The following is a 72,089-nucleotide window of genomic DNA, read 5'->3' as shown; positions in this document are numbered from 1 at the left end:
AATGTAATGGAGGAGCTCAACAATTGTGGTTGTGGTCTGAACTGAAACATTGGAGCAAATATTGAAGTTTGTTGTGTGTGTAGCAAATGCATTCGCAGAAGTTTATTAAGTTGTTCTGATATTCTTTCTGTGGTGGCTGTTCATCTTTTACTGCATTTCCACTTGGTGATAGATATTTTTCTGCTGCAATGTATAGAAGGGGATCTCCATCATCTATGTGGTCCATTGCTTATTTCTATCAGGCAATGTGTGATCATAGTTTTTAAGAAAGGGTCTCTGAGAAGGCATTGCACTTTTTTATATTTTCACAATTTTAAGATGTTTTTCAGCCTTGTTTGAATGTTAGTAATTAATTAATGTTAAAATGCTCAATAGTATTTGGTTATGTATGTATATATTGTTTGAAGTTCCATGCTTCTTCATGTTCCCGTATTTGCTATATATCACATCATATTGAAAAACTCCCTTCTAAGAGAATTGTCTAGAGGTGTTAGGTAATGTAAAAGCAATGAGATTTATTTTAAAAAAGATTGTGTTGTATGCGTAAGGTAACTGTGGGATCTTGGGTGATGACAGATATATGAAGATTGTGTGATATTTTTGAGGTTTATTTTCATCATTGTTATATGATGTTCAAGGTTATGTTGCCAGTTTTACATACCACAAACATTCCCCCACTGAGCTCATTGATACTAAAATAAACTTAGTTGAAACAGTACGTCAGTGCAATATTGTCTTCTATTCATGTTATAAACAAATTGTCATCTGAGGATGGAAGAAAATGATATGATTTGGATAATAAATGCTATTTGCAAATGAAAATGATTTACTGATTTCCTGTTTTGAAATGTGTTAGTTTATTCTTAGGAGTAAAGACTTGTTCATGACGCTTTCTCAGAACTACAAGTGACTGTCAGAGAATTGTCTCTGTGGGTAAAGTTGGTTGTTGCTAACCCTGATGATTTGAGCTCAATCTCTGGGTAACCTATGTCATACCTACATATTTCTGTAATATTGCTATACTTGGGTTGCTGTATATGCAAACACAAACTAGCACATACATAATTTTTCAACCTAAATGAGGGTCATCGTGGTCACTGACCAAAAGACTCTTTGGGTTCCATGTTGAAAACTCAAATATAGGATGTAGATTATAAATAGCATAAGTTGTACTCTTACTGGCACATACACACCATGGCATAGTTTTATACACACAAACACACTTTAAAAGGATGAAATTAACAAAGCAAAGGAAAGAACTCACTTATGAACAATATCAGAAATTATTTGTAAGTATAAATAACTGTAGAATTTTCAGGATTATTTTCTTTATTAAAAGAATAATTGATCCTTTATACATCTTATATTATCATTTCATTCATTGATTTAAGGGTAGGTCATTTTAAAAACACATTTCAGCTGAGGCTCAGAGGTGATTCCTGTCATCCTAGACCTAGAAGTTAGTGGCAGGTCCCTGTCTCTGAGGTGGAGGTCAGCATGGCCCACAGAGTGAATTCTTTTGTTTGTTCGCTTGTTTTTATAATTTGTTTTTGAGGGAGAATTTGCTTATGTATCCTTGGCTGTCCTGGACTCACTTTGTAGACCAGGCTGGTCTTAAATTTACAGAGATCTGCCTGCCTCTTGCTCCCTGAGTGATGGCATTACATGTGTGTGCCACCATGCCCTGCCCCACATATTGAGTTCTAAAACATCCATGGCTATATGGACATATCCTGACTGTAAATGAGTCCAAAAGGTAGACTAAATCTCAAATGATGGGTCTTTTTCCAATATAATTGATGGGTTTCCACAATTTTTTGTTACATTTACTCATATCAAAAGAACTGTGAAAATAAGAACCAATGTGGAAAATCCATACAGCAGTAAAAAACGATTGATTCCTTCTCCAGACATTTATCAGGGACATCATCACCTTCAAATGCTAGGAAACAAGTGGGGTAATGCAGCATCTTCATCCTGTGTATTTTAATGGTACCACTGGGAACTAGAGGGTTAGTGGTACTGCTCCTTTGTAAACTCAGTTTAATTCCTAGCACTCACATCAAATGGCTCAGAACTACCTGTGTTTTAAGTAGAGGATATCAGATGTAGTCTTCTGGCTTCCTAGAGGACAAGAGAATGAAAATGGAGAAAAAGACACATGAACATGTGATTCCCTGATATAAAACATATTTTCTTCACATATATCTTCATTTTTTTGTTAAAAAATTAAAAGTGATTTAATTTAGGTGCATAAGTTATGCCAGTGTGTATATATCGTACATGCTTTGTATCAGTGGAAACCAGAGAGAATGTCTGTTCCCCTATGATTATAGTTACAGACAGTTGTGAAGTATCTTTTGAATAGGCCATGTGGTTGTGCAGCCAGCGCTCTTAGGTGCTGAGCCATCTATTCTGCCTTAGGAACATATCTTTAGTGCTATGGTGTGTTTCTTGTATGCAGCAGAAATATGGATCCTTTTCCCCTGTCCATTCTGTTAACCTGTGCCTTTTCATTAGGGACTGATACCTTTGATGGTGAGAGGTATTAATGAGGTGAAAGCTTCATTTAAAAAAGACAACTATAACACCTGGTGAAAACCTCATTTCCACCTCCCACAGTAAGACCAAGTGTCTGGCCTAGAGTTCAGGCCTTGAGCTTGAACTTGCCTACTCCCTTGCTCTCTTTCTAGAGAGATATGGTACCTATGGTCTCAGGGTCCATCTGTTCTTTGTCCAGAAGCATAGAGCCAGTTCCCAAACCACCACTGTTTTGTTTATCAGAAACAAAACGCAGTGTTTTATTAGAACACAAAGATTTTAAAAAAGAAATTAAGTAATTAACACTCATAAAAGTAAGTTTGTGTGGTATTTTCTGCTGCATAAAATTCTCAAATCTTTTAGTCAACTAAATTATGATGAGTTTTGTTTTTAGCCTTGGTTACCCTGGAACTCGCTCTGTAGACCAGACTAGCCCCAAACTCACAGAGAATCCTCTGCCTCTGTCTCTAGAGTGCTGGGGTTAAAGGCAAGAGCCGCCCACCATCCAGATAATTCTGATTATTTTTTACATAACAATATGACTTAATTTTATTCAAACATTAGTTTTATTTTATTTTGAATTATGAGTTTGTATAAATGGAGGAAGTCAACCAACATCCTATATACTTAAAAGTTTATATGTGCATACATGTATGATACACATAAACACAAGCGTACATGTATATGTAGACATATAGCGTGTATGTTCACACAGATTATATTTCTGTATGATTGTTCATTTTTTTTAATTCATTAAAAAATAGTATTTTTAAAACGTGTTAAAAGATTATGATGCACATGCCTGTAATATCAACATTTGAAAGAGGAGAATAAGGAGCTCGGAAATATTCAGCTTCATACCAAATTACATGCTCCTCTGCCTCTAGTAAAATAGAAAGCATTTATAGGTTGATTTTTAAAGTTTTATTTTTAGGTTTATTTTATTTTCAATTAAGTATATTTGTAGGGGACTGTGTGGAAGATTGTGCACAGTAAGTGCTGGTATCCCTGGAGGCCAGAAGATAATTTCAGACTGCCTGTGGGTTAAGTTAAAGGAGCTTTGTGACCTGACTGGTATACACAGTAGGAAGTGAACTTTGCTACCCCAGAGCAATGGCTCATTTATTTGTTAAGAGCCCTTGTTGCTCTTGAGGACATGAGTTTGAATGTGAAAAGCTTAAGAGCTCTGCCAACAAAAGATCTCCAGTTTTAGTTGTGATTTACATGCTAATTCCAGGCTGAATGTCTCTTCTCTGGTTGGAAGTACCCTGCTGTTTCAGGTTGCAGCCCTCCCAATCTGGATAGCCATTCTGAGCTGGACAATAAGGTGCAGAACTCCCACTCCCCACCAGATCTTAACTATATCTGTAGAGTGTGTTTAGACAAAGATGCCAACTACCACTTTTGATACATGGCATTGGACACAGATACTATCTAACACTCCATTCCCTCCACCTAAAAGATAATTAGGTACTGTGTTCTTGTTCCTATGATAGGAGTGTGCTGTTTAATGCAAATCAAGCATCTTAGAAGTGCCTAATTTTAAATAATTATGCAACCTATCCTTGGAGAACCCCAATTCCAAGGAGTATATAGCTTTTATTTTCTGAAATTAAAATTGAACTTGCTTTCTGCAGGAGTTCCCAGAATGGCCAATCTCTGTCATACTTGGTCACCTTCCAAGTTTTACACCCAATCTTCTCTCCCTCCTGCCTTCCTGGGTTTGTGGAAAACAGCCTCCAAGGCAGGAGGAGAACCACCTTATCTCTGTAAGGCTTGTAAACCTTGGGATCAAAATTTCAAACATCATAGCATTTCATATTTCAGATGTTTCTGGATGTGAGATGCCCAATCAACCAGTGACTTGGGGGTGGGACTCTGTGAAATGTGTTACACCTAATGTTTATTTCACAGTAATGTTGCAGGCATGCTTCAGGGTATGGTATCTTTTGAGCCAAGCATAGTGGTGAATAGAGAAGAAAGAAGAGCAGAAATTTGAGTACAGCCTGGGTAACTGCCCTCCCTCACAGAAAATAAAGTTTTATTTTCAGGTTTATTTTATTTTTAATTAAGTATATTTGTAGGAGACTGTGTGGAAGATTGTGCACAGTAAGTGCTGGTATCCCTGGAGGCCAGAAGATAATTTCAGACTGCCTGTGGGTTAAGTTTATTTTTTTATTATAATTGATTATTGGTTATCCCAATTTCAGCTTGCCAATAAAGAAAACCTGGCTGAGAAGTTACATTTCCTGTTCATCTTGTTAATTGATCACAAGTTGGTTACTTAGAAGTGTGTATCAGGTCTTGGGAAAAACTTGTTTTTCATATTTGTTTTTTACCCGTAATATGTAAAACGTTTTATTATGTGAAGGTATTGGGGGATATATGGGGTTTTTTTTGCATATATTCATTGCACTCATTCACTGAAAGAAAAATAGAGTGTAACCACATTGTGTGTTTAGTACTGCTTGAAAGATCTTAATGGGATAGATAAGATGCAGGGAAAAGAGTAAAAGTGTGGTTTGAACTGGCACTCTGGGTCTTGTTCCATCCACCAATGTGTATGTATGTAAGGTGCTTTAGACCTCACTCTTTGGAGTTTGTTTCATCCACAAAGATGTATGTATTTAATTTTTGGATGGAAGTTTCTTTTTTGTGTTTGTTCCATCCATCAAGATATATGTGTATGTAGGTAAGGTGGTTTGGTGCTTGCTCTTTGGAGTTTGCTCCATCCACTAATATGTAACCGTGTAAGGTGGTTTGGCACTTACTCTTTGGAGTTTCTTCCATCCACCAAGTTGTATATATGTAGGATGGATTGAAACTCACTCTCTGGAGTTTGCTCCATCTGCCCAATATGTGAATGTGATTGTATATATGTATGTATGTAGGCATGTATGTATGTATTTATGTATGTATGTAATTGTGTACAGTAAAATAAGCCTGTAAGAGAAGGTAAATAAAGAGAAGCTTAAATAAAGAAGAAGTTTCTTCTTTCAAATAAGAAGCTCTTTGAAACCTACCTGCTGGATTCTGTCTTACTTCTTTAAGAATAAGTGTGTGTGTGTGTGTGTGTGTGTGTGTGTGTGTGTCTGTGTGTCTGTGTGTCTGTGTGTGTGAACCTGAGGGCTACACCTGATCAGGGGCTTTTGGGCTTCTCCATGCATGGTCTTTGGTTGTGATATGAATCCCTGCAAGGGCCCCAGGGCCCAGTATTTTGGGGTCTGTTGGTTTCTTTTTGGATCTTCTTTCCCCTCCAGGTCTTTCTTTCTCCCCCTTTTTCATAAAATTCCATGTATTCTGTCCCAAATTTGGCTATGAGTCTCAGCCTCTGCTTTGACACCTTGATCAGTGGGTTCTTTCAGAGTTCATCTGTGGTAGGCTCATGTCCTAGTCCCTGTCTTCTCTTGCTTTGAATGTCTATTGCATTTGCCCTTTGGAATGAGTCTTGAGCATCTTCCCTAGGGTCTTCCCTATTTTCCAGCTTCTGCAGGAGTATAGATCTCAGTATGTTTATCTATGTCTAATAACCACTTATGAGTGAGTATATACCAAGTGTGTCTTTGTGCTTCTGGGTTACCTCACTCAAGATGATCTTTTCTAGTTCCCACAATTTGCCTGCCAGAAAACTCCTTCAGCTGATAAATATCTTCAGCAAAGTGGTTGGATACAAAAGTTACTCAAAAACATCAGCAGCCCTCTAACACAAAACACAAAATGGCTGAGAAAGAAACAACACCCTTTACAATAGCCAAAAATAATATAAAGTACCTTTGTGTGACTCTAACCAAGAAAATGAAAGACCTGTATGAAAAAAAATATCCTATTGGGTCTTAAAGCTCCTCAATCTCCATTCTTTCATCCCTTTACGTTGCCTGCCTGGTAAGAATAAGGATATTGTAAAGACACATTTATATCTCTCCCTTAGGAGAACATCTAGTGAAAGTGTGAACTCCATGAAATTCTAATTTCCCCTTGAGTCTCTTCCTGTGAAAAGGCTGATTCCTCTAGATGAGATCTTCTTTGCTAAATAAACAGACCAAAAGATTAAAAATCAGCAGCTATTAATAATATTTAAGGCCTGAACTAGCTAAACTAGCCCTGAGGGGAAGAACATGCCTTACTGCATGCTTTACCCACTCCCTAGAGATAGAGTTGCTAGGAAACTGGCCCATCCCCCTAGGGAGGAACACCAGATCATTAATGGTTTGGGGACCTTCCTGTAGCCAATAAATTCAAAATTCAAAATTTTGACCAATAGATGCTTGCCAGGCAGTATTGAAAGGGACCAAAATCTTTAAATCACCCAACTAACCTGATTACAGGGCTCTCTGCTCTCACTGCTTTGGTATTGCAGGTGTGAGCCCAAGCTGCAGCTTGTAATGATTTATAATAAAATGATCATGTGGTTTTTTAACTGACTCAGCTCCTGGTGGTGGTCTTTTGGGGTATCGTGATTTGGGCACAACAGAGGGATTTAAGATTGGGAAAATTTTATTATATGGTTTGGTTAGATCTGTGTATCTTGCCTTCCATCTAAAATTGTTAGGACCTCAAGGATGAATTAGTTACCCTATAACTTCATCACTGGTTAAAATTATGGGATAAATATGTTAATATGTTTTCAGTTTTCATTAATAATTTCCTTTATGTCCTTGTTTTCTCTCTTTTTTATTTTAAAGAATAGTTCCACTATGTATCTCTGGCTGTCCTGTAACTCAGTATATATCCTAGATATACCCACCATGCCTCCAGAGTGCCTGCATTATAAGGAGACATGTCAAGGCTTGGTAATTCAGTTCTTTTAATTGGCTTATTGAGGATGAATGCTTGAGCCTGACTGGTTATGGTAGTTAGGATATGGGCTGTGTTCCTAACTCCAGTAACAGAGAAGAAGGCTCCCATCAAATGAAACATGATAGAGGGCCCATAGAGAGACAAGCCACTGTTCTGAGTTTTGCTATTTTCTTCTTCCATTCTCTTTGTACCCAGTACAATTTTTCTTATATTGTTCTTTTGTGGTTTTGTTTGCTTGTGATGGTCTCAGTGGGCTGGTGACCAAACAGTTGTGCTCCATGGTGACTTTACCTGCCCCACACACCCAGCACTACAAGCTGGGGCACCTCTGGTCTCCATGGGAGCACACATTTCCACATGGTTGGCTCAACTGGACCTCGTTGCCTCCTTGCTTCCTCTCTGAGGAAGTTGGTGACCTGAGGTTAGCTCTGGCTTGGAACAATGACATATGCTCTGAACCAAAACGCATTGTGGTTATTACTATTATTATTATTTGGTTAGGGTCCCCTGTAGGCCAGCCTGGTCTGAAAGTAAACAGCTATAAGATGACCTTGAATTCCTGATCCTTCTGCTCCACTTCTTAACAACTGAGCTACATCCCTAATCCCTCATACCGTGGACCGGCCCCATTGGGTGCCCCCCATCCTAGGGAGAATCAGAGAATTCAGATATCAGGAAGGCAGAGATAGGTGAAATGACAGTCAGACCCACACCAGGTGGTATTAGTTTGGATCTTCTGTGTTTGACTGAAGTCAAGCCAACACTTTCATAGTAATCTTACAAAGAAGCACCTTAAAGTTGACATATCCCCGGGAACATTTACAAAGTTTATATTTTAACTGAAGGCGATCTGGTAAAAGGCAGTGTCTACAAAAAATCTTGGCCTAACAGCCTCTTAAGCAGAGAAAACATAGAACTAGTGACTTGTTTGCCAATTTAGCAAGTAGAGGGCCAGGGGCTTGTTAAACTTGTGGTCTGTTTACATATTTTATTGTTAGTTAATTAGGGGTTGTTAATAATCCTGCGAACTAGGTAGGCTAAAGATTTACAACCCCCCTGGAGGTAAGCACTGAGGGGAATTTCTCCTGTTTGGCTTGCTAAGGGTTTACAATCTTTCCTTAAAGATAAGATGCTTCAGTTAGCTGTCCATAAAACTTATAGTATAATACAAAACTTTTTGACCTCCTATGTTTGCCTATCTTCTTTCTGCCTCATCATAAATACCTGTGTTAGGTAATGTTTTGTAATAGCTTTACTGCAGTGGAAATATCCAGAGCATTTATCCTAACAGATCCTGATTAAACATTTTCATTAGAAAGTCCTAAAACTATTGTCCTTTTAATACCCACAGTGTTTGATTTTTTCACAAGCAATTCCTGATGCTGAATCTGATTTATTACCTCTCCTAAAATTTTATTTTTCCATCTACTCTTATTTGCTAAAGCTTTTAGTGATCTATTAGAAATGTTTCCTTGAATAGTTAATTGTATTGTTTCAAGAATCATAGAGAAACAGCAAAAAAGCACATCAATTTAATCCTGAGACCAAATAAGCATGGGACTTAAAATATATATTTTGGCTTAGATGGCCATGTTAGGGTTCTTGCTAGGGACTTCCAGGAAGCTGATTCCCATAGGAAACATGTCTTCTTGTCTGTTTGAATAATTTTATGTTTGCATAACACATTTTTATGCTACACAGACTTTCTGGAGTTAATGTAGTACCCTCAACCTTCTTTTGACTTCAACTAGGAATTGGACAGAACCCAAAAAAAGAAGGCTTGGCTCCACTGAGCTCCTGGATCTGTGCCAGTGTACTGGCACTGGGCCAAGAATACCCGCCTGAGCACCTTGGCACATGCCTTATTAGCTGGGGTGCTCTTCCCTACATTGGCACTTAAGAGATTGTTGCCTGAGAACCAAGCCAATTATTTTTTTTAGGCGAGGTCCCAGACTGGCAACTAGAAGAATTTTGTTAGAAAATCTTAGAAAGCACATGTATGATTGTGGTTTGTATGGGTGGGGAACCTTTGTCAATATGGTCCCCAAAGTGCTAAGGAACATAAGGGAGGATAGATGAGGAATTAAACATGTCGGGGTATCTCCCCATCCCTCCTGAAAATGAGTTCCTTTACTTAATCACCAGTGCAAGGAAAAAACATAGTTAGAATGCATTTGGGGTTCGAGGTCTAGACATGAGGCAGCAGGAGTCCTTTGGGCAATTCTTTTGCAGAATTGCATCTATTCAAGAGAAATGTTTGTAAATTCACACTGAGTAAGGAATGAATGGAAGGGGAAGGGAGGAACATGTTCAAAATTTTCCTGGAAAGAAAACAGAAAGGAAAAAAAATCCTGCTTAACTAAATTCCACCTTTTGTGTGTATGCCCAAGAATTCTTAATTTGTTTTTATGTGTACATACTTTCATCATATTTACATTCATATACATATATATTTACTGTAAAAGCTTGCTGAATAATGGTGTTTTAATGTCTTCCTCACATTTCAACTGAATTATTTTGGACCCTCAATCCAAACCTAATTCTTATCAATATTTGGAGGTTTTACTTGTTTTGAATGTGTGGTTTTATTTTCTTAGTTAATAGTGTGTACACAGTCCCTTACAAGAGGGTCATCATACTTGGGTCTCTAGAAAACTAATGAAAAGCAGTAAATAGTACTAATAATGTTAATGACCAAAATGAAAGTAACTGAGGGCATTGTGCAGTGATCTCAGATGCTCTTTTCAGCCAAGACATTCTATGATGATTTTTTTTTTCATGAGGCACAAAATGTCTGTTAAGCTTAGGGCATGTTTACAACATCTTGTTGTAAACAAGGTTCAAGATGCATCCTGAAGTCATAACATTAAATGATGTAGAAAAAGGACATAATCAGCTTTGCAGATATGGTCTCCTAGGGATAGGTATGGCAGGTTGCAAAGCCCAGGACATTTTCTGTGGACCTGACCTCAAATAAAACCTAATGAAAACATAGATTCTTCTCAGAAAATGAACATGTACATAAAACCAACTATGTATAAAGCAGGTAAACAGTGAATGTCAGGAGAGGAAACAAGTTAAAATCTAACACCAAATAAATAGCACTGTTGCTGTATCTGTAATTTCTATCTTGTTTGGAAGGTAGAGAAAGGTAGACTGTTAACCTCTGTATTTAAGGCATCTGCATAAAGATGCATTTGCTTCTCCTGTTCCTTTCCTTTCTCCTCTTCTTCCTCCTCCTTTTTTACCTCATATATGTGAAGCAAATGTTCCACCTCCAAGCTGTATTCCTAGCTTCTGTACAAAACAGGCAGCTACAGAGAGTGTTTTCACATGATAAAGCCAGATGCTAAACCCCACTAAAGCTTCAAGTAAGTAACTTGTTATGGGATAAATTAAAGAGAACACAGAGAAGGCAACAGGCATAAAGGAGGCTGTCCTAGTAACAGCAGTAACAGAACAAGATAAAAAGACTTCAGGAGAAGTTTATTACAGCACAATGGCTGGCAATAACAAATAAAATGCTACATGCTCCCATTCTTTAGGTGGGAATTTTGTATTACTATCAGATTATGAAGACTTTGTTAAAGGCATTTCCTATTTAAAAGGTTTTTTTGCCCTTCCTCAGAGAGTTACTATTTGTGAATTAGGTACCCAATATTGTGCTAATTCCTGAACACACAAAAATGATTCATGCAAACACTATTCTTTCTCTATAAGCTTACAGTCTTGTGGGGTAATCCACAATAAAATCCATAAACCATGCATAGAAATGTATTATAATAATAATAATATAATGATGATGAGGATGGTGATGATGATTAAAGAGGAAGCCAGAGGGGCTGAAGACATGGCTCAGTGATGAAAATTACCTCCTGTGGGGATGGAGAGATGACTCAGCTGCTCTTCCATAGGTCATGAGTTCAAATCGCAGCAATCACATGGTGGCTCACAAACATATATAACGAAATGTGGTGTCCTCTTCTGGCATTCATGTGAACATGCAGACGGAACATTGTATATGTAATAAAAATAAATCTTAAAACAAATCATTCTCTGCTTCCTTTTTGCAGTTTCTAGGATGTCCATGGTAATTGACAATCTTCTGTGGCTCCTGTTTCAGGGAATTTGGTGCGATATGACCTCCTGGGATATAAGGCTCACATGTGGTACACTTATATACATACAAGTAAAATAATCTTATCACTCATCTACATAAAAGATAAAAATACTGCCCCTCAAAAAAAAAAAAAAAAAGAAGTCAGCAGACATAATGGCAAACACAAGCCATCCTGGGCTACAGAGCGATTCCAGTCCAGCGAAAGCTAAAAACCCTGTCTTGAAAAACAAACCAAAACAACAAACCAAACCAAAACAAAACAAGATCATAAAGCAAGTGTGGTCAGGAATGAAGGTCAACCTGGACTATATGAAACTCTCTCAAAAATAAAACAGCAGCAACAACAAAACCACACAAGAATCTGAGTGCCTCGGATGACTTGGGACATTGAAATTTTTTATCTTAATTCTTGGCTACAAAGGAAGCTATTGAGGAGTGAGCTGTTTGAATGAAAGTGACCCCTCTAGACTCATATGTTTGAAAATCTGGTCCCCATTAATGGAACTGTTTTAGAAAAATCAGGAAGTGTGATTTCGTTGAAGAGGTGTGTCACTGTGGGTGGGCTTTGAGGTTTTAAAATCCCACATTATTCTCAGTTAGCTCTTTGCCTCATACTTGTAGATCAGGATGTAAGCTCTCAGCCACTGAGCCACTGTTCTGTCTGGTTCTCTACCTGCCATTCCTGTCTGCCACTATGGTCCTTTCCATGATGGTCATGGACTTATCATCTGAAACGCTAGGTACCCAACTAACTGTTTCTTCTATAAGCTGCCATGGTCATGATATCTTAGCACAGTGATAGAAAAGAAACAAAGACAAGGGGTTTGAAAACAGGAGAGAAATGCTTTGATGTACACTTATCTCAGAGATCCTTTTCTCCTGTAAAATTAATAGTAAGATTTCAGAAATTTCAGGCCTCACATCGCCCTGACCCAGAAGGCGGAACCTACTCGGGTGGGGCAGGGGAGGGGCTTGTGCAAGGCGTAGCGCAGGCGCAGTGTGCGCCTCCATTGTCAACCGTGACATAAGCGCCGTTGCTATGGCTACAGACGCTAAAGAGAAAACACTGAGCTCACCTGGCGAGGGTTGGCAGACTGGAACCCTCTTCCCTCGCGCGGTGGCGGCGGTCAGGGCTCAACTAGTGGACTACTTCGTCCTGGTAGGCTGAGACTTGGAGAAGCCAGATAAGAGTGTGGGGCGGGCGCCGCCTGGGCTCCGCCTTCCTCCGCCCCCGGGCTCCGCCTCCACCCCCGGGCTCCGCCTCCGCTCCTCGGGTTCTGCTTCCCTCCTCCCCTGGGCTCCGCCTCCACCTCCCAGGGCTCCGCCTCCCGCCGCCCCCAGGCTCCTCCTCCATCCCGGGCTCCACCCCCGCCCCCGAGCTCCTCTCTCGTTCCCGCCCCAGGCTCCGCCTCCACTCTCTGGGCTTCGCCTCCTTCTCCCGGGCTCCGCCCCCGCCAGCGGGCTCCTCCCCCTTCTCCACCTCTGGGCTCCGCCTTCGTCCCCAGCAGCCATCCAGTGGGCTAGGCGGGGCTGGGCCTGGCATCGCAGCTGGGAAGTGGAAAGGAGAGAGAGTTGGGTCCTCCAGTGGAGAAGAGGCGGGTCCATGGGTGTTGGCCATCGTGGAGAGGCTGAGCCTGGCTTGGTGTAGGCGTGTGTGAGGGACCCGCAGGATGGTGGTCACTGGGAGAGGCCACGGTGTTGCAGCAGGGGGCTGGCGGGCTGGGTGGGTCGGGAGAGCCCGCCCAGGTTTTGCCAAGAGCTTCTCTGGTGGCCGCTGGTACCCGGGACCGCGCCCCCTGGCAGCCGGGGTTGGGAGGGCTTGAGCACATTGTGTGGAGTTCCTAGGATTACACTTGTGCCCAGCATCCTGAGGAAGAGTGATGCTGGGGCCAGTCCTCCCGGAAAGGAAGTGCAGAGAGTCCAGTGCTGCCTCCTGCTTGCCCTAGAGCGGGTGAGGTGGGGGAGCTTGGACATCCCAGTCTAACGAATGTACTTGGAAAGACCAAGTATTATTTTAGTCGAGGTCTCAGACTGGCAACTAGAAGACTTTTGTTAGAAAATCTTAGAAAGCACATGTATGATTGTGGTTTGCATGGGTGGGGAGCCTCTGTCAATGTGCTTCCCAAAGTGCTAAAGCGGAGGGGAAGGGAGGATAGAGGAGGAACATGTTCAAAAATTTCCTGGCAAAAAAACAGGAAGGAAAAAAAAATCCTGCTTAATTAAGTTCCACCTTTTGTGTGTATGACCAAGAATTCTTAAGTTGTGTTTATATGTACATCATTTCATCATATTTATGTGCATATATATATGTGTATATACTCTAAAAGCTTGCTGAATAATGGTGTTTCAATTTCTTCCCCACATTTCAACTGAATTATTTTGGGGCCCTAAATCTAATTTGTACATTGTACAATGATCTCAGATGATCTTTTCGGTCAGGACATTTTATGATGAACTTTTTTTTTTTCATGAGGAATAAAATGCCTGTTAAGCTTAGGGCTTGTTTACAGCATGCTCTTAAAAACAAGATGCATCCTGAAGTCACAACATCTACTGATGTACAGAGTGGACACAATCAGCTTTGTGGAGATGGTCTCCTAGGGATAAGTATGGCAGGATGCAAAGCCCAGGGTATTTTCTGAGGACCTGATCTCTCATAAAACCTAATGAAAATATAGATTCTTCTCAGAAAATGAACGTGTACTTAAAACCAACTATGTATGAGTACGTATACAGCGAATGTCAGAAGGACCAGGATAAAAACTAACACCAAATAAGTAACACTGTTGCTGTACCTGTAATTTCTATCTTATCTGGAAGGCAGAGATAGGAAGACTGTTAACCCCTGTATTTAAGGCAGTGCATCTACATAAAGAAAAGCAAAGTTTTGCTTCTCCTGTTCCCTTTCTTCCTCCTCCTCTTTCTCCTCTTTCTTTACCTCATATATGTAAAGGAAATGTTCTACCTCTGAGCTGTATTTCTAGCTTCTGTACAAAACAGATAGATACAGGTTGTATTTCCATATGATAAAGCCAGATGCTAAAGCTCACTAAAGCTTTCAGAAAGTAACTTGTTATGGGATAAATGAAAGAGAACACAGAGAAGGCAACAGACATAGAGGCTGTCCTACTAACAGCAGAAACAGAACAAAGATAAAAAATACTTCAGGAGTTTATTACAGATAGCACAATGGCTGGCATTAACAAATAAAATGCTATGTGCTCCCATCCTCTAGGTGGGAATTCTGTACTACTATCAGATTATGAAAACTTTGTTAATAGCATTTACTGTTTAACATGTTATTTGTCCTTCTGCAGACAGTTACTGTTTGTGAATTAGGTATTCAGTACTGTGCTAAGTCCTGAACACACAAAAATGAATCATGCAAACACCATTTTTTTCTCTATAAGCTTACAGTCTTGTGGGGCAATCTACCCAAAACAAAACCTATAGACCATGCATAGAAATGCAGATATCACTATAAATTACACTATGAAACCTAAAGAAAAGCAAGAGGTACTTAACACCCCAAAAGGGATAAAGAATATATATATTCAAAGGCCTAGAGGTAAAAAAATTTTAGTTCAGTAGAGGAAATGAAAGAAGGTGAATTTATTTAGAATATACTAGGGAAGAAGAAAGGAATAATAATAACAATGATAATAATAATAATAATAATAATAATAATAATAATAATAATTGAAGAGGAAGCCCAAGGGACTGAAGAGATGGCTTGCTTAGTGATGAAAAATACTTTCTGTGTGGCTGGAGAGATGGCTCAGAGGTTAAGAGCACTGGCTGCTCTTCCAGAGGTCATGAGTTCAATTTCCACCACATGGTGGATCAAAACCATCTATAATGAAATATAGTGCCCTCTTCTGGCATGCAGGTGTACATGCAAACAATATTGTATACATAATAAATAATAAAACTTAAGACAAAACAAAACATTCTCTGCTTTTTTTTTTTTTTTTTTTTTTTTTTGCCTAGTTCCCAGCATGTCCATGGTGGCTGTCAATCTTCTTTAGTTCCTGTTTCAGGGAATTTGATGCCACATGACTTCCTGGGATATAAGGCGCACATGTGATACACTTATATTCATACAAGTAAAATACTCTTATCATCATCTATGCAATAGATAAAAATATCCCCATCCGAAAAAAAAAAAAAAAGAGGTCAGCTGGCTTAGTGGCACACACTGGATCTCTGTGAGTTCAAGGCTATACTGCTCTACAGACCTAGTCCAGCCCAGACAAAGCAACAAGGAAATGCTCTCTTGAAAAGCAAAACAAATAACAATAAAACAATGCAAAAACAAACAAAAGAAAAAGATCATAAAGCAAGTGTGGTGACACATGCCTGTAAATGGAGCATCAAGAAGGTCAGGAATGAAGGTCAACCTGGACTATATGAAACTCTGTCTCAAAAACAAAACAGGAGCGAGCAACAACAACAAAACTGCTCAAGAATCTGAGTGTTTGGGATACTTTGGGACATTCAAAATTTTTATCTCAATTCTTGGCTCCATAGGAAGCTATTGAGGAGTGTAGTTGTTTGAATGAAAATGACCCCTATAGTCTCATATGTTTGAAAATATGGTACCCCCGTTGTTGGAACTGTTTTGGAAAAATTAGGAAGTGTGATATTGGTTGAAGAGGTGTGTCACTATGGGTGGGCTTTGAGGTTTTAAAATCCCACACCATTCTCAGTTAGCTCTTTGCCTCATACTTGTAGATCAGATGTAAGCTCACAGCCACTGTTCTGTCTGGTGCTCTGCCTGCCACTATGGTCCCTGCCATGATGGACATGGACTTACCTCTGAAACTGTAGGTACCCAACCAAATGTTTCTTTTGTAAGCAGCCTTAGTCATGATATCTTAGCACAGTGATAGAAAAGTAACTAAAGACGAAGGGTTTGAAAACAGAAGAGAAATGCTTTGATGTACACTTAGCGCAGGCGCAGTGCGCGCCTCCATTGTCAAGCATGGCAGAAGCGCCATTGCTATGGCTACAGACGCTGAAGGGAAAATGCTGAGCTCGCCCTGGCCTGGTGGGCGGCGGTGGCGAGCATTGGCGACAGGAACCCGCTTCCCGGGCGCGGTGGTGGCGGTCGTGGCTTGGCTAGTGGACTACTTCATCATGGTAGGCTGAGACCAGGAGAAGCCAGGTAAGGGTGTGGGGCGGGTGCTGCTAGGGCTCCAACTTCGCTCACAGTCTCAGCCTCCCTCCTTCTCCGGGCTCTGCCGCCACCCTCCGGGCTCCGCCTCCGCCCCCAGGCTCCTTCCCCTCCTCCTCCCCCCTCCCCCCCCAGGTTCTGCCTCCGCCCTCCTGAGCTCCGCCTCCGCCCCTGGGCAGCCATCCAATGGACTCTGCGGGGCAGGTCGTCGCGGCTTGGAGGCGGGGAGGCAAGAGCGTTGGGTCCCAAGGTAGAGGAGTGGCGGGTCTATGGGTGTCCGCCGTCGGGGAGCGGTTGAGCTGTGGGCGTGTGTGAGGAACTCGCAGGATGGAGGTCATGGGGCGAGGCCTCGGCATTGCATCCAGGAGCTGGCGGGCTGGGCAGGTCGGGAGAGCCTGCCGGCATTCAGACAAGAGCTTCTGTGCTGGCTACTGGCTGCTGATACCCGGAACTCCGCCCTCGTGCTGCCGTAGTTAGGAGGGCGGGAGCACACTGTGTGGAGTTCCTAGGGATACACTTGTGCCCTGCATCCTGAGGAAGAGTGATGCTGGAGCCAGTCCTCCTGAAAAGACACTGCAGAGTCCAGTGCTGCCTTCAGCCTGCCCTCGGGCAGGTGGGGTGGGGGAGCTTGGACATCCAGTCAAACAAAGCCAGGTACTTGGAAAGGCCACAGGATTCGTGCACATTTCTAGGAAGATTGTTTCAGGACGTAAGTGCCAGCATTTCAGAATGAAATGATTCTTCTTAAGTAAAGACAGCCAGCCTCTTGGGTAAAGAGAGCCAGTGCTCTCTCTCACTCAGCTTTCACGTGTTTTGATTGTTCCCTTTATTCATCAGAGAATTCCTCATATGGAACAGTTTGGCAGATACACTGCTGTTTATACTTTGACAGGGTTCACGAAGGCTTATTTTCCTATTTGTATCTCTTTGTGTTGTTATGTATAGATAAACAGGATGTAATTACAAGTTTACTGTAGATCCTGGAAAGCTTTTATTTCAGGGTAATTCCAGTTTTACCCTTGCAAGGAATTTTAGCTACCAGCCCAGCAGCTGGTCTCAAGAGGTGCTTAGGTTGTGTTTGGATGATTTAGTCGTTGGTAGCACTAGTGTACTAATGTTCTGCTCATCTCCTTTTATTATTTATTCATTCCTAAGAAATTGTTTAAGAGAAGGGACCCTTCACATTTTTTTTCTCACTATTACCTAATTGAGGTCATTTAAGAGAATCGCTTGCAGGTTGATAGGATTGCTTAGCACATAAAGGCTCTTGCTGGGCAAGCCTGGAGACCTGAGTTTGATCCCTGAATTCCTGAAAAGGTGTAAGGCAGAAATGATTGCACAGAGTTGTCATCTGACCTTCCCATGTGTTCACTAGTATTCATCCTTTACCCACATCATGAACACCCCCCCAACACACACATACACAATAAAAAAAAAAGATGACTGTGGGCTGTATTTAGAGAATCGTTTTGCTGCTCCAAAATGTCTTGTCATTTCACTTGTCAGTGTCTTACAGACAGTCTTACCCAGACTGCCATTGTGGAGAATCAGTTTTGTTTTTAATCTTGTTCAGTTTTTAGTTACATTGTTCTTCTACCTAAAACAATATTATTTGGTTAATTAGTTTGTTTGTTTTTTGAGACAGATTCCCTACAGAGCCCTGGCTATCCTGGGCTTCCCTATGTAGACCAGGCTGGCCTTGAGCCTACAAAGATCTGCCTTCCTCTGCTTCCCAAGTGCTGGTGTTAAAGACCATGCCCAGCTTTCCCCACAACAATTTTGAAACAATAACAAACTTTAAAAATGTTCCAAATATGGTACACAGTTAATGGTTGTTTTACTTTGGACTTTTTAAGAGGAAGCTGCTGGCCTTATGCCCTGTCACTCAGAATGGTTTAGTGTCAATTTTATACAAATAGGAACGTTGTCCTACATAATGACAGTGCAGTTATCAAAACAGAAAATTCACGCTGACAAATTAAAATTAAATTCCATTTAATTTGAGTTTTATTGACTATGTTATTACTCACATAAATATCGAAAGAAGTTGGTACATTTAAGTGTTGCATTGTTTCTTTATCTATTTAGTCTCTTTCAATATGGAACATTTCCCTAATCTTTTTCATGATATTGTCACTTTTGATGACTACAGATCAGTTACATTTTTTCTTCATTAACTTATCTATTTGTTCATTTTATATCCCACTTACAACCCCACTCCCTTCTCTCTTCCAAGTCCCACCTCCCCACCCACTTTCCCTATAACACCCCAACACCAACCAACCCACCCTGGCACATAAAGTTACATCAGGATTAAGTATCTCCTTTTTCACTGAGTCATGACAAAGCAGCCCCGCTAGAGCAATGGGATCCAGAATGAGGCAACAGAATACAAATCAGATATAGCCCCTGCTCTAGATATTAGGGGACCCACTTGAGGACAAGCAGCCCATCAATATCATATGTGTAGGAGGAAAGGACTAGTCCAGGTTGTCTTGTGGTGTCCTACTCCTCTTGCTCCCTCAATCCTTCCTCTAACTCTTCCACAAGACTCTGTGAGTTGTTGCCTAATGTTTCTTTGGCTGTGGGAATCTGCAACTGTTTCCATTACATGCTGGATGAAGCCTCGCAGATGATAGTTATGCTAGTCCCCTATCTACAAGCATAGCATAGTATTAATAGTGTCAGAAGTTGGGTCTCTCCCATGGGTTGGGTCTCAAGTTGTGCCAGTCATTGGTTACCCTTTCTTCAATCTCTGTTCCATCTTTTATCCCTGCATATCTTGTAGGTGAAGAAATTTGGGTCAAGTGTTTTGTGAGTTTGATGGTGTCCCCCTCCCTCCACTGGCTACAGGATATGTCCACTTCATTCTCAATATACCTGCTAGGAGGCTCAGACAGGCTCACCACCCCCATATCTTCCCAGGTACCTCCAAAATTCCAGGTCTTCATCTTGTCTCAGAGATGCCCAACACCAATTTCCCTTCTCTCCTAGCCCTCTCACCCCTCATCCCCACTTTTCCCACACCCAATCCCCCATCCTGTTCTTCTCTTCACCCCCTTCTCCCACCCATTTTCTCTATCCCTCCACTTTCCATGTCTGTGATATCTAATTTATTTCCTCTTTTTAGTGGTAATTAAGTGTCCTCTCTTGTACCCTCCATTTTATTTGGGTCTGTGGGTTGTACTACTGTTATCATGTACTATATAGCTAATATCCCAGGTTAGTTATCTTTGTAGATGGTCTCTCAGCTCTCTGTGCTCTCATGGATTACTGCATACACTTAAGCAAGGTTACAACACTTGCACATGCTGTGTCTTATCAGGTAGTACATACTTTCAATCTGATTACTTGTAATCAGTATCTACAAGGCTTTTCTACTAAGAGATAATACTCTGTGCCCCCATGAATACCCTGACACTCTGTGTCTTGGTCCTCATCAGAATGTTAATGCATTTGCCATGCACTTACATCAGTATGGATTCATGATTTATGTGCATTCTATAGTGGGCTGTACTATTATTTTTTGTGTTAGTCTGCTGGAGCTACAAGACAAATGATTCATAAACAAAGGCTTTACTGTTCACAGTTGTAAACTCTGGAAAGTCTAAAGTTAAAATATGAGGGCTACTTGGGGTCATGCTTGTATACAGTCCTGTTCTCACTTTAACCTCAGTGGCCTAAAGGGCCACATGATTTTATAGGATCTCTTTAATAAGGTTATGAACCTTTTATAAGGACTTCACCTCCAATACCTAAGTACCTCCCAAAGATTTCATGCAGTTCTGTTACTCTGGGTATTAGGACCTCAACATAGGAATTTTAGGAGGACATAAATATTCAGACCATTTTGATGTTTTAAATGTTTTGTCATTTGACCAGTGAGAACTTATATATCTGCCTTCTGTGTCTTTTCTCTCTTTTTTTTTAAAGAATTTTTCTTATTTATACAGTGTTCTGCCTGCACATACGCCTGCAGGACAGAAGAGGGTAGCAGTTCTCATTATAAATGGTTTTGAGCCACCATGTGGTTGCTGGGAATTGAACTCAGGACCTTTGGAAGAGCAACCAGCGCTCTTAACCACTGAGCCATCCCTCCAGCCCCTTCTGTGTCTTTTTGGCATGTCCCATTTCCATCGTTCTTTGAGCATCATTACTTTTTGTTTATATTTTTATTAATTACAGTTTATTCATTTTGTTTCCCACCTGGAGCTCTTCCTCCCTTCTCAACCCCCTTTTCCCCACTCATGCGCCTCCCCTAGTCCACTGATGGTTCCTAGTCTATCAGGTCTCATCAGGAGTGGCTGCATTGTGTTCCTCTGTGGCCTGGTAAGGCTGCTCCCCACTCAGATGGAGGTGATCAAAGAGTCAGCCACTGAGTTCATATCAGAGACGGTCCCTGGGACTCTTCCATTATTATGGAATCCACTTGGACACTGAACTGCCAGGCTCCTGTCCTGTTCCCTGTTTTTTCCCTCTTCTGATGTCCATCCTCTTTGCCTTTCTGAATAAGGATTGAGCATCTTAGCCAGAGTCCTCCTCCTTGATAAATTTCTTTAGTTGTACAGATTTTAGTATGTTTATCCAATATTATATGTCTAATATCCACTTATGAGTGAGTATATACCCTGTGTGTCTTTTTGCTTCTGGGATACCTCACTCAGATGGTATTTCCCAGTTTCCACCATTTGCCTGCAAATTTCAAAATCTCCATGTTTTTGATTGCTGAGTAATATCCCACTGTGTAAATGTAGTACAAGTTCTTATCCATTCCTCAACTGAGGGGCATCTGGGTTGTTTCCAGCTTCTGGCTATTACAAATAAAGCTGCTACAAACATGATTGAGCAAATGTCCTTGTTGTATACTTGAGCATCTTTTGGATATATGCTTAGGAGTTGTATAACTGGATCTTGAGGTAGGACTACTTTTCGACCTAAGGTATTTCTGGCATACACACACACACACACACACACACACACACACACTTCTTCTCCTTTGTGGAAAGTGTCTAATATGAGGCTGCTTACACAATAAGGAAGTGAGGCCCTGTAATCAACTATTCCTCAGTGGAAGCTAATTTCTCCCAGGTAGCATCTTTACTGCTGTTGAGTTACAAGTATTCCCAGGTTCTCTTCATGATTGGAGCTAGAGGATATATTTATCCATATTTACACATATATATGTATTTCTGTCTCTGTACATTGAAAACTGTGAACTAATTCAGTACTTTTGACTTCAGCCCAGAAATCTAGCATTTGCATTTTTCATGTTGTAATGGTCTTTTCAAACAGTGAGAAATCAGGCTTTACACACACACAAACACACACACACACACACCTTGTTTTTTTTTTTTGTTTTTGCTGTTGTTTATAACGACCTGTTTTCTCTCCCTACTGAGGTATTTCTTCATTTTGTATCCTCCTCCCTCATTTCCAGCCCTGTTGGATCTAAAAGCCCATGTCAGGATGCCTTCACACAGGGTCTGTCCAACTTGCTTGTGCTCTGATGTGTTTGTGCTTATGATGGATTCTGTGGACACACTTCTTGTTCTGCTCATGCTCTGACCTCGCACTTAGGCATCTTCACCCTCACTCCCTTTCCATCTTAATGCCCAAGGCCAGTTTGTTCCTTCAACTTTGACCCACAGTTTCTGATACAATGTGTTTGGCTTTGGCCATACTCTGACCACATAAACAAAGGGAAGATTTCTTTCTTTCCTTTTGTTTTTTTAAATGAAACTCAAACTGTTGCATAAATTATGATCTGAAGTGTGAAATGTATACTTTTCACTGTTATATCTTGTATAATTTATGTGGTTTATTCATGTATAATCTTTGTGTGAAAAATTAGGCAAACAGTTCAGTGGTTTTAAGCAATTACATACACTAGTATAATTACTACCACAACCAAGACATTGTACATTTTCTTCCCTATAAAAAGTACTCTTATAAACCAGGGCACGGTGGTGCATGCCTGTAATCCCAACACTCAGGGAGGCATCTGTAGTAAATCTTTGTGAGTTTGAGGCCAGGCTGCTTTACAAAGAGATCCCAGGATAGCCAAGGCTACACAGAGAAGTCCTGTATTGAAAATTAAAACAAAACAAAAGTCCTCTAATGCTCTTTTGCAGTCTGTTTTGTCCTTGCTCTCTCCTGGTTACAGTTCTGCTTTCTGTCTGTATAATTTTGTTGTTTGTAGAGTGGCATATAAATAGAATCAGACATTTAAAAAATGTTGGGCTTATTTTCTACTTTGATTCATACACTGATATTAACCCATGTTGTATTTTAGTCTTGCACTGCTCCCCTTTCCCTTCATTGTTGATCATTGAACTCTGCACCCATGCTAAGCATGTATACTACCAGAGCTATAATTATTGCTGTTCCTTTCCTTCCCTTTCCCACCCCTCCCCTCCCTTTCCTTCCCCACTTTCCTTTCCCATCCCTTTCCCTTCCCTTTTCCATCCCATCCATTCTCCTCTCCCTTCCCCTCCTTTCCCTTTTTTCCTTTTCTTTCCCCTTCTCTTTCCTTTCCCACTCCGATCCCTTTCCTTCCCATTGCTGTTCCCTTTCCTTTCTTTCCTTCACTTCCATTCCCTGCCCTTCCCCTTTCTTTTTCCTTCCATTCCATTTCCCTTCCTTCTCTTCCATTCCCTTTCCCTTTTTTTGCTTCTTTTCCCTTTCTTTTTCCCTTTCCCTTCACTTTCCCCTTTCTTATCTTTCCCTTCTTTCCCCTCCCCTTTCTTTTCCCTTCCCTTCGCTTTCCCTGCCTATTCCTTTTTCTTCCCTTCCTTTCTCTTTTCCTTCCCTTTTCTTCTCTATTCCCTATTTCTTCCCTTTCCCTTCCCTTCCTTTCCCCCTTTCTCTTCTCTTTCCCTTCCCTTCCTTTTCCCTTTCCTTCGCTTTCCTGTCCCTTTCATTTCCCCTACCCTTTCCTTCACGTTCACATCCCTTCTGTTCCTTTTCCTTTCCCCTTTCCTTTCCATCCCTTCCCTTCTCTTTCCCTTCCCTCCCCTCCCCTCCCCTTCCTTTTCCATCCCTTCCTTTTCCCTTCCCTTTCTCATCCCATCCATTTCCCTTCTCCTTTTCTTTCACTTCCCTTCCTTCCATCTTCCCATCCTTTCCCTTTGCCCTTCCCTTCCCTTTTCTTTTCCTTCCCTTCCCTTTCCCATCACTTTGCTTTTCCCTGCCCTTCCCTTCTCCTTTCCTTTCCTTTCCTTTCCTTTCCTTTCCTTTCCTTTCCTTTCCTTTCCTTTCCTTTCCCTTTCCCTTTCCCCTTTCTTTCTTTACCTTTCCTATCCTTTCCCGGTCCTATTTGCTGGGTATGGTGTATGATTTCTACATAGGAAAGCAGGAAGTAAGCAATCAAAATTGTCAATCCAGAATTTATTGAAGTAAGAATCTCCTGGGTACTGGGAGGGTGTCAGTCCCTCGAGAAAATGCTTTAAGAGAGAGATGGTTCTTCCTTTTTAATAGGAGAAGCTTCCTCTGAAAAAGTTCACCAAATCATTCTTATTTGATACACTGTGTAAATATAATGTATTGCTTTGCCATATTCCACAACTTTCTTCTGGCTGAAAATATTTTATTCACCATGCAGAAAAACATCAATTACTTATATCACTACAGAATACCTGAATATTTACCTGTGTACGTTGGTTCAAGTTCAACAAATAAATGCCAAATACTACCACGTTTCAATTAGCTGGGTGATTTTCTGTAAGAAAACAAAATAAAACAAAACGAACAAACACATCTTTCTTTCTTTCCTTCCTTCCTCCACTTCTTACTTTTTTTCTTTGCTCATGTGTGTATGCATCCAGGACAGTAGATGTGGCTAGAGCCTTATGAACTAAGTCCCCAGCACCATAACCACTAAGTACAGAGCACCTTATCTACTGAGGCCCAGCACTCTAAGCACTATTTGTACATTGTTCAGCATGAGTGTATGCCTTCAGGCCAGCAGAGGTGGCAGGATCCTTATGTACTAAGTCCCCAGCAACCTAACCACTAAGCACAGAGCACCTTATTTACTGAGCCCTCAGCACTCTAAGCATTATTTATAGTGTCCTGCCTCCTCATGCATCCACAGGACAGAAGAGGACCCCAGAACACCCTATATAAGGTCGAGCACAACCTGACCCACGAGGGGGTGGGGGGGGGACTGGGTGCACTCATCTCCTCCAGGATGCATGCAGGCTTGGTGGGAACAGAGGACTATGACCCTCTCTTCCCGCCATCTCCCTGCCTGTGGTTCTGCACCAGGCACTAGCCGCTCCTGGACTCCAGACAGACAGACGAATGGACAGCAGGAGGTGGGTAGGAGGAGGGAGGCGGGGAACCCCCCCAGCCTTCCCGCGTGTGAGAATGAGGTGGAACTCTGTCAAACAGCTTGGGATAAGAAGGATGCTGATCTGGGAAAACGGTCCGGATATTGGCTCACCTATCACGGAAGTCCCGCCACTTCTGGCTTCCATTCCTCAACCGCCTTGCTAGAGCAGGGACTTCCGGGCGTGGAGGATAGGAAGTCACCCTCCTTCCCTACTTCCCACTTCCAGCCATCTCCCTGACCCCCGCCACGGTGATACAAAGCTTCTAATCCCAGAAGACATTCGTTTCCCACATCGGAGCGCTGGAGTCTCAGGGAAGGACCAACAATCCCAAGATGCATTGCGGCTAAGTCTCATGCAATCCCACTTGCCTGAGAACTACAAACATGGCTTCGGAGCAAGGACTTCTGGGATTGTACCTGAGACCTATAAAAATGGCTTCCAGGCGGTGTGACGCATACTGGGATTCCTTGTAGTCATGCTTCTACATCTCTCCTTTACATCTCTCCCTGTCTGCAGGATGGACTGTGGCCCGCGTGTCGCCGACAAATCCCGGAATCCACCGCGTGCGGTTCCCAACGTCACATGCCGGCGTTCCTCAGCTACCCTCACGGTTGGCGGGCAAAGAGGCGCTTGGCTGCTCTTAATGCTGCTGCAGCTCTGTGACGCATCGTCATCCTCAGAGCTCTCATGGCCTTTCCACTGTACTCGGGGTCTGTGAATCTTCCTGGCACGCCATAGTTTCCCTGGAAACAATATTGTCCAGGAGCTTTGTGACGTCATCGCCCCGCCCCCTGTCCCAGAAGTCCACACACTTTGCTGCTTCTCCTGCTGCTGCTGCAGTAAAAAATGTCCAGTCCCTGAGAGCTAGAGAAGAGGTTGCTACTAATTTCAGTGCCAGTAGCTTGTGAAGGGTCTTTGGGTCTCTGCAACTTTGATTACGTCAATCAGACACAGGTAATAAATCTCTTTTAAATATATTTTTAAAGAGCTGGGTGTGGGGGCACACCCCATCGTCCCAGTGCAGGCAGTGGCAGGCGGTCTCTGAGCTTTTTTCACCCCAACATCCCACTGTCAGATGAATTGTAGCGATTTTGTGTGACAGTGATTAATACTCCATTTTTAAAATTACATGACGCACTGCTGGAGTGATGGCTCAGTCGTTATGGCGGTGCCTGCTGCTCCAGATGGGCCTAGGTTCAATCCCCAACATCTACTACTGTCTGTGAATCCAGTTCCAGTGCATCTGACTCCCTCTTACACACAGGAAGGCTAAGAGATACTTTTCTAAAAAAATAAAATAAAATTTAATAAGGAGAACAAAAGCTCTGATCAAAAAAGGATTGTGAGGACGTCAGGGATGTCTGATTTAATGTCTGTGCATGCACGCACACACACACACACAGATAATATAATCAGAGGTCCTTTCATCCACCCACTCATAAATCTTATAAAAAATTTAGTATATAAGAAACCCTCCTAAAAAATTCTTAACAGTCTAAGGTCTTGTCAGACGTGATTACATAAGCCTTTAATCCAGGCACACAAGAATCAGACACAGGCCGATCTCTGTGAGTTCAATGTCAGCCTGGTTGACAGAGAGTCTAGGACAGACAGGCCTACACAGAGAAACGCGCTATTCAAAACAAAGCAAAACAAAAAATAAGATTCAAACAAAAATCTGAGCCAGGTTTGGTGGCACAGGCCTTTAGGACCAGCACTCTGGCCGGCAGCAGCAGGCCAGTCTCTGTCAGTTCAAGGTCAGGTTATTCTACACATCTTGTCCAAGACAGCCACGGGTAAAAGGAGAAACACTGTCTCAAAAATACCAAATCATTAATGTATATAAATATATTTTAACCTGTATGTAAATATATATTTATTCAATCTATATTTTAATATATTTATATAAAATATTTAATAAATACATAATGTAATTAATATATATTTAATAAATAGTGTTTTAATCATATATATAAAATCTGAGCCAGGCATGGTTGTACATGTCTATAATCCCAGATCTCCAGGAGGCACAGCTATGCTGTTTTGTGTGAGTTAAACATCACTCTGGTCTATAAAGCAAGTCCAGGGTATGCAAGACTACAGAGAGAAACCTTGCTGAATAAAACGAGGGCTTTCATACCCACATGTCTAGATATGTCTGAAATCACATACTGTGACTTCAACTAGGCTATTAGAAAGTCATGTCAGGCATGGTAGCACAGATCCTTAGTCTCAGCACTTGAGAGGCTGATGAAGGTGAATCTCTATAAATTCAAGGTTAGCGTGATTTACAGTGATATTCCTGGATTGGCAATGATGCACAGAGACACCATGTCTCAAAAAACAAAACAAAACAAAACAACCCCCCACACACATTAAAACAAAAAATCAGAGCCTAGCAGGTTGACACATGCCTGTAATTCGAGTACTCTGTCTAGAAGTAGGAGGTTGATCTATGTGAGGTCAAGGCCTGCCTTGTCTAGAAAGTATGTCAGGTAAGTCAAGTCCATTCCGAGAATCTGTCTCAAAAAAATAGCATCCTGGTATGTAAACAAATAACTTCTAATAATGGAAGGCCACTGCTTTAATCATTTCTGGGGGCTGTGGTTGGAGCTGAGGACAGAGGTCTGCTGAGCTGGAAAACTACCCCAGTCATTCCTTTATTTTTTATTTTTATTTTTTCATTTTATTCACATAGCCCAGGGTCACGTTCACTTTGGATTCATCCAGATGTCCCTGCTCTGCTTTGTCTACATTCTTCCCCACATCTACAATAGCTTTCTTCTCCCCCATACCTGGTACCTATCAGGTTCCTTTCTTTTATATTTCTGTTTTTGTTCTCACAGCACTTCTGGTCACTCACTCAAGGGAGAAAAATCTTTGCATTTTCCCTGTGGAGACACGTGACTCCCACTAAACTGACTCAAGTGGGAAACCCAGTCCCCAGGAAACAGCCTGAAAGCTCTCTTATGGACTTAACTGTGTTCTTTAAACAACATGTTGTAGGCCTGTGCATGTATTTTAGTTAGTATAGTATTTGTCTGGCATGTAGAAAGCCCTGGTTTTCATCTCTAGCACCACATATACTATGTATGTTGGCCCCTTCCTGTGATCTCATTATCTGAGAAGCAGAGGCCAGAAGATCAGAGATTCAAGGTTAGCCTCAATTTTATACTCTGACTTCAACCTGGCTACAAGAGACCCTCCTTTAACACAACCAAACACACAAATCTTTAAATGTCAACACCAACTGAAATACAACAGGTGAGAGAGCAAGGGCAGAACTGACACCATCTTGTCTTTCAGACACCATTTTGAATATCCCTGTCCTTTAGGTGACCCAAGTTCTCCCATGAAGATCTTGGCATTTAAAAATATATACAAAAGGAAACTGGCAAGTGAAAAATGCCAGGGGAAACTTGGCAACAACAAATAGGCCCACAGGATGAACTTGGCAAGAATAATTAGGCCCAGCACCTGGAGCCAACCAGTGAAATAAAAGTACATACATAGTTCAGGGCATTGCCCAAGTCAAAGTTCCTTTTTCAATAGCCTGTTTCCTCCTTATGGATTGGCCAACTGGTCCAAAACAATCAGCTTAAAGGTCAATCTACCTCAATCTACCTACTCACTTCTTACCCAACTGTGTAATGCCAAGGCTTGGAATTCCCCGCTTGTGGTTTTTCTTAAAAACTCTACCCTCTCTAGGCTCAGGGACTCTCTTTCTGAATTACTGTGTCAGGGATGATTGATGGCTTAAGCTCAAGCTTGAATAAAAACCCTTATATGTTTGCATCATACTCATATTCCTGCTGGTGTCTTGGAGGCAGGGGATGTCTCATGATCTAGGCATAGCAACAGGACATTATCTTTTAAATATAAACCTTTTTTTTCTCCCAGAATTACCATGATCAGATGAATTTTTTATGCTGTAACAGTTCAGACAGAATGTTGGGTGAATGTTTTGAATTGCAAACGTTGTTATAAACAAAAATGAAAATCCCAGACATTCAATTTTACCAATAAAGAGTCAGGGGCCATATGCTGCAGTGAAAACCTTCTAACTCAGAGAAGAAGAGAAAGCACACAGCTGGCATTACTTTCCAGATCAGGTCCAGATGGGAAATAAATCCCAATAGGTTCACTAGGTAAACTAACACCCAGGAGGAAAAGGCCAAAAAACTAGAGGCTTAAGGCTTACTAGGTCAAAGTCCCCAAAACCAGAGAGCTAAAAGATGAAGTATAAGCTAAAGCCAGAGTTTAAGATAACCCCTTTCTTCTTCTCCACACTGTCTTCAATACACCTCAACTCAAAGTCCCTCCTGCTCTTTAATCTCTGTCAGCTTGTTTTAGGTCCAACTCTTGACCTATGGTTAATTTGTCAAATCCTGTTCACAGAAAGCTCAAAACATAACCTTAATTTTGTATCATTATACAAATTATCTATACCAATGCAACCAATTATGAGCTTAATTTTGGTATCAATGTCCAAACATCTATAAGAATAGATTCAATAATCTACTATTTTCCTATTGTTCCTATATTCCTTCTGTTTTTAAATTTATTTTTTATTAACTTTAAATTATGGTTGTAGCCCCATCCCTCCTCCCTCTCAGTATCACCTTCCCTACCTTTCTCCCTGATCCTTCTACCCTTTCTTGTTCCTCAGTAAAGGGAAATCCCCTTTCCCATACAACCCAGTTCATCAAGTTGCATTAGGAAATACCATGTCCTCTTCACTTTAGTCTGGCAAGGAAGTCCCACCAGAGGGAAGTGATCAAAAAGCTGGCAAGTTAGTCAGCCTTCAGTGCAGACCTCACTTCCCTTACTAGAGGACTCACAAGATTCCTAAACTTCCCATCTGCTACATCTTAGTAGGGGCCTAGGTTCAGCTGATGCATGGATCTTGGTTAATGCATCTGTCTTAGCTAGCATCCCTTGGGCATGGTTGTTTGCTCTCTTGGTCCTCCTGTGGAGTTCCTGTCACCTCCAGGTCCTTCTCTCTTTCCTCCCACTTTTCGACAAGACTTCCTACTGATCATCATATGTTGGCCTATTAATTTCAAGCTATGTTTTGAGGCACTACTACATAGAGTCTCTCAGAGGACATCTCACAGGCTCCTGTAAGGAACCTTAGCAGAGTATCATTTATAGTAAGAGAAATGGCCACTCTCCCATAATATGGGTATTGAGTTTGGACAGGCATTGTTTGGGTATTCCTTCACTCTTGGCTCTAACTGCTCTATCATTTTTCCTACACATCTTGAAGGCTGGGTAAATTTGGGATTGAATTTAGTGAGGGTATGTTGGTGTTCCCCTCCCTGTACTGGGAGACTACTCTAGTTAGTGGGTGCACTCTTCAATCTCTATGGCCTCTGCTTTTAGGAGTCTCTGCTTGAATTTCCCTCATATCCTCACAGGAGTCTGCTCTGAGTTAGATCTCCAGCTTGTCACAGAGATACCACACCCTCAGGCCATTTCCCTAAAAGTCTTCTGTCTTCTCTCCTCATTTCTGATCTCTACTCTCTTAACTCTCTACACCCCCTCCCTTGCTTTGTTCCCTCTCTTCAACCACTACTTGTGTCCATGCTGACTCTACAACCAAGTGAGATTTATATATCCTCCCTTGGATCCTCTTATGTTGCTTATCTCCTATGGGTCTGTGCCTCATAGTATACTTATCCTGTATGATGTGGCTAAAATCTACATGTAAGTGACTACACACCATGTGTGTCATTCTGGGTTTGCATTTCTTCACGCAGGATGATCATTTCCAGTTCCATCCATTTCCCTACAAATTTCATGACTGCTTTGTTTTTAATGGTTGAGTAGTATTCCATTGTGTAAATGTGCCACAGTTTCTTTATCCATTCTTCAGTTGTGAGACATCTAGGTTGTTTCCATATTCTGGCTACTACAAATAAAACTTCTATGAAAGTGGTTAAGTAGGTTGTCCTTGTTGAGTATCTTTTGGGGATATATCCAGTAGTGGTGGAGCTGGGTGTTGAGGTAAGGCTCCTCCCAATTTTCTGAGAAAGCACCAGTGCTTGTAAAAGTTTACACTCGCACCAGCAAGGAAGGACTGTTCCCCTTTGTCCTCATCCTAGCCAGGATGTGCTGTAACTTGAATTTTGATCTTAGCTGTTCAGACTGGTATGAGATAGAATCTCAGAGTCATTTTGATTTGCATTTCTCTGATGATGAGGGAAGGTGAGCATTTCTTTAAGTGCTTCTAATCCAGTCAAGATTTTCCTGTTGAAAATTCTTCTTAAATCTGTGCCAGTTATTTAACTGAGTCATTTTTTTATTGGCGTTTGATTTCTTGGGTCCATTGTATAGTTTGGATATTAGCACTTTGTTGAAAATAGGATTGATGAGTTTTTCTCCTAATGTTTAGACTGACATTTAGTTCTGTTGATCGTGTTTTTTTTTTTTTTTCTTACACAAGTTTTCAGTTTCATGAGGTCCCATTTTTTGATTGTTGATCTTAGAGCCTGATCTGTTGGTGTTCTGTTCAGGAAGTTTTCTCCTGTACCAATGAGTTCAAGGCTCTTCCCAACCTTCGATTCTAACAGATTTAGTGTATCTGCTGCTATATTGAGGTTTCCGACCCACTTGAATGTGAGAGGTTTTTTTGGAGGGAGATAAATATGTATCTCTTTGCATTTTTCTACATGCAGAGATACAGTTAGATCAGCACTATTTGTTGAAGATGCTGTCTTTTTTTCCATTGTACAGTTCTGGCTTCCTTGTCAAAAATCAATGGACCAAAGGTATGTGGGTTTATTTCTGGGTCTTTGATTCAATTCCATCGATCAATCAACCAGTCTATCTCTATGCCAGTACCATGCAGTTTTTATTATTATTGCTGTGTGTTGTAGCTTGAAGTCAGGGATAGAGATAATTCCAGAAGTTCTTTTATTGTCTAGGATTGTTTAAGCTGTTCCGGGTTTTTTTATTCTTCCATATGAAGTTTAGAATTGTTCTTTCAAGGTCTGAAAAGAACTGTGTTGGTATTTTGATGTGATTGCATTGAATCTGTAGATTGCCTTTGGTTAGATGGCCATTTTCACTATCTTAATCCTATGGATCCAGGAAATTTGGAGATCTTTCCATTTTCTGACATCTTCATTTTCTTTCTTCAGAACATTGAAGTTGTTTTCATGCAGGTCTTTCACTTATTTGGTTAGAGTCACACCAAGATATATTATAGCATTTGTGGATATTATGAATGATGTAGTTTCCTTAATTTCTTTCTCAGCACATATGTCCCTTATGTACAGGAGAGCTACGGATTTTTAAAAAAAATAATCTTGTATCCAGTTACTTTGCTGAAGCTGTTTATCAGCTGTAGGAGTTCTCTGGTGTAATATTTGGGGTTGCTTACATACACTACCACCTCATCTGCAAATAGCAATGTTTTGACCTCTTCCTTGCTGATTTGTATGTCTTGATCTCCCTTAGTTGTCTTATTGCTATAGCTAGAACTTAAAGTACTATATTGAAGAGAAACAGAGAGAGTGGGCATTCTTCTCCTGTCCCTGGTTTTAGTGGAATTGCTTTGAATTTTTCTACATTTATTTATTTTTTACAATATTTCTTCATTTATTTATTTTGATACTTGCAATAAGCTTGCTGTATATAGCCTTTATTATGGTTAAATATAAATCTTGTATCTTTGATCTCTCTAAGACTTTCATCATGATGGGATGTTGGATTTGGTCAAACATATTTCCTCCATCTCATGAGATGACCATGTGGTTTTTTCTTTAAATTTTTTTAATATGGTGGATTACATTGATGATATTGTGTATGTTCAACCCTCCCTGCATCCCTGTGATGATGTATATGATGTGTTCTTGGATTCAGTTTTATTTTATTGAGGTTTTTTTTTTTTTTTACATGGAAGTTCATGCATGAAATTGGTCTTGAATTATCTTTCTTTGTTGGATCTTTATGTAGTTTAGGCATGACTGTGGCCTCATAGAACAAATTTAGCAATGTTCCTTTTGTTTCTATTTTGAATGTCTGACAGAATTCTGCACGAAAACCATCTGGATCCTGGCTTTTTATTTTATTTTCTTAGTGGTTACTGGATTGTTTAAGCTTTTTCCTGATCTTGATTTATCTTCAGTAGGTTAAATCTCTCCAGAAAATCACTTGTTTACTTTAGATTTTTGAATTGTGGAATACAGGCTTTTGAAATAAGTCCTATTGATTTTTTTTGGAATTCCTCATTGTCTGTAGTTATGTCCCCTTTTTGTTTCTGATGTTGTTTATCTGGATCCTCTCCCTCTGCCTTTCAGTTAGTTTGGCTAAGGGTTTGTTTATCTTGTTGATATTTTCAAAGAACCAGCTTTTGGTTTTATTGATTCTTTGTATCAGTCTCTTTGTTTCCAATGTATTGGTTCCAGCCCCAAGTTTGAATATTTCCTGTCAACTGATCCATGTTGGTGTGTTTGCTTCCTTCTGTTAGAAAGCTATCAAGTGTGCTGCTAAATTACTAGTATGGGATCTCTCCAGTTTCTTTATAAAGGCACGTCATTTATCAAAATGCTGTGAGCTTTTCTCTTAGCACTGCTTTCATTGTGTTTCATAAGTTTGGGTATGTTTTGCCTTCATTTTCATTGAAAACTAGAATGTCTTTTACTTCTTCCTTTGTTTCTTCCATGATCAAGTGGTGTTTCTTTTATTGAAGTCTAGCTTTAATCCATGGATGGCTGATAAGAGTCATGGAGTTATTTCAACCTTCTTATATCTTCTGAGGCTTGCCTTGTGACTGATTCTATGGTCAAATTTGGAGAAGGTTTCATGAGTTGCTGAGAAATGTTCTGTAGATATCTGTTTAGTCCCATTTGATTAAAGATGTCTGTTAGTTTCTTTATTTCCCCACTTACTTTTTGTCTTGATCTGTCCTTTGGAGAAAGTCAGTGCTGAAGTCTCCTACTATTGATGTGTGAGATTCAATGTGTGATTTAAGCTTTAGTAATATTTCTTTTATGAATGATGCTACCCTTATATTTGCAACATAGATGTTCATTTTCAAATGGTTGTAGTGGTGAGTTTTTCCTTCAGTGAGTATAAAGTGTTCTTCCCCATCTCTTTTGATTAATTTTGATTGATAACTTATTTTTTGAGACATGAAAATGTCTACTTCATCTTGTTTTTTTGGGTCAATTTTCTTTCCAAACCATTTCCAGCCCTATAATCTGAGGAAAGGGCTATCTTTATTCATCATTATTTTTTTAGTGTAATCACCCACACCTAAGAACAGTCTCTCTCTAGTATTCCTAATGACCTATCAAGGCACACACTCAGAAGAATTCTCTACAAGACAATACACAGCTAACACCCTTCCCTAAGATCCAGAGGGAAAAACAGAAGTGAAGAAATTAAACATCATAAACCTAAAATAGAAAAGTCCAGATAGCAACAGCTAGAATCACAATCATCCCAAACCCAGATCACTAGACACCAGAGAGAAATCAAAATCATTAACACCCAAGACACCAAATCACCACAACCCTACTAGAGGAGACCCTGAGGAATTCAATATAGCCACAGAACAAGACAATGATTTCAAAACATAGATAAATCAAGGATATAACAGAGGATATGGATAAAACCTCAATGATGTTTGTGAAAACAAATAAAAAGTGAAATAAAACACTGAAGATAGTTGAAGACATTTTATTACAAAAGAAATCGATAAACTTAAAACCTGAGATGTATCTAGAAATAAAAAACTGAAGAAGTCTAACAAAAACTTAAGTGATAAGCCTCACCAACACAGTCTAAAACATCAAAAAGTCATTCTCATGACTAGATAAAATGCTATTCCTTAATTTCTCATCCATCAGATTCTCTGTTTCTTGATTTTTACTGAGCTCTTTAATCTATTCTGGTGAGTTTTGTGCAGAGTGATACATAAGCATCTTTTGAATTATTTTATGTGCATACTTCTAGTTTGACCACAACAATGTGTTGAAGATGCTGTCTTTTTTTCCAGTGTTTATTTCAAGATTTCTTATCTTAAAGATATCAAGTGTCCATAAGTATTTGGATTTCTGCCTGGATCTTTGATCCCATCATTGACCAAAGTGTTTTTTACTCTGCCAATACCATCCTGTTACTTACTACTATAGTTTTTTTTTTTCAATGCAGTTTATTCAGGAACCTTGAACAATCATCTGACCCTGGGTAAAGCCAGCCCACTTTAAATAGCCTCTGGGTAGCCAACCTCAGCATGCCACGTGGGCAATGCAGATAGGTCCACATACATGGAAGCAAGCCAGATCCTCAGCCTTAGCCAAATGTGGAGTTGTTCGTGACAGAGAGCACTCATATTGAGAAGGTGGAAGGCAGAAACCAGCTCCATCTTTCAGGCACAGCATTACACAGCTCTCTACAGTTCCCCATTTTTGTTTTAGATTCATCACGCAAGAGTAGAGGTCTGATCTCTGATATTAGAAATAAATTGGGACTTTGTACTGATGTTCATTTAGGTGTCATCCACCCAAAGAGCATCAGACCTGTCTGATACCTTTTTCTCAGAGGCGGGACCTGGGGCATCAACCCGCATGCAATCAGACATGCTCTTCTCTGGGTCCAAAGTGGCTGACCCTGAGTGCAGTGCTTAGCCTCGCATCCTGAGCATAACATTTTGGCTTTTTATGGTAGCCAACCATGCTTGGGGAGAATGTCCTGCTTCAATGGCTGTAGAGGCCTGAATGGTCATGGCTGCATTACGCTGTTGTGAGACTCTAATCTTGCATATATACCACAGGCAAACCAAGGTGACCAACACCAGAAGTCCTGCTAACGCTCCCATGCCCACCCATTCCTTCAGATGATTCATGGCTGCAGCAATCCATGATGATAATCCTGTGGCTAGTCCTGTGTCCACTCTGGTAGAATTTACCATGACAATGGCCACTCTCAGCTGCTCCATCATAGTATCGAATTCTCCAGTCCAATTACCTAAAATATAGCTAGACAATTGCTTAGACAGATTTGTTCAGAGTCCCATTGGCTTACATAGTAATGTGAAGAGGGACTGCCTCTGACATGAACTGACTGGCCTGCTCTTTAGTCACCTCCTCCTGAGGGGGAGCAGCCTTACCAGGCCATAGTAGAGGACAATGCAGCCACTTTTGATGTGAACTGATGGACTAAGATCAGAAAGGAGAGGAGAACCTCCCCTATCAGTGGACTTGGGGAGTGGCATGCATGCAGAGGGAGGAGGGAGGGTGGGATTGGGAGGGGAGGGAGGGGCTTATGGGGGGATGCAGAATGAATAAAGTGTAATTGATGAAAAATTTTAAAAAAAGGGAAAAATAATTTAAGAACCTTAAATGACTTTTAAAAGTGGAGGAAAACATGGAGTTAGTCAATTTACATGGAGCACGTCTCGCCCCTGGGGTCAATGGTCTCCTGAACCTACTCAGACCTCGGACACCACCACTGCTAGTTATAGAGCTGATGCGGGATGTTCCAATGAGGGGGTTAAGGCTTCTCATAATATTTCCTATAAGCCCACACCTGCTTGTTTATATCCCCCATTTTTATTCATTATTAGCCAGATAGAGCCAAGTAATTGTGGTAATGATACTTGCTTTTTTGCCCAATGCTGCAATGCTAGTAAATTTACTAGCTGGTTACTCACATACCTCGCTGGGTGCCTGTGCCCGTTGATGCCCCTCACGCTATAACTCTCTTCAGACAGAAAAGGGATCTTGGAATTACAGCTGCCATTGTTACTGCCATCTCATTGGCGGCTGTTGGAGCTACCACCGCGGCATTAGACATGAGTCATACTGGGCAGACTGCTCAGACCCTGAATAACCTTTTATCCAATGTATCTCATGCCTTAGATGTAAAAAAAGGAATTAATACTCAACTAAAAGGAGGCTTGATGGTGTTCAATCAGAGGATTGACCTCCTGCAGGAGCAAATTGATACCCTATGGCAAATCGCTCAACTTGGCTGTCAATGAAAGTATGCTGGATTTTGAGTCACTAGCATACAACATGAGAATTTTCCATGTACTACTATAGTTTTTTGTTCAATTTAAGTTTTGGATGGGTGATACCTCTAGCAGTTCTTATTTAGGATTGTTTTAGCTGTCATGGTTTATTTATGCTTCTATTTGAAGCTGAAAATCGTCCTGTCAACATCTAGAAAGAATTGTCTGGAACTTTGATGAGGATTGCACTGAATGTTGATGTTGATTGTTTTTCTTAGGATGGAGAGTTTTACACTATTCATCTTATCTATGAGCAGTGGAGAGCTTCCTTGCCCTTGCCCAGGCATAAAGATAAATAGTCTTCAGGAATACAGCAGAAAACTGAAAATCTTCTGTATAACAAAGGACTGCCATCATTCTGAAAATGTAGCAGTATACACAAAACTAAAATACTTCTACCATCTACCCACCCAAATAAAGGCTAATATTAAAATGCATAAATAAATCAAAAGAAAAAAATATATATCAAGAAAATAGACAATCCAAATAAAACATACCTACAATTCTAAATAAAGAATTTTTTATTTTTATTAATTACAGTTTATTCACTTTGGTTCCCAGCTGTAGACTCCTTCTCCAACCCTCCCAATCCCACCCTCCCTCCTTCTTCTTCTCCTATACCCCTCCCCAGTCCAATGATAGGGTAGGAGCCCCTCCCCTTCAATCTGACCCTAGTCTATCAGGTCTCATCAAGACTGGCTTTTTTGTATTCCTCTCTTGGTAAGGCTGCTACCCCCTCAGATGGAGGTGATCAAAGGACCAGCCCATGAGTTCATGTCAGGTCACTATTTGCAGATGTTATGATAGCATACATGAGTGACACAAAAAATTCTATCAGGGAACTCCTACAGCTGATAACCTCCTTCAGCCAAGTGCTACTTGGCTGGATACAAAATCAACTCACAAAAAATAGTAGCACTCTTGTATGCAAAAGACAAAAGGGCTGAGAAAGAAATTAGGGAAACAACACCCTTCACAATAGCCACAAAGGACATAAAATACCTTGCTGTAACTCCAACCAAGCAAGTCAAAGACTTGCATTGAAAGAAAAAACTTTCAGTCTCTGAAGAAAGAAATAGAATAAGATATCAGAAGAGAATTCTTAAAGAAATAATTCAAACAGCTGAGAAACATTTAAAGATATGTGCAAGGTCCATAGTCATCAGGGAAATGAAAACCAAAAGTGGTTTGAGATATGGCCTAAAGAGAGTCACAATGGCTAAGAATGGTCAAACATTTCTAGTAGGAGGACAAACATGTTTAGCCACTAAGGACATCTCTATGGCTCTTCCTCAGCAAGATGGAAATTGTTCTGCCTCAGGAAGTAACTATAGCACTCTTGGGCATATATTCAAAGAATGTTTCATCCTTCCATGGAGACATTTTTGCAAAGATGTCTATGACTGCTCTATTCAACACTTCCCAAAATTGGATATAACCCTGATTTCCATCAACAGAAGAATAGATAAAGAAAATGTGGACATTTACACAACAAAATATTACTCAGTCATTTAAAAAAGTAAATGAAATTTCAAAGTAAATGCATATCTACAGGTAAACTAGAAAAAATCAGTCTGAGTATATAATAACACAAGTTCAAAAATACAAATATGACATGTACCTACTTACATGATATTATTACTTGTAAAGTGAATGATAAGCAACCTATAGTACATAAAACCATGTAGGATACACAAAGAATAAGGGACTAGTGTTGAAGAAGAAGTAAATAGATCTCCATAGGATAGGGTAATAAAATAGTTATTTATAGATTGAAGAAGGGCTCATAAAGGAGAATTGGTTGGAAGTGGGGAAGAAAGAAGACATTAAGGAAAGTAATATGAAGAGAGACAGCCAAAATTAAATGTCAATTGAATGTTCCTGTAGCAAACTAACACAACAGTTTGCTTCCTACAATATATACATAACTGAAGGTGATCCAAATGAAATAATATGAGAGTCCCAATACGATGTCACTTGGCATCAAATGAAGACTGGGTTATATCTACTTGAGCTGGTGGCCAAAGGAGTCTTATTGGAATCCCCAAACAATGCACACTTTTGTCAAGATTATAATTTGCTCTCCATAAATTCACTGCAAGTCTCTTTTGCTGAATACAACACTTATTCAACTCACTGAACATAGAGAAATTAAGCTGGTGTCTCCAAAAAAATTTCACTATATAGTTATATTTATTTATAGGTAGATAGATAGAGAGGGAGAGAGAGATAGATGATAGACAGACAGACAGACAGACAGACAGATAGATAGATAGATAGATAGATTTGTGTGTGTAATTTGTATATATATATATATATATATATATATATATATATATTTAAATTCCAGTAACCAAAGTTTTGTAAGATTATACATAGGAGACATCAATTAATTATTTTGTTTGTTTATATATAAGAATTAACATTACATCATTTTTTCACTTTCCTACCTTCAAAGCCTTTTGCAGTTTTAGCTCTTTTGAAATTTATATGGCCGTATTTTCATGAATTTTACCTAAGTTAGATATCAAAATTTTATTTGTGTTATATTGTATATATCATATTATAACAATAATATATAATAATACCATGAAATTATATCAGCAGCAATTATGATAAATAGTGTTACAGTAAAGTAGAAAAAGTATAGAGATGAAGTATTTTTCTTTTTGGTTGTTGTTATGAGACAGTTGACTGAATCCAGCCATCTCAAGACTTCTGCTTCCAGGTTCAAAACTGAGTTCATATTCACAGGCCCTAAAACCTACTCCTATCCTGATTCTTCAGTGATGCATGTTTGTCTTTTAATCAGGAAAGAATGTAAAGAGGAAAGTGGCTGATAATCTAAACTAAGCACACAAGCCGTAAATGTGTTGCCTGTCATGATTTAAATTGACTATGAGAAGCTTGCCTCCTCTTTTGGTCATGTATTATTCTGAATTAGGTGCCAGACATCCAGGAGGAGGTCTGAATGCAAAAGCTGAGTTGAGAACCCTGAACCCAGGTGTCCTGCATATGGCTGAGTCACTACTGTTTACTTTCTTGGTCAAAACCCCATGTCAAAGTATGACTGAAGTCTCCCTCTCCAGCCCCCCCCACCCCATGTCCCTCCTCAAGTCCACTAAGGACGTCCTCCTCCTCTACTATATTACTGTAGCTTATCAGATCTCATCAAAACTGTCTGGATCTACTTTCCCTGTTGCTTAATTTAGCCACCTTGACTGATGGAAGTGACCAAAGAGCTATCAAAGTGAACAAAGCATGACTGCCCCTGCTCCCCTTCCTAGGAGAAATCAAATGTTCAAACTACTCTCACAACAGCAATCCAAAACAAACAAGCTGTTTTTGGATGACCTACAATTTTGTCTCAGACTCTGGTGCTCTCCAAATCACTGTGGACCATGATGAAATCATACAGGTTGTTGAAAAAAGAACCAAACATGTTTTTCACCCACATGGAGGAACCAGGTGCAAAGCCTCAGGGCTATGGGATTCCAAGAGTACATGGATGTGAGGAACAGAACAATAAAAAGACAGAAAATTCAGAGCAAGTCTGGCTACAGTGACTGAAATATCTCAGCACTGTGACCCTCAGTTTTCTGGACTTTGCTACAGTGAGTGAGCTGGCCTATCATGAGAACCTTTGGTTATGCAAAGACTGAGAGCCTGAAGCAACAGTAGGAATCAGCTGCAGCATACAAAGTCTTCTTTGACATTGTTGAGGTCTGAGCCTGTTGCAGGACATAAGCCAACAATCTCCTTGGATCTGCCTCGATGCAGGGGACTGTTTCTGTGTAGTGAAGAGCCTGACATGCCCCTTCCTTTGCTTTGCTTCAGCCTCCTCCTGCAACCTGTGTATACATCAACAGAGATATTTCTGATCCATTGTGGTTATTATGGAAAGTCCAACACCTACATGGAGGCAGATGTTAACCTTGCTACATTTATTCCCATTTCCATTCCACTTGATCTATCCCAAAATGACCAGAACTTTTTTGACACAGAACCAAGTCTACGATGGAATTTCAACCTGTGAGTACTTGCTTGAATGTGCTATGGTTGTTCTGGTTAAAAGATAGTACTAGATGACCTGCTAAACACATGTAATTCCATTGAGAATAATGAACTAGATACAGAATAATGTGAAAAATAGTTTCACATTTTTTTTCTGCTTCATTGTGCCTCTGAAAACATTTCCACTTCTCTTTGTTATGTTTCCATTCAGAAAGAAATCAGGGATAGAAAAAAAGAACGACTTTTGTGTCTCTCCATGGTGTGATTCCATGGCGAGACTTACATATTTTTAACACACTGACTTTAATATGTCAAGATAAGTTTCCATTCTTCTCAGGTCTATCTGGCCATCTAAATGTCTTATGTTTGAATATCTGTTTCCAGAGACTTGGAGAGTTTCTGCTCTAGTGAACTTGAATATCCCTATGTGCTCAGTACAAATCTTAGACTCTCCAATTTCACGTGTTCTAGCTTTACTATCTTTAAAGTATCTCAGAGTTTAGACACTGTGGTCATACTTATCACTTATTTGATCATCACTGATATTGTAATAGAGCGTTCTGAAATCCATGTCATTTATGCCCATATTCTGTTCTCTGCTTAATTAGTTCTGCTGGAAACCCAGTGTTGTCTGATTTGACTGGTGGTTTTATGATTTTAATTTACAACATTTCTATCTGTCTTTCTCCTCCCTCACAATCTCAGTGTTAACTTATGATTTGTCTTTTATGTTACACAGTCTTTTCTGTGTACAGCTGTTTGTTCTATCCCTCATCCGAGTTCTCATGGAGACTCCTGATTCTTTTTGTGTGTGTGTGTGTGACAAAATTATTATTTTTTTTTATTTTTTTATTTTTTTTCAAATCCTGTACATATTTTTTTATTTTTTATTATCAGTTACATTTTATTTACTCTGTATCCCAGCCGTGTCCCGATCCCTCATTCCCTCCCAGTCCCTCCCTCCCTCCCTCATCTCCACCGTGCCCCTTTCCAAGTCCACTGATAGGGGGGACCTCCTCCCCATTCATCTGATCCTGTTTTATCAGGTATCTTCAGGACTGGCTGCAAAGCCCTCCTCTGTGGCCTAACAGGACTGCTCCTCCCTTCGGGGGTGGGGAGACCAAAGAGCCAGTCATTGAGTTCCTGTTAGAAATAGTCCCTGTTCCCATCACTTTGGGAAACCAATTGGTTACTGAGCTACCACAGGCTACATCTGAGTGGAGGTTCTAGGTTATATCCATACATGGTCCTTGGTTGAATGTCAGTCTCAGAAAAGACCCTGTGCCCAGATATATTTGGTCCTTGTGGAGCTCCTATCCTTTCCCCATCAGACTAACTCCCCTTCTTTCTTATGATTCCCTGTACTCTGCCAAAGGTTTGGTCATGAGTCTTTGCTTTGAAAACACTGCTAGTTAGAGTCTTTCAGATGCGCTCAGTAGATTCCTGTCATACGTTCAATGCACATCTCATCTGTCTTTCTAAACGAGGATTGATCATCTTACCCCATGTCCGCTCAATTGATTATCTTTTTTAGGTGTATAGATTTCATTATGTTTATCATATCTTATAGGTCTATATAAGTGAGTATATCCCATGTTTGTCTTTCTCCTTCTGGGATATTTCACTCAGAATGATCTTTTCTAGATCCCACCATTTGCCTGCAAATTTCATGATTTCCTCCTTTTTGATTGCTGAGTAGTATTCCATTGTATAAAAATACCACAATTTCTGTACCCATTCCACCGTTGATGGACATCTGGGTTGTTTCCAGGTTCTGGCTATTACAAATAGAGCTGCTATAAACATGGTTGAGCAAGTGTCCTTTTTGTGTACTTGAACAAACTTTGGGTATATACCTAGCAGTGGTATAGCTGGGTCTGGAGGAAGCACTATTCCTATTTGTCTTAGAAAGCGCCAGATAGCTTTCCAGAGTGGTTGTACCAGTTTACATTCCCACCAGCAGTGGAGGAGGGTGCCCCTTTCTCCACAACCTCTCCAGCATGTGTTATCGCTTGAGTTTTTCATCTTGGCCATTCTGATGGGTGTAAGGTGATATCTCAGGGTCGTTTTGATTTGCATTTCCCTGATGGCTAATGAGGATGAGCATTTCTTTAAGTGTTTTTCTGCCATTCGATATTCCTCTGTCGAGAATTCTCTGTTTAGCTCTGTTCCCCATTTTTTAATTGGATTACTTGGATTGCTGCTTTTCAGCTTCTTTAGTTCTTTGTATATACTGGATATTAGTCCTCTGTCAGATAAAGGGTTAGTGAAGATTCTTTCCCAATCTGTAGGCAGTCGTTTTGTTTTGATGACGATATCCTTTGCTTTACAGAAACTTTTCAGTTTCATGAGGTCCCATTTATTGATTGTTGCTCTTAGAGCCTGTGCTGTTGGTGTTCTGTTCAGGAAGTTGTCTCCTGTGCCAATGAGTTCTAGGCTGTTCCCCACTTTTTTTTTCCAATTGATTTAGGGTATCTGGTTTTATGTTGAGGTCCTTGATCCACTTTGACTTTAGTTTTGTGCAGGGTGATAAATATGGATCTATTTTCATTTTTCTGCATGTAGACATCCAGTTGGTCCAGCACCATTTGTTGAAGATGCTGTCTTTTTTCCATTGATTGGAATTGGCTTCTTCGTCTAATATCGAGTATTCATAGGTGTGTGGATTTGTTTCTGAGTCTTCTATGGGGTTCCATTGATTCTCCTTTCTGTTTCTATGCCAATACCATGCAGTTTTTATTACTGTTGCCCTGTAGTACAGCTTGAGATCAGGAATGGACATACCTCCAGATGATCTGTTGTCGTACAGGATCGTTTTGGAGATTCTGGGTTTTTTGTTTCTCCATATGAAGCTGAGAATCTTTTTTTCAAGGTTTGTAAAGAATTGAGTTGGTATTTTGATGGAAATTGCATTGAATCTGTAGATTGCTTTTGGCAGTATGGCCATTTTCACAATGTTAATCCTACCAATCCATGAGCATGGGAGATCTTTCCATCTTCTGATATCTTCTTTGATTTCTTTCTTCAGAGACTTGAAGTTTTTCTCAAACAGGTCTTTCACTTGCTTGGTTAGAGTCACACCAAGGTACTTTATGTTATTAGTGGCTATTGTGAAGGGTGTTGTTTCCCTAATTTCTTTCTCAGCCTTTTTGTCTTTGGTATATAGGAGGGCTTCTGATTTTTTTGAGTTGATTTTGTATCCTGCCACTTTGCTGAAGGTGTTTATCAGCTGAAGGAGTTCTCTGGTTGAATTTTTGGGGTCGCTCATGTATACTATCATATCATCTGCAAATAGTGACCCTTTGACCTCTTCCTTTCCGATTTGTATCCCCTTGATCTCTTTTAGTTGTCTTATTGCTCTGGCTAGGACTTCAAGTACTATGTTGAAGCGATATGGGGACAATGGACAGCCTTGTCTTGTCCCTGATTTCAGTGGGATTGATTTAAGTTTCTCTCCATTGAGTTTGATGTTAGGTATAGGCTTGCTATATATTGCCTTTACTATGTTTAGGTATGTGCCTTGTATCCCTGATCTCTCCAAGACTTTAAACATGAATGGGTGTTGGACTTTGTCAAATGCTTTTTCGGCGTCTAAGGAGATGATCATGTGGTTTTTCTCCTTCAGTTTGTTTATGTAGTGGATTACATTGATGGATTTCCGTATGTTGAACCACCCTTGCATGCCTGGGATGAAGCCTACTTGCTCATGGTGGATGATATCTTTGATGTGTTCTTGGATTCGGTTTGCAAGTATTTTATTGAGTATTTTTGTGTCAATGTTCATAAGAGAGATAGGCCTGAAGTTCTCTTTTTTTTGTTGGGTCTTTGAGTGGTTTAGGTATTAAGGTGACCGTGGCTTCATAGAATGAGTTTGGTAGTGTTCCTTCTGTTTCTATTTTGTGGAATAGCTTGAGGAGAATTGGAGTTAGCACTTCTTTGAAGGTCTTGTAGAATTCTGCGCTGAAGCCATCTGCTCCAGGGCTTTTTTTGGAGGGGAGACTGTTAATGACTGCTTCGATTTCCTTGGGAGATATAGGGCTATTCAGACTTTCTACCTGATCTTGACTTAGTTTTGGTAGATGGAATCTTTCAAGAAAATTATCCATTTCATTTAGATTCTCAAATTTTGTGGCATATAGGCTTTTGTAGTATGACCTAATAATTGTTCGGATTTCCTCAATGTCTGTGGTTATATCCCCATTTTCATTTCTGATTTTGCTGATCTGGATAGTTTCTCTCTGCTTTTTAGTTAGTTTGGCTAAGGGTTTGTCTATCTTGTTGATTTTCTCAAAGAACCAGCTTTTTGTTTCATTGATTCTTTGTATAGTTTTATTTGTTTCTAGTTGATTGATTTCAGCCCTTAGTTTGATTATTTCCAGCCATCTGCTCCTCTTGGGTGTATCTGCTTCTTTTTTTTCTAGGGTTTTCAGTTGGGCCATTAAGTTGTTTGTATGTGATGTTACGAATTTCTTCTTGCAGGCACTTAGTGCTATAAATTCTCCTCTGAGCACTGCTTTCAATGTGTCCCATAAATTTGGGTATGTTGTTCCTTCCTTTTCATTGAATTCTAGGAAGTCTTTAATTTCTTTCTTTATTTCTTCCTTAACCCAGCTGTCATTGAGTAGTAAGTTGTTCAGTTTCCATGTGCGTGTCGGCTTTTTGTTGTTTCTGTTGTTGTTGAGGTCGAGCTTTAGTCCATGGTGGTCAGATAGTATACAAGGGATTATTTCAATCCTTTTGTATCTGTTGAGGCTTGCTTTGTGGCCCACTATATGGTCTATTTTGGAAAAGGTTCCATGCGGTGTTGAAAAGAAGGTGTACTCTTTTGAGTTTGGGTGAAATGATCTGTAGACGTCTATTAGGTCCATTTGATTTAGGGATTCTGTGAGTGCTTTTATTTCCCTATTTGGTGTCTGTGTAGTTGATCTGTCCCTTGGTGAGAGTGGAGTGTTGAAGTCTCCCACTATTAAGGTATTAGGATCAATGTATGATTTAAGCTTTAATAATGTTTCATTTACGAATGTCGGTGCTCTTGTATTTGGGGCATAGATATTCAAGATTGTGATGTCCTCTTCGTGGATTTTTCCTTTGATGAGAATATAGTGGCCCTCATCTTTTTTGGTTAACTTGGGTTGAAAGTCTATTTTATTAGATATTAGGATGGCTACTCCAGCTTGTTTTCTGGAACCATTTGCTTGAAAAACAGTTTTCCAGCCCTTTACTCTGAGGTAGTGTTTGTCTTTGTTGCATAGGTGTGTTTCTTGGATGCAACAGAATGTTGGATCCTGTTTCCTTAACCATTCTGTTAGCCTGTGTCTTTTTATTGGTGAGTTGAGTCCATTGATATTGATAGATAATAGTGACCAATGCATGTTAGTTCCTTTTGTAATGGAGTCGATGATCTAACCCTGTTTCTTTGCTTGTTTTCTTTTCATTTTTGTTGGGACATTATCTGTATGCCCTGTTTTCTTGGGTGAATTTGTTTTCATTGGATTGGAGTTTTCCTTCTAGTATCTTCTGTAGGGATGGTTTGCTGTGTAGATATTGTGTAAATTTCGTTTTGTCATGGAATATTTTGTTTTCTCCATCTATGTTGATTGAAAGCTTTGCAGGGTCTAGTAGTCTGCGTTGACATTTGTGATCTCTTAGAGTCTCCATGATCCCCAGGCCCTTTTGGCTTTCATAGTTTCTGATGAGAAGTCCGGTGTGATTCTGATAGGTCTACCTTCATATGTTACTTGGCCTTTTTCCCTTGCTGCTTTTAATATCTTTTCTTTGTTCTGTAGATTTAGTGTTTTGACTATGATGTGACGTGATGTGTTTCTTTTCTGGTCTAGTCTATTTGGAGTTCTGTAGGCCTCTTGTATATTTATGGACATCTCTTTCTTTAAGTTGGGAAAATTTTCTTCTATGATTTTCTTGAAACTATTTTCTGGACCTTGGAGTCTGGAGTCTTCTTTTTCGTGAATTCCTATTATTCTTAGATTTTGTCTTTTCATAGCATCCTTGATTTCTTGGATATTTTGTGATTGGAACTTTTCTGATTTTACTTTTTCTTTGAGAGAAGTATCCATTTCTGCAAGTGTGTCTTCAGCTCCAGAGATTCTCTCTTCCATCTCTTGTATTCTGTTGGTGATGCTTACTTTTGTGGTTCCTGATCTTTTCTCCAAGTTCTCCAGCTCAAGGGTTTTCTCATTTTGTGTTTTCTTTATTGATTTTAATTCTGTTTTCATGTCTTGCACCATTTCTTTCATGTGTTTCAATTTGGATTCCTGTCTCTCCACGATGGCCTCTATTTCTTTTTTCATTTCCTTCTTATACGCCACTAATTTTTCCTCTACTTGTGTATCTATTTGTTTGGCTATGTTTGCCTGTGTTTCTTTAAGGATATTGTCTATTTCTTCTTTCTTTGCCTCCAATTGACTGGCCATCTCTTTGAAAGACTTGTTCATTTCCTCCTTATGAGCCTCAAATAATTGGGCAAGCATGGCTTTAATATCATTTTCCTGTGCTTCTGCTGAATTGGTGTATCCATCGATTTTGGGGTTTGCTGGTGAAGTCATGATGTCCTGATTTATGTTGGAAGTGTTCTTTCGCCTACCTCTGGCCATTGGCTTATCTGAAACCTTCCCTGTTTGTTTTTGGATTCTGCAGATCAGACTGGGGCTGTCTCTCTCTGGTGTCTGGAGAGTTCTTCAGGAAGCTGAGCACTCTCAGCGTGTGCTGAGGACTAGCTGTACCTGTGGGAGGAAAGTACGCAGGCGCAAACGGGGCAAATGCAAGCATGTGTGCGCACGCGCGTGTGTGTGTCTGTGTGTGTAAGTGTGCGTGGATGAGTTACTCGAGGGACAGAGTGATGGCTAATGTTGAACCCTTGAGTGTGTGGGAGGGGCTCTGCACTGTATATGTCGCAGGCGCTAATGATGATCGCAGCGCAATTTCTGGCATTAACTGTCTTAACTCCTCAATCAGGCCCACAGGGCAGGAACTTCAATGTCCCTAGTGCCCCTCTGTTTCCCAAAGTGGGTATGTGGGTGGGAGGGGGGTTCGATGCCTGGCTTCTGATTTAGAAGGACCCAGGATCTGGGGAACTGCAGATTCTCAAGGGTGCACTCACTTACAGGCAGGTCTCTTGGCAGAGATCGTGGTATCCGGGGCTCTCTGCTCTCTGGTTTGGCCCTGCTTCTTTGATGTGTTCCGCCAGTTCTGTGCTGCTGTCACTGCCAGGTTCTGAGGTCTTGCTGCAGCTGGAGATTTCAGGGTGGTCACTTCAGCAGGGATGGGGTAACCAGGCTCTCTGTTCTCTGGTTTGGCCCTGGTTATTCTTAAACTGGAGGGCTGTGGTGCCCCGTCAGTTCAGTGCTGCTCCGCTGCCACGTCCCGCTGTAACTGGAGACTGGGTTGCTAGTCCCAATGCTTTCTGGGAAGTCCTGGGATCTCTTTGTTGTGCTCTCCAAGCTTGGGAGGCCCAGCGCCTGGTGTGTCCAGGTTGTATGACGTCTCTGCCTGGTTTTGGTGAGTATATAGCGTATTCTCTGTCACTGTGGGATTAGGTGGGCCGTACCGTCAGTGATGGCGATCCTGCAGAGCTAGTATGGTGTCTAGCAGATTCGCGCCCTGGGAGGATGGTGCAGCCGCTGCGCGAATCTGGGACTCCGGGGCACGTACCGCTGGCTTTTGTCTGCCGCTAAAGTGCTTGGGGCTCCGTCTCAGCGGCTGTATACCCCAGGCAGTTAGGTCTGCACTGAGAAAGATGAGTCCGCTGTGCCCCTGTGCCGAGGAGGAAGGAGCGACTCCTGATTCTTATCTCGATGCCCAGTTGAATTCATTGCTTGGTTCTGTCTTCTTTTCTGTTGTTCATCTCTTTACTTTCTGAAATATATATCTGCCACTTTATCTCTCTGAGAAACTGTATTGTAGGTTGTTGGTTATTTATGATAATGTGGAGGAATCATTAGGCTTTTTTATATTCCTGTTTTTCAGTTGATGCTATAATTGGTACATATGTTCATTTGAACATCGGTGTTGGGAATAGGGTGGTCCTTTGCAGAAAAGTACCTTCTTGAAACTTCAATGCCTATTTCCTCTCAGATTAGGAAACAAACATACTAGACTAAAGTCCTGGTACTTTTACTGTTATAGAGTACTTGAATAGAAAAAAAAAAAAAAAGAAAAACAATGACCAAGGATGTCTAATTTATTCTGGAAGTAAAGAACTCTTAAGAATGCTTTCACAAGATAGAGAAACCATAGTTCAGTAGCCCACTGCAGCAAGAGAGAGAAGGAATCCCAACACAGGAGGAAGAAAAGAGCCCATCCTCAGAGATGGATAAAAGACAGAAAAGACTGAATCGTTAATTGACCTGTCTTAATCTAGATTCTGTTTGAGCTATGATAGGTGGATCAAGTCTCAACTCCTTGAAGATTAAATCATAGTTGTTTAAAGTTTACACAGAGATATACAAGTTTTAAATATATTAACATGACCACAATCTATAATCTACACTGAAATTCTCACTGTAGGAAAAACAGGTAACAAGTGTCTGTAAACAGTTGGAGTAGACTGATGCTTCACAAATCAGATTGGGCACCAAATAAGGATGGTTCTGGGCTAAAAAAACAAACAGCCTTTCCACTCTCTGAATATTTAATGACAGATAAGATTTCAGCACAATGAGAAGCATTGAACTATATCTTCAGCAGGAATGAAATGACATTAAAAATTTTGGTCCTGTAACTATAAGAAGACTAGCCAGTGCTTTCACCTGGTGGTTTTCATAGCATATCATTACTCCACTGATTAATATTTTAAAATTCTGAAATATTAAACTCATTAAGTCTCATTTTCACATACTTTAAACCACTTTCTCAGACATTTACAACTTGCACTTACATACGTTAAATAACTTTCTTAGACATTCAAAATTTCCATCAACTTTAAAGTATTTGTTTCCCCCATCCATGCATTTACCAGGAGACAGATTGACAAGCAAGTTCTTTTAAATGAAAGAATCATAAAATGTAAACTGTTAGGTATTAGTAGATTCATTTTGAATCTCATTTAAATCTAATTTTGTGAGATTGGATGTTTCAGTGTGAAGCCAGCAAGATAATGCCTTCTTCAGCAGGGGATCTAGATATCTGTAGAAAAGAACAAAGCCTGGCTTTCATGCATGATATGGACTAACCATGCAGCTGCAGCCTTGTTCAGAGGAGCTGTATAAAGTTTCATAAACTCTGCTAAAATTCTATGGTGACAACATGCTCTGAACATGACAAGAGATCTGAGAGGGGTAAATTTGAGCAGGAAGTATAATCCAATTGGCCTCTATATCAATCAAAATGACAGAGACTTACTGGAAACCTGGGCACCAAGTCTGGGATCCTCCATGCTGTTCTCAAAGACTTTGTAGGGAACAGAGGTTGACAGTCTTTGGATGCCACACAAAACAACATTGTCTTCAGCTGCCACATAAGGCATCATGAAAACTAAACATCAGACTTGTGAGGCCTTTGCTTTTTATTTTTTTATGGAGCAGGAACTTGGAAAAGTAACCTACCTTGGTCAGGCAGAGTAGAGCATTTAACTCAACAGTGTCCAAAGGTTAGGCAGGGATTTATTGTTGGGTGAAGCATGTGGCAATTCATGGTTCAGTCATCATCATCATCACAGTTGAAATATGATCAAAGGAAAGGCCATTTCTGCATATCTTAGCTACCAACTCCAGATGTCTGGCAAAGAAATAATTTTCATTACATTCCTTAAATCCGTACTCAGCAGAACTCTCTGAGGGCTTTGAGGGAGAACATCTTACTTATTATCGTATTTTTCACTGGAATATTTTTTATTGATTAATTAAATTTTCATCTTAGTCATAGGCCCCACTCTCTTCTCCTCCCAATCCTACTCTCTCTCCCATATCCTCCTCCACTCTTCTGCCCCCCTACCTACACACCCCAGCCCCTGTAGTCTTATGATGATTGAGTTTGTGTTACTCCCCTGTGGTCAGTTAGATAAGTTCTATCAGGGTAAAGTGATCAACAAACATACAGTATAATCCATGTCCACTCCATTAACTAGTGTGCCCGCATAAAACCTAATCAGCACATCAGCTACTTATATGTAGAGGAGCTAGGTTGAGACCCTGTATTGTGCTTGGTGGGTGCATCAGACTTCTTAGAACCCTCTGGGGCCTGGATGATTGACCCTGATGATCTTCTTGTGATGTTCCTGTCACACAAATATAAATGAATAAATATACAGACATAACCAACTGAGTCGATTCTTTAGTCTTTAGTATTGCTTTCATGTGATTGGAAAAACATAAGCCCTCAGCTCAAATGGAAAAAAAATAGAATTTCTTCTATAAATTTGAGAGTCTGTGAACACAATTTAGGCTATCACAAATTCCATGATACAATGTGGAAGCAGCTTCATGAATTTTCATAGTAACAGAATATATAAAGAAAACTATAAATCCAATAAAGCACTGGAAACCTCAGAGAGGATGTTGACAGTAAAATGGAGCAAGTTATCATATAGGCCCAAGATGGCTATGTGATGTCATTCTTGTCTTTTAGATTAGCAAAAGCTAGGAATGTGCTGGGTTACTACATTCTAAAATGATTTTATTCATCATCTCAGCTATAGGAGATCTAGATAGATAGATAGCAAGATAGATAGATAGATAGATAGATAGATAGATAGATAGATAGATAGATAGATGATAGATAGAGATACGGATGCAGATACAGATATAGATATAGGCATCATCTTAACCATAACTTGTCCAAGAAATGGCTACTCAGGGTGCTACAGGTAGCCTGGGCTATTTTAATGAGCCTCTCAAACTACAACATTGCAATCTCTCCACATCAATGATTTTTTTATAGCCAGTCTTTGTAGACACAGCTCTGTCCAGGAGTTCTCATTGATACATGCATACATTCCTACAGTTCAATATTTAGTATGGGATAATCCTTAAGGAAGACAAGTTCTCTTTCTCTATGTTGTTGCTAATTGCCTGCTTTTGCCCAATAGATTCTTTCTTAACAGAACATCTAGCCACAGATCCCAGACTAACGTGGTACAACCAAATGGAATTTCTTTCTGGTGATGGCAGGTCAGAAAGCAGAATCCTTCCTTCAGTAGAACCCAGTGGATTTCAGGCTAATGATTTCTGTTAAGCTCCCTCTGTTAGGGTCACCCAGATTCTTATCTACTAAAGGTTTGAATCAAGCTTCTGAGGACCCAACCCCAAGCACTGAAGGCTATGTGTGACACAGTTCAACTCACCTACCTGCAACAAAGTACCACTTTCTCCCATTATGAGCACTTTTGTACTGTCTTAATGTATTTTGGGTTTTCCTCTTTTTTATATGCTATTTCAAATTACTTTTCCCCCCTGCCTTACCTAGAAAACTCTACTCATTCATTTAATTTGCAAGCTTAGAGAAACACCTTTCCATTACTAATTTTTAAATACTTTTTGAGTTTTTGTAAAGATTTAATAAATTTTACATTATGTTTATGAGTGTTTTGCCTACATGTTTTTGTGTGTACCACTTGTATGCAGTGTCCCTTCAGAGGCCAGTGGAGGACATGGATCCTCTAGAACTGGTGATACACACTATTGGAACCTAAAACTGGCTACTGTGACTTGAATCAGGGTCCTCCACAAGAGCAGCAACTAGTCATAACATATCAGTCATTTTTCAAACCCAAGAACACTATTTTGCACATGCTTATTTATTCTTATTTCATTTATTTGAGAGCTCACCTTCTTATATATGTGTGAATACCACAGGTGTCCTTGGTGACCAAAGATGCCAGAAAGGATCTTGTGAATTGGAGTTAAACATGTTTCCAAGGCCACCCTGTGGGCACTGAGAACTGATACTAGCTTTTATTCAAAGGGGTCTATACCACAAAGAGACAATTTAACACTAGGAATGCACATAAACTTGTTAGAATTTTCAAAAGTGAGTATGACATTGAATCATTACAAAAGAAAAGGTTGTGAAGCTCTTACTTATTATATTCCTAGTGAACACCTTAGTGACTCTTTTATAACCCAGGGCTTCCATGAGCTGAAATGTCATAAGCACCTATGTATTCAGTAGTCATAAGATACAAAGAAGTGATATTTTACACACACAATGTACACCAAAAAATATTAGAAACAGTTAAATTTCTGAGAGTTTAGGAGCCATTCCATGACGTTCCTGACTTGTCAAAGGCTTATTCACACAAGATTTACATGTAACAGGAAAAGTCAAAGGCTAGGACCTCTAGAGTCCTGTATTTGATAAAGACTTTTTGAGAAAAATGTACTGACAATACCCATCCTTCTATCCCTCGGGTTTAGACTGAAATGGAGAAACTATCAATATTTGCTGACCTTATACTTTGCCATTGAAGAGATCAACAAGGACTCAAACCTGCTTCCCAATATGACCTTGGGTTTTCACATCTACAATGCCTTTAATTCTAACAAAATGACCTTGAAGGGCCCTCTGATGTGGCTGTCTGGAAGAAGTGAGTATATCCCTAACTACAAGTGCAACACTCAACACAAAGCTCTAGGAATCATTTCAGGAAAAAAGCCGGAATTTTCTGCTGCAATTGAAACACTTTCAGAGCTCTACAATGTCCCACAAGTAAGTTAGAAACATATTTCTAAGCACAACCACATCTTAGACCTGACTGAAACAAACAAACCAACAAAAGAACAATAACAGAAGAAACAAAAGAAAACAGAAAAGTGGATTATGTTTACTGTAGGCAGATTTCAAATAGTAGTGAACAAATTATTTTGATTTAGCAATAGTTAACAAATGACAGAGTGTGGTGAAAACCATGGACAGCAAATTCTGGGAATTTCTAAGCAGATCACTTAGTAGTATCCATGATTCTATCTTCAAACAAACGATTGTGTACTGTGGATACTCAGTCTGCATTTGACTATAAGTCAAATTCTACAGCAAAGATTCCTAACTACCCAATCTAGCATATAAACATCTTAAAATTCCTATGGTTGTCAATACTGGACATATGGAAAAAGAAAGTCGAGGAAATGTAACTAAGTTTTTGGAACAATGTTTAATGCCATCACCGATGAAAATCTTTCAAGGAATTAATGATCTCATTCAGGAAAGTAGATCTTAGAATAGCAGTCACGGAGACCAACCACTTAGCTGTATCATCACAAATGACTCTTGCCAGGCTACACTGAAGAAATGCATCTGTCATCAGGCATTACTACAAACAAAAAATACTTGGTGACAACAAGAATCAGCAATAATCAAGATTAAAAAACCCACATGGTAACTCATTGTTATCACTCAGTTAAACAATTCATCAATGTATTTTAAGCTAAGTTAATAAAAATAAAAGACAATAATTTTCATCTGTCTGAGATTTGTCTCTATCAAATCTAACTAGAGGGATGATACAATAAGCCCTGGCAATGAGGCCCCAGGTCATCACAACTTGCACCATTTTAACTTAGGAAACTGAATCTCTAAAAACTTTGTTAGTCTCTTTCTGTATTTGCTTTTATAAAGGTGAAGGTTCTCTGAAATATGGTGTTATGTGATTAATGTTAATGCTTTCTGCAGTTTTCTCTACATCAGGTACTCTTTTGCATTGTTAATGCAACAAGAGAGATCTTTCGTGCCTTTCAAAGCCAGTGAACAGCTTATTGTTTACTTCTTGGCTGCTGCAGACACCTTAGTAACTTTGGAGCCTATGGTATTTGTAAAAGACTGTATTCCACCACATAATTTAGGGACAAGCTAATTTCACAGAAGAAATTCTCCTTAACAGTATTCAGTCCTTTAACCTTCATATTTGAATAATGAACTCACTTCCTCACACAGGGTGATGATTCCAAATACCTGAAACTCAGAATCACTTTTTCTCTTTGCTTCCTCAGGTCACATATGGACCATTTGATTCCATGCTTAGTGACAAAGATACATTCCGATTTCTTTATCAGATGTCTACTAAAGACAGAGGTCTAGCCCAAGGGCTAATCTCTTTATTACTCCACTTTGGCTGGAAGTGGGTGGGGCTCATTGTTTCTGATGATCAGAGAGGAAGGGAGTTTCTCTCTGACCTGAAAGTAAAGATGGTGTCAGAAGATATCTGTGTGGCTTTTGCAGAAAAACTCCCAGAGAATTGGAATGAAAATGTAAAATATGATTATGGTTTGCTGAACTTGAAACAACATACAGGAGTAAATGTGAATTTATTCTATGGTGATATGGATGACTTGCTGTTCTTCTGTGTAAACATCCATATCTTTGTCACCAGAAAGAGGGTGTGGATCTTTGCCAAGCCACACTCGACATACTTAGAGTCTATACTAAATGAAAAGCATGTTTTGATAAACCTATTCAGTGGAAGCTTCTCATTTTTAAAAAAGAGAACTATCCCTGGCTTCAAGCACTTTCTTGAGGCCCTTACACCCTCCCATTACCCAGGAGATGTTTACTTCTCTAAGTTCTGGATTGACAATTTTAATTGTTCACCTCCTGCTTCAGGATGTGGAAATCATAAACCTTGTCCAGTGAATATTTCCCTAAAGACTAACGATAAAATAAATGATATGGTGACTATTTCTGAGCCCAGCTATTCCATATGGAGTGCAGTGTATGCAGTGGCCCATGCCCTGCATAAAATGCTATTAAGCAAAACTGAAATGGAATCTAAAGAAGACAGAAACACAGACTGGCTTCTACCATGGCAGGTAAGCCTCACTCATAAGCAGGGGAAGGTGAGAATCTTACATTATTAGTAAGTAATTTGCTGTGGTCAAGCCAATAAAACATTTTCATCTTATAATTCAAAGTATAAGTGTCTGCTAGTTTTCCCTCCAGGGATTTTATGTGTGTCATTAAGTTGCTTGTATGAGATGTCTCAAACTTCTTTCTGGCAGCACTTTGTGCTATGAACTTCCTCTTGGCACTGCTTTCATTTTGTCCCATAAGATTTTATTACTATTGTTCTGTAGTACAACTTGAAGTCAGGTATGGAAATGCCTCCAGAAGTTCTTTTATTATACAAAAAGTTTTAGCTATTCTGTTGTGTGTGTGTGTGTGTGTGTGTGTGTTCCATATGAAGTTGAAAATTGTTCTTTCAAGGTCTGTGAAGAATTGTGTTGGTATTTTGATAGTAATTGCATTGAATCTGTAGATTGCTTTTAGTAGGACTGTCATTTTTACTATGTTCATTTGACCAATCCATGAGCATGGGTGATATTTCCATCTTCTGATGTCTTTTTCAGTTTCTTTTTTCAGAGATGTGAAGTTCTTGTCACAGAGGTCTTTCTCTTACTTGGGTAGTTACCCCAAGATATTACTTCTGGTTATTATGATGTATGCTGTTTTCCTGATTTTTTATAAGCCCATTTATCATTTATAGTCATGTGGACTACTGATTTTATATGTTAATTTTATAACTTATAAAATTCTTCTTAGCACTGCTTTCATTGTGTCCCAGAAGATTAGGCATGTTGCCCCTTCATTTTCATTGAATTCTTGAAAATCTTTAATTTATTTCTTCCCTGACTCAGTGGCCACTGAGTTTTTCAGTTTCCATGAGTTTTTTTGTTTTGTTTTGTTTGTTTCTTTGTTTTTTTTTTTTTTTTTTTTTTTTAGGTTTTCTCTTGTTTCCATTGTTATTGATATCTAGCTTTAATCCTTGGTGGTCTGATAAGATAAAAAGGTTATTTCAACTTTATTGTACCTTTTGAGGCTCACTCTCTGTCCAAGTCAATGGGCAATTTTGGAGAAGCTTCTGTAAGTTGCTAAAAAGAAGGTATATTCTTTTTGTCTGGGTAAAAATTCTATATATGTCTGTTAAATCTATTTGATCTGTGCATATGTTAGTGTAACTGTTTCTCTATTTTCTGTCTTCATGACCTGTACTTTAGTGAGTGTGGGGTTTTGAAGTCTCCCTCTATTACTGTGGCTGTATTAGTGTATAATTTAAGCTTCAGTAATGTTACTTTTACAAATGTAGGTGCCCTTGTATTTGGAGCAAAATATTCAAAATTGAGACATCATCTTGGTGTATTTTTTTCTATTATATGTATCCTTTTGCTATGATATGTGTCCTCTTATATCTGTTTTGAATAAATTCAGTTAAAAGATCATTTTATTAGATATTACGATGGCTTCTTTCAACTTTCATCTTGGGTCAGTTTCCTTGAAAAACCTATTTCCATCCCTTCACTCTGAGGTAATGTCTTCCTTTGTTTTTAAGATTTTTTTGTATGCAGCAAATTGATAAGTCCTGTTTTATGCATCCACTGTGTTAGTCTGTGTTTTTTTATTGAGGGACTGTGTCTATAGATGTTGAGTGATACTAATGATTAATGATTGCTAGTGCCTGTTATTTTGATTTTTAAGATTGCAGCAAGTTTTTGTGTTTCTGTACGTTTGGTTTTGCAGCAGTGGTGTTATTTATTTTCTGTCTTTCTCTGGGTGTTCTTTACTTTCTTTGGTTGGGCTTTTCCTTCTAGTATCTTCTTTACAGTTGTGAAGCATAGACACTGGCATTTTCTAGTCCACAGCATGACCTCTCACTTGCTGTGACGTCACTACAGTCAAATCCTTAGTAACCATGTACACTGGGTGTTGCCATTTTGGATCCTCTTCAAATCTACATCTTCTAAATGGAAATATTATTTTCTGGTCCTGGAGAAAGACAGAGGACCTTTTTTTCAACTAAGGAAATGCTACACACTATACTATCTTGCATCTCATAGACAATATTTCTACTTGTGTTCAGTAGCTTTTGCATTATTTCTATGGGGAATAATTTTAATCTCTCTAAACAACTGGGAAGACAAATAAACAAACTAAGCACTTTCAAAAAGAAAGCCATGTTAGAGAAAGGGAAAATGAAATTTTCTTTAAAGTCAGCCAGTAATCTGTGTGGGCCACTCATATTATATGATGTCTTTCTTCAGCTTCATCCATTTCTGAGAAAAATTAAATTTATAAATGCTGCTGGAGATGAAATAAGCTTTGATGAGAACAAGAATATTAGGGAAATGTATGACATACAAAACTTTATTGCATATAGTTTTCGAAATGCATTACTACTTAAAGTGGGAGAGTTTGTCTTCAAGAGTGCACAAGATCAAGGCTTTTTCATCAATGAAGTTCTGATTCAATGGCCAAGCAACTACAAACAGGTCTGGAAATTTTTCAGTATTTAATATGAAGGGAATTATTTGTGAAAAAATATAAAAAATGATTGTGTAATGATTCTTTAACCTTTTAAAATAATTGTGAAATTTTAATTCTTAGCTCTATTGTGACTGTGAGCTTGTGTGTGGATGTTCATGCACATGAGCACGTGTGCTTCTTAAGTCCACAGTAAACTGTGGTTATCTTCTTCAGTTGCTGTCAACTTTATTTTTATCTGTGTGAAACCCGTACTTTCTGATTTTGCTGAAAACAGTGGCCAGCATTACCTAGGTTCTCTCTCTATCTTCATGATCATAAAGTTTGGATGACAGGCCTATTTTTCTGCACCCAGCTTGTCTTCCATCCTTTCATCATGATCAAATTCACATTTTCCTGCTTATGTTGCAAGCATGTTAAATACTACAACATTTCTTTAGTTCTGTTTGATGACTTTAAATCAGAAATAAACCAATATTTCAGAACTACATATATGTATATATACATAAATACACATACAAATGCATACATAAGGTCAGTTAATTCCTTAGCTAGAATTAGATGAATTGAATTTAAATGTTTGTGTTTGTTCATAATGCAGTGAATGAATAATTGAGAGCTCATGGTTATATGGTGGTATGTATGAGTGTTTCTATATGTAAACATGCACATGCACAGAAACTTTTGAAATTTTCTCATATGTTAATTATACAGGCTAGCTGAGGCTCAAGCATTCTTCCATTCACACAACTCATGTTCAAGTATATCAATAATTCCACAAGGTTGTGCGCTAGCATAAACAATAAATTTTGGATTTGGACACAAGACATTTCTGTAAAGAATGTATATGAGCTGCCCAATATGTGTGTGTCAGGAACTGAACTCATATTTCAGTGCAAGAGCTGTATGCACTCTTAACAGCTGATCCAGTTATCCAGAAACACATTACTGTTAATATGTACATATTCATTAGACAGAAACTGAATCCAAACCAAGGCAGAAAAGAGGTCTAAGATGGAAATATTTCCTGTCCTACAAAATTTCTAACATATAACAAACTAAAATTGCATTAGAATTGTGTTATGTGATTATCTAAGAATGCAACTGCTGAAAATCCCATTTGATGACTATACTAACGTTTGAAAAGAAAGGCATAGAACAATCCCTAGCATTGGGAGTCAAGTGTAAAAGTCACAATAACAGAGTATAATTCACCAATGGCCAAACCATTTCACAAGAAAATTGAACTTCCTTTTGAAGCTGAATCAGAGTGCATGGGTGTTACTACAAGACTGGAAATATAAAGGTAGAAACAATGTTGCTTGGAGGCAAGTATGATTGGATTCTTGTCTTAAAATCCAAATGTCCCAAAATTCATACAATAAAATGAGTTCAGGCTTACTGCCTCACTGAAGAGAATATCTTGATGTCCTACACATTTCACACAAAATAGACATAGTAGTGAGTCATAGTTTGGTCACCAAAAAGGGATGTTGAACATTTAGTATTGAAAAGTGTGGTAAGTTTAAATCTCCATTCCACATTCCCACATTAAAACCTCAGAGTTCCTCATAAACAAATACAATTTCCATAGGTTACATGTATTTAGCCTAAACTATTTTAAACTGATGTTTAATATCATGACCAGTTTTTCTGTGCTGCCTTCAGACTCCTCAATCTGTATGTACACAGAGCTGTGGTCCAGGATTCTGGAAAGTTCTACAAAAAGAAAGACCGGTCTGCTGTTTTTCTTGTGCATTTTGTCCAGATCAGCACATTTCCAACCAGACAGGTAGAAAAATAATGTTTTTACTCAAAATGCTTGGGAATGGAGATGGGGAAAGTTAAGAAGTGACCTTGGTGTCCTAATGTAGTGCTGTTCCATATGTCTCTAACACTCATCCCCAAATCCATTAATCATTGCTGAAGCCACACAATGTGTGAATTTAGAGTGGCAATTCTTATGGTGTTGTGTCATATGCACCCTACTTTACAAAACCTGCCTTTTGGTGCATGGAATGGCAATCTCAGTTCTTGCAGTGCTCCATGCTATGAGTTCCCCATTAAATGTGAGATCTCCTGTTGTCCAGGATCAATTTGTATTTCTGTGATTAACAAACCTAATGATTCTTGCCTTAAAATAACTCCAGGAAAAGTTTATGTCTAATTGTTTCTGAATGCGCAAGAAACTGATCTGAATTTACAGCACAGTTGTCATTTTCAGTATAAACAATAGAAAAAGCAAGTCTTTGTGAATGAAAAGATGGCTGCCTGTTTAGGGTTGTGGTCAACCATGTGATAACATATATAATAATATCATATGGAATGAGCAGGTCGCATTTTTATATACAAAAACACACACAAATACACAAACGCATTTAATGAAAAAAGAGCCCATATATTTGAGAGAGAATAAATATAAGGTGGGTCAGGCAGAAGGTTTAGAGCAATGAAAAAGAAGAGGCATAAAGAGGTAATTATACTATTTTTAAAATGAAATTTTTTATGAAAAAAATTAAAAGTCAGAAAGGAAATATATCAATATAATGATGAGAATCTACTATTTATTATATTAAAAAAGGCCAATTCTTAGACAACCATAATACAAACAGGACTTTTATATATTATTGCAAATGATCAAATGTTGAAAAATTAATTAAATATCTTTATATTCTATGATCTAATGCTATCATAGGTCAAATTCCTTGCAGAGTGACACATGACTTCAATTCCTATATTAAAAAGATATGGAGATAGCAGGCAGCCTTGCCTTGTCCCTGATTTCAGTGGGATTTATTTGAGTTTCTCTCTGTTTAGGTTATTGTTGGCTATAGGGTTACTGTATATTTACTTTACTATGTTTAGGTATGTGCTTTGTGTCCTTGATCTCTCCAAAATTTTATATATGAACATGCGTTGGATTTTTGGCTTCTATAGAAATGATCATGTGGTTCTTTTACTTCTCTTTGTTTATGTGGTAGATTAAATTGATGGAATTCTATAGACTGATCCACTCCTGCATGTTTGGGATGAAGCCTATATGATAGTGGTGGATGATATCTTTTATGTGTTCTTGTATTTGGTTTGTGAGTATTTTACTAAGTATTTTTGTGTCAGTGTTCATGATGGAAATTGGTCTGAAGTTCATGTCTTTCTTGGGTCTTGACTGTGACATAACTGTGGCTTCATAGAATCAATTTGTTAATGTTCCTTCTGTTTCTTCTTTTGTGGGATAGTTTGAAGAGTATTTGTATTTACTTTTCTTTGACGGTCTTGTCGAATTCTGAGCTGAAACCATCTGGCTCTGGGCTTTTTTGGATGGGGACTTTTGATGACTTCCTGTATTTCCTTAGGGAAGATAGGACATTTTATTTACTTGATCTTGATGTAACTTTGGTAAGTGCAATCTATCAAGAAAGTTGTCCATTTTATATAGATATTAAATTTCTGTGGTGTGTAAGCTTTTGAAGTAAGACCTAGTGATTCCTTTGATTTCCTCGGTTTCTGTCCTATCACCGTTTTTTATTTTGTTCATTTGGATAGTGTCTTTCTGCCTTTTAGTTAGTTTGGCTAAGAGTTTGTCTCTCTGGTTGATATTCTCAAAGAACCAGCTCTTGGTTTTGTTGATTCTTTGAATCATTTCATTTCTAGTATGCTGATTTCAGCACTGCAGCACTGAATTTGATTATTTCCAGATGTTTACTCCTTTTGGCCCTGTGTACTTTTTTTTTAGGTCTTTCAGTTGTATCATTAGATTGCTTGTATGAAATGTCTCAAATTCCTATACGAAGGCACTTAGTGGTATGAATTTTCCTCTTAGCACTGCTTTCATTGTGTCCCATAAGTTGGGCATGTTGTGCCTTAATTTTCATTGAATGCTAGAAAATCTTTAATTACTTTCTTTATTTCTTCAATGACACCTGTTATTGAGTTGTTCAGGTTCCATGTGTATGTGTAGACATTTTGTTCTTTCTGTCGTTGTTGAGGTTCAGATTTAATACATGGTGGTGTAATTGGATCCAAGGGATTATTTCGTCTTATTGTATCTGTTAAGACTTGCTTTTTGCCTGATTATATGTTCAGTTTTGGAAAAAGTTCCTTGATTTGCAGAGAAGAAGACATATTTGTGTCTGGTGAAAATTTCTGAGGACTTCTATTAGGTATTTGATTCATGACCTATATAAGCTTCATTATTTCACTGTTTAGCTTCTGTGACAATGATCTGTCACTTGGTGAGAGTGAGGTGTTGACGTTTACCATTATTACTGATGTTGGGACTGATGTGTGATTGAACCTTAGTAATGTTTCTTTTACAAATGCAGGTGCCCTTCTATTTGGGGCATAGTTGTTCAAGATGTTGTTGTCCTCATGGTGGATTTTTCTATGATGAGGACGAAATATCCTTCACTTCTCTTTTGATTAATTTTGGTTGGAAGACTATTTTATTAGATATTAAGATGGTACTGCCACTTTCTCCTTGGGTCCCTTTGATTGGAAAACAATTTTCAAGTACTTTACTCCAAGGTAGTGTGTATCTTTGGGGCTGAAGGGTGTTTATTGTAGGCAGTAGAATGTTGGCTGTTGTTTCCATTACTATTCTGTTAGCATGTGTCTTTTTATTGGATTTCTCATTCCATTGATGTTATAGATATTAGTCACCAATGAATTTCAATTCCTTTTATCATGATGTTATTGTGGATAGTGTGTTTGTGTATTTGTTTTCTTTTGATTTTTTTCTGATGTTACATATATCGTGTATTTTGTGGGTGTAGTTGATCTCATTGGGTTGGAGTTTTCCTTCTAGTAGCTTCTCAAGGTCATGGATAGTGCATAGATATTGTTTTAATTTAGTTTGTCATGGGATATCTTGTTTCCTCCTCTCTGTTGCTTGTAAATTTTGCTGAGTACAGTAGTCTGCTTTGGCATCCGTGGTCTCTTTGCATCTGCATGACATCTTCCCAGGACCTTCTGGGTTTCATACCCTCTGGTGGAAAGTCTGGTTTGATTCTGATAGGTCTGCCTTTATATGTCACTTGATCTTTTTCCTTTGTTGCTTTTGCTATTTCTTTCTTCATTGTGTTGATTTATTGTTTTGATTATTTTATGGCAAGAGAATGTTCTTTTCTGGCCTAGTCTATTTGGGATACTGTAAGTCTCTTGTAAGTTTAAGGTTATCTCTTTCATAAGGTTGGGGAAATTTTCTTCTATGATTTTATTAAACGTATATTCTGCACCTTAGAGCCTGGAGTCATCTATTTAGTCTATTCCTATTGTTCTTAAGTTTCACATTTTCACTGAGTCCTTGAACTGTTATGGTTTTACATTTTCTTTGAGAGAAAAATCAGTTTTTCCAATTGTATCTTCAATGCCTGAGATTCTCTCCTCCATTTCTTATCTTTTGTGGGTGATGCTTATCTCTGTGTTATTTGATCACTTCTCTAAGTATTCCATCTCCAGAGTTTTCTCTGTGTTTCCTTATTGAGTCAAATTCCATTTTCAAGAATTGAATGATTTTAATAATTTACTTCATCTGTTTAATTATGGTTCTTGTCTATGATGGCCTCTCTTTGTTTTCCTTTTATTTCCCTGTATTTCTTTGATACGTGTTCTTTTCCTCTTTATATGTCTCTAATAACTGTATAAACATAGATTTAATGTCCTTTTTCTGTGTTTCATCTGTATTAGAATATCCATTGCTCTCAGGGGTGGGTTCTGGTGGAGCTAGGATGTCCCAGTTTGTGTTGACTGTGTTTCTCTGTTGGCCTTTAGCCATCTGGTTGTCTGTAGCCTTACCTGTTTCTTCCTGGAAACTGCAACAAAGACTGGATCCTCCTGTTTTTGGAGTTTAGAGTAGTTATCAGGAAGATGTCAAATGTGCAGTGGCTCAAGAATGGGTGCATCTTAAGATACAAAGAATGACAGCATCTTGAAGGGGAAGGCACAGGGCAGTATATGGACACAGAAACTTGTAGGGGCTGGTGAATTGAAGGAGAGGGGTGTGCATGCACTGGAACCCTGAATTTTGAGGTGCAGGTACTGGTGCCCCAGGTTGCAGGTACCTCAGGTTGCGTCCCTGGGATTCCTCAGAATAAAGCTGGGGTGCAACTTACAGGCCTGCCCCAAACTGTGTTCCCTGTACTCAGATTCCTCTGAGATCTGTTTTCTTGGATCTGGGATCTCTGAAATTCTATTGTTCACCTGCTGTCCATGGAGTGACTAGAAGAACAGTGGCTTGGTGGCTGGAATGCTCTCCCAGTAATCATGAAGCTAGCACACAGGGAGCAGGAGGAATCTGAAGTCTGGCTGCTAGAGCACAGAGTCCCTGGATATGGGGATCCAAACTCACTGGAATATGTGAAGGGGCAGGTGGTCCAAAATTTACTACTCCTGGATCCATGAGATGGCCACAGGGGGCCTAGATCAGATCAACTCCATTCCATGGATGACCTGTCCAAATCAGGAAGCAGCAAAGTTGATGCTCTGGATCTAACCACCTGTCCATACACTGGTCTCAGATTATCTGAATCTCTGCCCCTCAGATATTGGGCACACTGGTCTCCACCATATTGAAGTCTCCATTTCTTGATCTTTCATCCTTCTTTTCTTTTTTTTGAATTTTATTTTTTTCTTATCAGTTACATTTTATTAACTCTGTATCCCATCTGTGTCCCGCTCCCTCATTCCCTCCCAGTCCCTCCCTCCCTCCCTCATTTCCACCGTGCCCTTTTCCAAGTCCACTGATATGGGGGGACCTCCTCCCCATTCATCTGATCCTGTTTTATCAGGTATCTTCAGGACTGGCTGCAAAGCCCTCCTCTGTGGCCTAACAAGTTTGCTCCTCCCTTGGGGGCTGGGGAGGCCAAAGAGCTAGTCATTGAGTTCCTGTTAGAAATAGTCCTTGTTCCCCTCACTTTGGGAAACCAATTGGTTACTGAGCTACCACAGGCTACATCTGAGCAGAGGTTCTAGGTTATATCCCTACATGGTCCCTGGTTGAATGTCAGTCTCAGAAAAGACCCTGTGCCCAGATATATTTGGTCCTTGTGGACCTCCCATCCTTTCCCCATCAGACTAACTCCCCTTCTTTCTTATGATTCCCTGTACTCTGCCAAAGGTTTGGTCATGAGTCTTTGCTTTGTCATCCTTCTTTTCTTTTTTGGTGGGAGCCTTTTGTGAACTTTTGAATTTCCTCATGGGTCTGTTTAGGTCTATTTGGATTGTTGAATTCATCTCTGAATAATGGTTGCTTAGGCAAATCTAAAACTTATCCATTTCATGTACATTTTTAAGCTTACTGGAATATAGTATGTTTTAAAAATATTTCCTTAGAATATTCTGAATTTTGTTGGTTTCTGTAGTAATGTTTTTCTGTAAATTCTGATTCTGTTAATTTGAGTACTGTATTTTTTTTTCTTTAATTTACTTGATCTATGGTCTGTCAATTTTGTTTATCTTCAGAAAGAGCCAGCTCTTCCTTTTGTTAATTCTATGTATTGTTTTCTTTGTTTCTGTTTCATTCATTTCTATTACAATGTTATTATTTCTTTCTATTATATTATTAATTTGTTTGTGTACTATCAAGCTTCTGCTCACACCTCTCCTCCCAGACCCTCTCTCTCACCTCACCTCCCAACCCAATGTGCCCCTTCTATATTTCTTTAAAAAAAAAAAACAAAAGTCTCCCATGGATATCAACCAGCCTTGACATTTAAAGTTGCAATAAGATTATGCACAACTTCTGTTATTGAGGCTACACAAGGCAGTTTTAGTCTTTCTGTTAGGTGTCCCCATAAAGACCAAGCTGCACAACTTGGTCTTTATGTGCAGGGAGCCCAGATCTGTCCCATGCATGCTCTATTGTTGGCTGTTCATTCTCTGTGAGCTTGTTCCAGGAGCCTTTCTGTGGGACAAACCTGAGCATGGAAAGGAGAGGTGTTTGTCTACAGGGTGCTCCAGAGAGCAGATCAGGGGTCAGCAAGGAGAGGGAATTAGTCAGCTGAGGTGGTTAGGGGAATATAGAAGCTGATTCCTAAAATTTATACATTTCTTTGGCTCTGACTTATTGCTGACAAGGCTCTTGTTTGTTTTTAGAAGTTTCACAGTACAAACACAGATTAATGATTATACAAGTGGTATAGAATGGGTGTTTGATTTTTTTTTTCATAATCCAAGGATAAAAGCTCAGTTACAATTTTAAAAGTACATACAGAGCATATTTGATTATCATTATTAGCCCTATAACTCTACTTTAAGGAATCTAAAGAATGTCTCCTTCAAAGAAAACACATTTAATATGTGAGAGCCTGCTTTTAGGTTGGAATTGTTTACAGTATCAGTGCAGTCCAGAGAAACAGAAAATATTTTAACTAATCTTTTTATGCATAGCAAATACAAATAAATATCTCCTTTTACTATATGTATCATCATCTATGCTACAATGTAGAAAAAAAGTTTATTTAAGTCAATCTATTTTATTTACTGGGTTTCGTTCCATAAGGAGTATACCCTCTTTGATCTTTTATCTTTAAGCTACATTTTCCAGGAGCTCTAAGCCTATAATAAAAGCATCTTAAATCGATACCTGAATATCCAGGCCTCTCAGGGTTAGCATATTGCCTTTGTTTACCCTGCACCAATATACTATTTAGGGGCACATACCCCAAGAAAACTCCTGAAATAATGGCTTCATCTCTCTATATGGCTACTTCTGCTTAATAATCTCCAGGGCATAAAGAACTTTTGCAAACAGTGGACAAATAAAGTTAAGTTTAGTATTTTCATAAGACTCAGGTATCATCAGGACAGGCTGCATTGTCTTCCTCTATGGCCTGGTAAGGCTGCTTCCCGTTCAGAGGTGGTGATCAAAGAGCCAGCCACTGAGTTTATGTCAGAGACAGTCCCTGTTTCCCTTACAATGCAGCCAGTCTTGATGAGACCAGATAGGCTATGGTCAGAGGGAAGGGGAGGAGGACATCACTATCAGCACACTTGGAGAGGAGAATGGGAGAAAATGAGGGTGGGAGGGTGTGGAGGGAATAAGCAAAGGAGCTATAGCCAAGCTACAAAGTGAATAAAGAATAATTAATTTCAAAATGCCTAATTTTTTTTTGACAATGGTCATTTGTTTTATTCTTTTTTTTCTTCCATTTCATATTTTACTCCTTTCTTTTTTTTTTTTTTTTCAATGCACTTTATTCAGGAACATTGAACAATCCTCGGACCCCGGGGAAAGCCAGCCCACAGCTTAAATAGCCTCTGGGTAGCCAACCCAGGCGTGCCACCAGGGGCAATGCAGATAGGTCCACATACATGGAAGCAAGCCAGATCCTCGGCCTTAGCCAAATGTGGAGTTGTTCGTGACAGAGAGCACTCACCATCAGGAAGGTGGAAGGCGGAAACCAGCTCCATCTTTAAGGCATAGCATTCCGCAGCTCTCTACAGTTCCCCCTTTTTGTTTTAGACGCATCAGGCAAGAGTAGAGGTCTGATCTCTGATATTAGAAATAAATTGGGACTTTGTACTGATGTTCATTTAGGTGTCATCCACCCAAAGAGCATCAGACCCGTCCGATACCTTTTTCTCAGAGGCGGGACCTGGGGCATCAACCCACATGCAATCAGACATGCTCTTCTCTGGGTCCAAAGCGGCTGACCCTGAGTGCAGTGCTTAGCCTCGCATCCTGAGCGTATCATTTTAGCTTTTTATGGTATCCAACCATGCTTGGGGAGAATGTCCTGCTTCAATGGCTGTAAAGGCCTGAATGATCATGGCTGCATCACACTGTTGTGAGACTCTAATCTTGCATATATACCACAGGCAAACCAAGGAGACCAACACCAGAAGGCCTGCTAACACTCCCATGCCCGCCCATTCCTTCAGATGATTCATGGCTGCAGCAATCCATGTTGATAATCCTGTCAAAATGCCTAATTTTAAAAAAGAATCAGACATAATTTTTCTGTAGAAAAAAAACAGAAATTAAATCATAGTGAAGAAAGTCCAATGTAATGCAACACACAAACACACACACAAACAAAAAAAAAACAACAACAGAAGTTAGAGATAGAAGAACAATGATTGTAACAATCTGCACAGCTTTGCTGGAATAGCACCAAGCAACTGTGCTTCATGACTCTCAGCAATTTCAATGAAAATGGCTGTGTCATTCTCCCTTTCTGATTTAACATTTTTATAGATTTATGGTATTTATGACATGTAGGTTATTTTTTTAGTCTTTAGAATATTACTGGAAGAACAAGAGTGTAAATTATAACAATTCCCAGGATTATCCTGGAATTAATAATGAGAGAGAAAGAGTCCTGGTCTGAGTCAAAGGATGTCAAAGACTATAGAAATTTATTTTCAACTTCCACAGCTGAGATAGGTAATAATTGGTCTGAGCTTATAGCTGGAGTTTGTTGATGCAAGGGCTGTATATTTACCACCAAATCAGAACTGTTCCATAGGTCATGGAGGTGAGACCTAATTTATTCCCATGTTACCTTAGAAAAATTATAGGAGTGGGATAACAAATATCCACTGAAACAGTGAGTAACAAGAAAAATGAGAAGAACCCATGATGATGGAAACAAGGAATATTTTTATATATTTAATATATATAAAATATTTAATATACATAAAAATAATATTTTTATACATTGATGTCACCAAAATACAATGTACACATACTTAGAAACTCAAAGTGTAAAAAAAGATTTGAAGGCTCACTTGACAGTATTACTTTATCTGAATACGAGTAAAATAGATTTCACTGTCCTTGAGAAACAGTGATAAGCTGCTGAGAAGAAAGCTTATTTTTAATTTAACAAGATAAACAGTACAAATGCAAATTCTAAAGAGTTCATGTACTTGGCAGAAACAGGAAGCAGAATATACCAGAATACACACATCACTGGAAAGCAGTCTAAATGTGCAACAAATATATATATATATATATATATATATATATATATATATATATATGGTGAAATGTTGATCCAATTTCTCCATACAGATCAGCAGATGTGCATCCCTTGCCCAAGTCAAGAGTACCCAAACCCTGAGAGAAACCACTGCCTGCCCAAGGCAGTGACCTTCCTTTCATTTGATGATCCTCTGGGCATGGCGCTGGCATGCACAGCTATGTGCTTCTCTGTCAGCACAATTGCAGTTTTGGGAATCTTTCTCAAACACAGAGAATCAGCCATTGTGAAGGCCAATAACAGAACTCTCAGCTACATCCTGCTCATCTCCATTCTCCTCTGCTTCCTCTGTTCCTTTCTCTTCATTGGCCGCCCAAACACAACCTCCTGCATACTGCAACAAATAACATTTGCAGTTGTGTTCACCTTGGCTATTTCCACTGTTTTGGCAAAAACTATAACTGTAATTCTGGCCTTTAGGGTCATGAAACCAGGAAGACCAATGAGAAGGTTGTTTGTCTCAGGTGTCTATAATACTGTCATCCCTATCTGTGTCCTGATCCAACTTATTCTCTCTGCAGTCTGGCTAGGAACCTCACCTCCTTATATTGACACAGATGAACACTCTGAACATGCTCATGTCATCATTTTATGCAACAAGGGCTCAGTCACTGCTTTCTACTGTGTGCTGGCTTACTTAGGGACCCTGGCCTTAGGCAGCTTCACTGTGGCTTTCCTGGTAAGGAACCTGCCTGACACATTCAATGAGGCCAAGTTCCTGACATTCAGCATGCTGGTCTTCCTCAGTGTCTGGGTCATCTTCATCCCTGTCTACCAGAGCACCAAGGGCAAAGCCGTCGTGGCTGTGGAGGTCTTCTCCATATTGGCCTCTAGTGCAGGGCTGCTGGGGTGCATCTTTTTCCCAAAGTGCTACATTATTCTCTTAAGACCTGATAAAAACTCTTTGAGATGTATTAAAAACAAAAAATAGCATATAAAAATGATCATTTTGATGTATTAGTTTTCTTTTTTCTAATAAAACCCATTTGTATACTAAAATTAAATTATTTACCTTTTAAGTAACTTTTTTCTTAAATGTATATTTAAACAAACATAAGAGCCCCTCACTTTGTAGAACAATCACAGACACTCTACTTTAGAATAGAAGCTGCTGCTGGAAACACATTTAAGTAAGTTATGCATGTTATTTATTATTTTTTGGACAATATACATATTCAAAATGTAATTACATGAAAGTAATTGAGATAAATAGTACATGAACTAAATACTTGTTTTCTTTGTTAATTTGGTGTGTATACAGGGCTTTGAGTGATATCTGAGATTCTTCTATAGACCAGGCATGAAAATCAATTTCTGGAAAGGGGTTGGTGGTGTTTCTTTTAAACAGATTGAGCCATTCCATAAACCAGAGTAGAGAATTTTCTAAAGGGTAAAACTAAAAATAAATCTACTGCCTGACCCTGCTCTCTTTTCCTAGACTCAGGTAAAAATGACTTGACAACCCACTCTACAAATACTTGCTCAGTCACTTTCATTGCTATTGTGTTCACAATAGGTAAAAAATGGAAAATCATAAATATGTTTAACATGATAAATATCATACACATAAATATTTGTAAGTAGAAAAATTATAATTTAGGTAACTCATATCCAGAAGAAAATATCTCTCATTCTCTACTCTGGGGCATCTAGCTCCAAAGTTTCAGATGTGAATATCACCATGGAATAACTCTAGAAATAAAACATGTTGGGAAGCAATACAATGGCAGGAACAATTGATCTGATTGGGAACATGTGGGGAAGGTTCCCTAATTATCAAGGTGGATAAATATGAAAGAAGGAAGTGGGAGAAATAACAGTAAATATTTGTGAAAGAGTTTTAAGCAATCATACTGTGAATTATCTACATAAAATCCCTATAATACAAGTAAGTCCATGCATGAATATAAACATGTTACAACCTAAATATTTTTAATAATGCACACAGATAAGTATAGTTCACCACTGTCAGAAGGAGCTTTCCTTTGCAACAGCAATCATGACTGAAAAGCACAACCAATCACAAGGCAGTATTCTGGAGAACACTCACACCTGATAAATCTACAAAACAATCTAGATCTAAGGCTCAGAGATCAAGCAGAACAAGTGATGAAAAAATTATATAAGGCAGAGGATCAGAATATGTTCTGGTAGTGGGCCTCCTAATAATACCAGAAGCTACACCCATAAGACAAACCAATATTAAAAAAGAAAAAAAAAAGCTTACCAATATGCCTGCACAAACATGAACTGAAAAATGGAAAACACCAATAGGCATGCAAAAGTGGTCCAGGAAGAAACTATTGTCCTGAATCCTATGCAAAAATCTGCAGGGAACTAATAAAAACTGAGAGTGTGAGGGAAAAAAAAGTAAAAAAAAAAACCTTCCCAGGAAAGAGCATAAAATCAGTTAGTTATTCAACACCAAATAATCAACCCTGAAAACACACAGGGGACCCAGAAGTATCCCCAGAAGCACTTTCCTGTCATCAAAGAGCACACAGCATTCCTCCACCACCACCCCGTGTCATGTAAATGTCCCTGTCCTTTGCCTCTAGCTGTCTTCAGGATCCAGAGCTTCCAGGGAGAGGATTCCTGATGCCATTGCCCTGCCCATCTGCTTCTGGAAGTAAACACGCCTGGCTGCTGGAAGTCATTTGTGTGAAGGAAAAATGTGCACTTTGAATTCTCCTGATCTGACATAGTTGGAGAAGGGATTCTGGGATCCTTGTCCCCTTTTTTTAGTCATTTTGATTCTCCCAGTCAAAGCAGGGCTGGTCTCAGGAAGGCAGAAATGCCCTCACAAAGATAATAAATATTTTTTTAAAGTTTAAAAACAAAAAGCCAGAGGCTGGAAAGATGGCTCAAAGGTTAACAGCACTGGCTGCTCTTTGAAAGGTCC

At 39.4% G+C, this 72,089-nt stretch overlaps 1 protein-coding gene across 1 annotated transcript; it reads left to right on the top strand.

Moving 5' to 3' along the window:
- Window positions 1–25,801: 25,801 nt before the first annotated feature.
- Window positions 25,802–70,106, top strand: LOC132651066 (vomeronasal type-2 receptor 116-like; the record flags this gene model as incomplete). Its single annotated transcript, XM_060376372.1, has 7 exons — window positions 25,802–25,921; window positions 40,830–41,024; window positions 53,375–53,666; window positions 54,944–55,759; window positions 57,986–58,213; window positions 59,874–59,997; window positions 69,220–70,106. Coding segments are annotated over exons 2-7 (2,463 nt in total), but the record flags the coding sequence as incomplete, so codon positions are not given.
- Window positions 70,107–72,089: the final 1,983 nt, after the last annotated feature.

The sequence above is a fragment of the Meriones unguiculatus genome (genome assembly GCF_030254825.1).
Source record: "Meriones unguiculatus strain TT.TT164.6M chromosome 13 unlocalized genomic scaffold, Bangor_MerUng_6.1 Chr13_unordered_Scaffold_39, whole genome shotgun sequence".
Taxonomy (NCBI): Eukaryota; Metazoa; Chordata; class Mammalia; order Rodentia; family Muridae; genus Meriones; species Meriones unguiculatus.
Note: the sequence above shows the minus strand (reverse complement) of the source record. Positions and strands in the feature narration are given on the sequence as shown.